This window comes from Cryptomeria japonica, chromosome 2, assembly GCF_030272615.1.
Source record: "Cryptomeria japonica chromosome 2, Sugi_1.0, whole genome shotgun sequence".
NCBI classification, from domain to species: Eukaryota; Viridiplantae; Streptophyta; class Pinopsida; order Cupressales; family Cupressaceae; genus Cryptomeria; species Cryptomeria japonica.
In genome coordinates, this window is record NC_081406.1 from 330,795,465 (window position 1) to 330,867,553 (window position 72,089).

Consider the following 72,089-nt stretch of genomic DNA (forward strand, 5'->3'; position numbering starts at 1 on the left):
TTTTTGTTGTTTAGCTATTTTTTTTGTTCGTTGGTTTTTTGGACCAGTCGCTTTGTATGAGGACTCTATTGTCTTAGCTTTTTATTTTAACTATGTTGTAATGGTTTCGGGTCCGTAAAACCTGTTTTTCATTCAATCATAACAAATTAGAGATGCATACTAAAAATATATACATCTTGGTATATCATTATAGTTTTTCTCCACCTCTATCATTGTGAAACTTACTTTGTCATAAAACTATACAATTTACATAACCATAGATCATAGTAGCACAAAGTTTACTTGCATTGCACATAGAATTGGATATGTCCAATTGATAAAGCAATGGAGATTTACTGAACAATTGTACCATCTAAATGGAAATACTTCACTTCATAATTCAATTTTACCTTATAATTAAAAAGAGATGCTCAAATAAAAATAAAAGCCCCAAAAAAATATGTTTCACCTACATTATCAAGCTCTTGTTGAATTTAGTAAGCCTTCTCAATTATAGAATGAATTTGATGTCAGGATTAAATTATTCTACCTTATTATCTTTAACTTTGTCTATCATACAAGATGAGAATTCCTCAGTACCTTTTAGCTGACAAAACCTACACAAAATAGTAGGTTTGTAATTAACATGGTAACTGTGAATAGCTGACACACTAATAAAGAACAGTTAATTTCTCTTAATACAACTGTTTCCAAAAGTAAAAAAAAATATGAAGCCCTACGAGAACAATTATTTTAGATCAATCTTTGTTATTCTTTGATGATATCAATTATTAGTGAACACCTAATTTGATTATACTTTAATAGATTATACTTTAAAATGCCAAACTTGAACATGCACTAAGAGGAAAAGTATGCATATTTTTCAATCCTTGGCCAATTGTGAATCTTCTTGCTATGAAATATGAACCATTTATAAAACTAAACCAAAAGCCAAAAACCTTGCTAAAGAGTTACACAACCTCAGAAACACAAGAATATTATAATCATTGTTAGAAACTCAGAACCTTTAGGTGGGACATTTTAAAAAATAACAAACCCAACATTGCCTTCTAACTAATAATGTGGAACATTGGGATTGAAGATTATTAATAAAAATATATAAGTTGCTTCAAAAATAAAACATTTTGTTATTTGGATTGTGAGCAGCACAAAATTGTCTCATTTCAGTTTATTGGTCACAAGGGCTTGGACTTAATGAGAAAATGTTATATTGAAGTGGAAATTTGTGGGTATTGAATTTTAATCCATAGTTGATGCCAAAAGGAGAACAAAAGATCAACTATATTCTCAGTACTATTCCTTCTTTGAGAGAATAACTGGGAGAGAGACACACAAAAACTTCAAACATCAAATGAATGAATCCCAAGTAAACCCATTGAGTGAAGCAAACATTGAAAATTAAGAAATTAAGTAGACCTAGAGGTCGAGTAGGAGAGGAATGTGAAAGGGAAAAAAAGTGCAACTTGCATTGTTTCTCTTCTTGAAAGCATTGGAAGTGATAGTTAAACGGTGCCTACTTCATCATGCTCCCTTGTCGAATCTTTATTGCAGTCCAGGAGAGAAAGTAGTACTCAAATGATTCTTGCAAGCTAAGGTCTAGATTTCTTCATCCTAATATTATTTTCAAAATTGTAGATGCCAACCTTGGGAGTGATTGGATGATCAGAGATCCCCTCTTGTTCCTCTTGTTGTTGTTAGCATATGACTAAAATCACTACCCAAAAGCTTTGCCGATCCAAAATCCCCCAATTTTGGAGAACAAATCAGCATCTAGAAGAACGTTCTTAGGCTTGACATCACCAGGAATAAAGGCTCTTGCGATGCCTATGACAGTACCAAATCAGCTTTTTTCCAATGGAGTGTCTGGTCTTGGTTTTCAGACTTACAGCTAGAGAGGAAGGGGTTCAAACAACTGTTGGGCATGCAATCATAAACCAATAACCTGTGTGCAATCTTTGCCCACAAAAATCTTTTGAGGCCGATCAAATTTGAGCATAATAAATATTTCTGACAGAGCTGATTTTCACCCAAAACTATTTTTCGGTGATTCTTAAACTGTACAGCTACTTTATAGCCACAAGAAAGGTTATAGCCTAGATGCAGGTTATCATCATAGGGACAATAGCCTTCAGAAATCAAAACATTGTGCAATCTATTTTCTGGCCAAATTCTTTATTTACTCCAAGCATAGCAACAAAATTCAAACACAATTATTTTTCTAGCCAAATTCTATGCAAAGCGAACCCAAAATCAATTTAAAATATGTTTTCAGGCATGAGGTGAGGAAATCAGATCCAATTCGGAGATCTAATGATTCAAAATTTGATTTTGTTATTTTTAGGCATGAGGTGAGGAAATCAGATCCAATTCGGAGATCTGAATGATTCAAAGATTTGATTTTTTTTTAAGATTTGATCTCATCTGATAACTATTCAAAAACACTAGTTTTGTGACAACCCACTAATTTCATGTGATGACTATGAAAACCGACCCCATTAATTTCATTTGATGCGATCGTTTCAAGCCGACAATTTCACATCAACACGTTAATTGTTTTACGGCGTGAGATAGGTTTCAGGTCAAAACCCCACACAAAATGTAGCCTATCGGCTAATAATGTAGCAATATTTTGATCAATTCAAGCAAATCATTAGAACTTGTTACGGTACTATCCTTCTTAAGTATGCCTGATACAGGGATTTGTCTCTAGGTTTCTATCATGGCTTGTGCTCTATCAAATCTCCTCTATTTGAGCTACCTTGAATGCATGCCTACCACTGTTTGAAACTTTGATAGTCTATATCCTCTATGTTGCTAACATTGAAAGGCTCCTTTATCACTATGAATATTGGCTCAGGTGTATGGCTTCTACAATAAGCATAGGATAGTATTTATATTGATTTGATACAAAAATTCTTACTCACAACTATCTTTGCAATAGTGAATGTCCTTATTGTCACATACAATGAGTGTGATGGCATCCTTGTCATCTTTTAAAAACAATCTCTTATCTAAGTGTTTTCTCATATTGTTTTGATTATCTCACCACTACAAACCATTCATCACTGTGATTTGCTAACTATCTACACTCATGGAGAGTTATTTGACTACTCTTTGTATCATCTATGGATCTAGGGCTTTTGGTTTGACTGGCAACTCTTGGTCTCTAACTTTGTATGACTTCTATTGTCACTACTCATTCTCTTCAAGTTGACATCTACATTATTGTTTCTATATCATTGTTGACTATATTTTAGAATTGACAAGCTTCTTTTGATAGTAAACTTATCATTGAGATCTCATAAGGCATTATGCCTACCACTTCTTGGATATATGCCATGATAAATATTGCCATACTTTTGGTTACCTTTTGTTTACTCTTTCTTTTATTTGCCTCAAGCCTTATTGTAAATGCTTATGTTACATCTTTCCTATGATTGAAAGCTTTGATATCTTAACTATAAAGAGGTTTGACTGTGAATGAGGATAGTTCACGACCCCTTTTGTGATAAGTTTCTTTTAGATCAAAAGTTGACCTAGATGATCATCAAATGAGAACTATTGGCTATCATAATCACTATGCATAATGAGTTTTTGTTAGAGAGATCAAGTATTATATTAACAAAGTAATGAATTTACAAGGCTACTTTGATGCATTTTATTCCTACCTCTAGGAGGTAGCAACTTTTTGATGTGCACTCTTCTAATTATATGTTAATTCAGGCTTCTAATAGATTGAGGTTGTCTAACATGCACATAGATTACTCAAGCATCTTAATTATGTCTCTTGGAGGTTGAGACCTACAAATGGGTCATTGTGCATTTCATTGTATCCTCTTTAGCATTAGAAAGAGTTGTTCCTCCCCCTATTAACACATGTTGAAAGGTTCCTATGTGCTCAATGGGTCTCTTAACTTGTAAAAATTTCCAACATTCATGAAGAAAAATTTAAAAAATGTCATTAGTGAAATGATTGCTCATTGAGATCATCTTAAGATGACTTAAAACACAACCATCGTATCCCACAAAAATAAATACTGGCCAAATATGCCTCAAAAGCCTCTAATTACTTAAAAGTTGATATTATCCTCTAGATGTCAAAGGGAATTTGGTCATGTGCGTTGGCCACTACAATTTGGAGTGCAAAAGAGGGAATGTACCTGACAATTGGCTACAATTTTAAGAACAAAGAGACTTTATGGCACTGAGAGGTTGCAATCGTAGCCTATGTTAGCCATAATCCCTGTTGCACCAATAACGAGATGTGAGGTAACAATTATAAAATTTGGATGAACTCAAAGAGACATTTACAAATACAACCTACCCTTTATAATACCTAATTGAAAAAATGGATGCAATGCAAGTCCTTGTATTAATAATTTCTGGCAGATAGTAAAAACCTAGAACAATAAATTCCATATAAAAGTGGTTAGACTTAAAATGATAAGGAAAATTAAAAAATTCTAAAGAAAATGTCAACTAATAAAAAAACTTCAAAGGATGAGGCATATTCACAACTTTTGCAGTTGCGCCATGTATATCAGCACTAGAAGCAACTCATAATATTAGTGTACATACAAGACAATATGGGAGTTCATTATACCCAGCAACTTGTGGTGGTGTTGTTAGTGTTGGCTCTGTTGGACCCTGCAATTAAGATTCAAGATACATTATTCAATAAGATTAACTGTGCAAGATAATAAAATATTGAAAAGTGTGTTATCTTATTGAGCTTCGCTTTGTTTCGAGAAACGTTTAATATTCTCTACTTAACAGAGCCAACCACGTGAAGGTGGAAGCTCATTTGGCCCCTCCCCTGCCTAACATCACTCTAAATTTCTTGTTAACATTTAACATTCATTCATTCTTTCATCCATTATTAAAATATAGCATTCATTCATTATCACATAATGTTCATTAACACACAACATTCATTAACACACAATATTCATCAATATTCATTAACACGCAACATTCATCAATATTCATGAGCACATAATTACATTCATTAACACATAAAAATGTATCATTATCAAATAAGGTAGAATGAAGACATAAGTACCTAGTGCATAGATATTTTTCAAAAAAAAATTGAATTAGTTTACTATTTTTCCCAAAGCATTGAACAAAGAAGTTCATGTTCGGTGAAAAACCTACATTCATAAGAAATAAAATAAAAATATATTAATGAAATGAAATATATTAAAAATTATACTATTTGGAAAGCTTATAATAAGGACTAAATACTTAAAAAGACAAAACTTCTAAATGAATTCATTTGACCCCCCAAAAGCTAATGTAAAATTTATGTTTTATTAGCATTTGATAGATGTAAAGGAGACTCCATTGCAAGTATGATTTAGAAGTAGAGAGGTTCTATACAAGAAATTTTGATCTAAGAGCCTTTGATCTAACTCTCTTCAATTAATTACTTGAAATGGGACCTCTTAAAGCTTAAATCATTATATTTTCTAAAAAATTTATGATTTCGGCAAAATCAGGATGTACCAAAAAGTGGGAACCAGCATTGTGAGTTCAAAGGATGTTACACTGTAGGAACAGCTATACCCAAGGCTACATCTTTCACTCTCACCTAATTTCTATAGCGGCTCAAAGGATTTATCGCGCAAGGTCATTCCCAAGAGTGATGTGTCTCTTGGCGGGCCTCTCTTAAAAATATAAAATTTCGAGCGTTACTAACACTTTTCTCTTGCACCTAGGACCACGAGAGCCAAGGGAGAGGATAGTGTGTGTTAGAAGTAGGACCACTCTACAGATTTTTGCACAAGTGTGCCAAACAATTAAAACACTTGTTCTTTTTAACTGGTTTATTGCAATGTGATTTAAATGCTATTTGGAGATGTTGCTCCAACAAACATGGTGTTCCTTTTAATCCCTCAAAGCAATATGCTGTCTAACTAGGAAAGTGAAAATCCTGGTCAACCAAATTGAAGCATGTTTGCTTAAGGGAAATCGATTTGTAAACAGGAATTGACAAGTTGTTTATTCTTTTTAACTTGCAAAATGAAATGTTGATTGTGAATTTTAGCTTTTGCAATAAAATGAAAGTTTGTTTTGTTTATTTCAAGCCTAAAATGAAAATTTGTTCCTAACTTGCAAGAAAACAAAGCTTTTTTGTTTGAGTTTGTGGTTCTTTTTAACTTGCAAGATGCAGTTCTTTTTAAGCCCCAAACTAAAAATTTGATTGATTTTTATAACCCAAAATAAAAAGTGAAGTTGTTTTTAATCCAAAAGGGAAAGTGAATTCTTTTTAATCCAACTTTAAAACAAAGTTAGAAAGCAAAAAGAAATTAAAATTCCTAACTTAACTCCTCAAATCCTGCAAAGAAGATAGCAAAAAACATGCACAATAAAACAATATGTTAGTGAAATGAAGGTCTTGGTGGGCTTCTACAAGCCTAATATTTTGATTTTTCGATTACATAATATTTTTTTGCTACTCTCTATAAACACAGAAGCACTACTTTAATACAAATGTGCTAAATGACTGACAAAAGCGCTAAAAGAATGCCAAAGATGCTATGAAATGGACAAAAGCACTAAATTAATTTGTCAAACAGAATGAAAGTTATGTCAAACAGAGAGCGCAAAAGCGCTAAACTAATGACAATAGCACTATTTAGAGAACAATAACACTAAACCAAGGACAGAGGCGCTAATTTGCAGACAAAAGTGCTAACTCGCTAACAGAAGTGCTAAATCTCCAACTTTCGAAGGCGCTAAAGCGTGTTCAATAGCACTAAAGCACAACCTGTGTGTCAATTTCAACCATTTCAAAAAAATTAGTAGTTTGACTCCAAACCAGAAGGTTGCGTGTTCGATTCACGTCGAGTTCACCAAATGATGTGTTGCAAAAAGGATGTTAGGAACACAAGACAAGTCATTCATTAGTGTTAGTAGTATCAATCATAAATGAAATACACAAGAAACTACAATCCTAAGCATGCATATCAAGAGAGATATCAAACATATTAAAGAAAGCATACAAAAATGGAGAAAAGACACAAAACACTCCCAAATGCTCTCAAATATGCTCATAGTTGCTCCTCCCTTGTTCCTCTCCACTCCAAGTTCCACATGAGTGTAGCCCTCAGCTTTTTGCACTACTATGGAAGTCTTATAGAGATTCAAGATTATGAAAATGATTGTAAGAGACTATGCAAATGCACACAAACTAGATATCAGAAAATACCTAATTAATCTATATTAATTTTAGCCAAAATAACAATTTAGATATGATTTTCTCCTAAAATGCTCTATCAATTTTAGTATAAGTTACATGCATACAAGATTTATGGATTTCGATTATGAAGGAATGGGCTCTATTTATACGAAAAATAGAGAATTGGATGGTTGATATTAAGTAATCTCAACAAGAGTCAGGATTGATGGGTTTATGATCCGTGTGAGGATTTTCAACCCAATCCCAGGATGACAAATGTCAACATGAGAAGGCTTGAGAGGAGAGGGAAGAAGCATTAAATGCTTGAGATGACATGAACGTTACCTTCGGAGACAAGGTTAAGCTTGAGTTGAATGAATAAAGCCTTATCCAATGAATAATGCATTTATCTAATGGACATACTCTTGTGCAAGAGTTAGTGGGGATAACTATAGTCAAAGCAATGAATGCTTGAAGAGACCCATGAGTTAAATGGGGATTGAGTTAGAGAGAAAGTCTCTAACCATGTGGGTGAGTTGAGTTTAACTATTAATGGTTATGTAAGAGCCATTAATGGTTTGGAAGACTTTAGGGGTTAGCTTGTTGGAGACATAAAGCATTTAATGTTTTTCAAAGACTTTGGAGGCTTTGAGAAGTGACTTCAAGTTTCTTAGAAATGTGACAATAATTAGGGGATGGGTTTAGGCTAATTTAGGAATGGTTTAGAAGAATTTAAAAAGTGGTTAGAAGAGTCTAGAAGGGGATTTAGGATGCAAGTGGGTTTGGTGGGTGAGGGAGAATAGGTTTTTTATTAAAATAAAATTACTTTATTTCAACAAAATAGGTGCAACTTGCATTTGTAGGAGCATGCAAGTGGGGGGGGTAGTTTAGGGATTTTAAATAAATGTTTTGTTATTTATTTAAAAGAGGAAATGGGGTTAAATTAAATAAATGTGCTTTATTCATTTAATTGATTTAGATTGTGCCTTAATGAATTAATTTAAATAAATTGAATAATTTATTTAATTAATAGGAGAAGAGGTTGAGGATGAATTAATTAAATATTAATTTAATTAACTAATGACTGATGTAATCAAATAAATAGTAAATATTCATTTAATTAAGTGGACAGATTTATGTGACTACAATATATATATATTCAAATGAATCTATCTCTAACCTTGACACAAGGGAACAATTCAAGACAGATGATATAACCATCTTGTCACATACAATGTGTTCTCTCACTATCTACATGTTATCTGTTTAAGTACTATAATGGAAAAGTGTCTGAATTTTGGAAGATGATAACTTCATTTATTAACAAGAGACGCATAGCGTCAAGTTCCTACCAAAAGTGGAAAGGGTGAAGTGGAACTGAATTAGAGAGTGGAGAGGACTAAGAAAGTGGAAAGGGGGACTTCAAAAATGCGGGAAAAGTGTAATTTGTTGAAGTGAGCTTGAGTTTTTTGAAAGAAAAATAACATATGCTATCTTTTTTGGATATTTATGGATGAACAATTGTATATTTTTGGATGAACAATTGTATATTTTTGGATGAACAATACAATAACAATAACATCTTGCATATTGCATTAGAGAATAAATATTTAATAATAAATAAAATAGATTAAAAAAAAAAAAAAACCCAAGAACAAATATTTTTTGACGATTTGTCAAAATAAATTTATCCTTTGTCAAACCCATAATAGACCAACTTTATGACTCTAGTTAAAACATTCAAAGATTGTAAATATAAATACAATGGCTCTAGGTTATATAAACAGCTATAAAAAAAATTCTCCTATTAACTTTTATATTTTGATGTTATCTCAATATAACATATTTTCATATGAATAAATACATATTTTTAAATTTAATCATCAAAATGTTAACAAAATATATTAATTATTAAAATAATTGATAAAACTATAATTTAATTTTTAATTTAAAAAATAACTAAAATTAAATTTGTATACACATCTAATTGAAAATAATAAATAATTTTTTTTTCAGAATTAATAACATCCACTAATATCTTTAATGAGATCGCCCTGAGACTTCTTAAAGTGAATAGAGAATATTTTTTTAAGTACTTTGTTTTATTAAATGTCACATTCTTTGACATTACAATTTGGGGTGGTTCAAGTTGGATATACCTTTCATAAATTTGAATTAGTATTTACTATATATATTATATAATAAATTGAAATTTGTATTTGTGTAAGTATGTCTTTCATCGACATGCCTCTTCATACTACCATTATTTCCTTAATAAATTCATTACCTGTGAATTGTGTGCAAGGTGTTTGTTGAGCTTTTTAATTACAATCGAGGTTGGAATATTAATTCACAACTCAAGGATTTTTATCCACACTAAGTAACCCTTCGTGAACTAGAAGCTACATTTAATTATCAACCTAGGGACGTGAACTTGAAATGAGACAGCAGTGTATATGCACTATGGAAGCCTTCTAAGCTATTGTATCAGTTGTGTATAGAAAATAAACTCAAAATAATAAACTGAACTGAAAACACAACAATAATGGAAATAAAACTAATTACACAGTAGTGGTTGCAGGAAGACTAATTATTTGCAACAGTAGTGGTTGCAGGCTGACTGTTCTAAAACTAGTGAAATTGAATATGTTGAAAACAAAACCTATCATAACCAACTCACTAATAAAAGTAAAGCATAATGAATAAAAATCAAAACTATTGCAAATCTAAACTATGTTGGAGTCACAGTTCTTCAAGTGGCCCTTGCTTGAATTGCTTCAATCTGTCATTAGCATTTCATCTTCAATAGACAAGTTTCAATGCTCAAATAATCTTCTTATTGCAAATAAAATATTATATGGACATGTATCAAACTTTCTGATTGAAATTGGACACCATTAACAAGACTCAACACTAACTAGATACTCTCTACACTATTCGCAATACTACTTTCAACACTACTTACTCACAACTCAACAAAATCTCAGATTTATGTTTGAGGCTTGAGAGTTGGAGTAATTACAAACTAAACAAATTATTACAAATTTCATTTCTCCTATGACAGCAAGGAGATGACTAATTATATTCATGACTGGTAATAAAGATTAAACTAAAAAGAGTTGAGAGAGTTCTAATCAACTTCAAACTCTACAACTATAAAATACAGTCATGACTAAACATGTGTACAAAACATGTTAAAATTATTTATAAATCATCAAATATTGTTTCCACAATCTTCTCCAATGTTTCTTGACTTCAGTAACTCCAAATACACGAACTCATCAAGAGGCAGAAGAGTCCAAGTTGAACTAGAACTCAATCCTTAATTGTTGCCTAGAAATATGCTAGTTTGACTCAGTCAACTTTTGGTGAATGTTTCTCATTAACTATTGTGAATTAGATCAAATGGTTTAAACCGTTTTTAGATATTCTTTTAATATTTCCAGATCATTTTAAAAATCTGAATTTCGTTAAGAAACAAGTGAGATATGCCCATTTTCCTGAAACTGGTCTTTTGACTTTTTCTGCACTTTTAGTCAACTGCTACATCTGTCAATTGCCAACTTGCTCCTCCTCCTTTCTAGCTATATGAACAAATCAAACCACTCAAAAACAACATGTTAATCCTTCTTAATTAATTTACATTCAATCATAACCATTTATAATAATATTTTATTATCATTTAGCATCAACTAGCTAGACACGCATGCATATCAAACACCATTAATCCTAGTTAATGCTTCACAAAACCAAGGTAATGTTTGGAAATGACTTAGAAGGACATTATAAACATGAGTTAAAGTATCATAAGACATGAAATAATGTGGTCAATTTATAGGCTCATCAGTGCCCATAGTATATTCGTTGACAATGATGTGTAGCTCGACGTCACTGTTGGCATGACTTAATTGTGAGGGTGATGTTAATAAAAAACGTTAATGAAAGAGAATATGTGAAATATTCGCACAATGGGTTTTTCTGTCAGTATTATATTTAATGCATTGAATGGTACCTATTGTATATAAAAAAATTATATTTTTTGTTGACAAAAAATAAATATTATGCCCAGGAAAATTAATCTACACCAATCACATGACAAATAAATTATTTTTTAAATGACTTTTGTTAAAAAAATTGGATCTTAACTTTTGAAAGGATAAAATTTTATTTTAGTTTGAAAATTTTAAAAAATTGATTGGTGGGGAAGGACAATGGTTAATAACTATTCAAGCCTTTTTAAAAGATGATGAATGCAATAGTATTCTTGTCATGGGCAAGAACTAATAAGCAATAACCTTAGTCGATAATTATAAGAACTAAGTTATTTAATATGATTAGAGGTATGCAGAGGTCAAGCAATCACTAAATACTAACTACGACTCAATCAGTCGAATAATAGGTATCATCCTCTCATGATAAATTAAAGGATAAAGTTATAACACCAAGTAGAATAAAACCTAACAACTAAAGTCAATTTTATTTAAATGTGGAAGTGGATGTATAATACATGACTTGTAAAAGACAGCATAATTTAGATCATAGACTATGTGAGCTTCTACGTGGATAAATAACTTGAAAGAAAAGGTAGTAGCCTTGCATGCTAAAGGAGATTACTTGTGGCTAAATAATCTACATTTTGTATATAGTTATAAGCATGGTCCTTGCAGATTATTCATTGGACAACGATCTCTTATAAATTAAAATTTATGGATGGGCTTTATATTCAATTAAGATATTAACCATAACTATGTTGCGCAATGGTATTTGATCAGGGTATGAGCTTCCATGTCTTAGAAATTGAGGAGGGAAAATACAATAACTATTTGCACCTCAAAACTCATTATAGTATTACAACAAACATTGGCTTTTTATAAGGAGGAAAGGGAAATGGAAACTGAGCAGGAGAAGGATAAGGAGGAAACGAGTGGGGAACAAGATAAAGTTGGAGATGGGATTATTCTGGATAAACTCAAGAACCAGTCTGAGGCTCGAATGGGTTTTGATAGGTGGGTATATGAAAGAATCAATAAACTAGAAAAAATTGATAAGCAGTAGGAAGAGCAGGGAAAGAAAGATGAAAGTAACCAGGAGCAATGGAAAAAGGTTATGGAGGAAAAATTGGAGAAGCTGGAAGCTCAGATTAGTAAACTAGAGGAAGGAAAGACAGCCATGAAAAACTTCTTGGTTATGATTCCGGATATCCTTACCTCTATGACCAGGAATATGGGGGAAATTGCCAAGTACCTTGATGGCTCCAGCACTTCTAAACCTTTTGTGGACCTAGATGTTGATGAGGATGCTTTTGAGGTTGGGAACGTGGAAAGTGCTCTTGGTGGTGCGGCCAAAAGGACTAGGGCGAGTATGAAAAAAATTGCTTTGGCCTCTTTCAAGGAAATCCCAATGCTCAAGGATAATATCAAAGATTTGCAAGGGATTAGCGGAAATTTGGCTAATGCCCTTAAAAACATTAAGTAATTTGTCTTTTTTTTGTTTTGGTTGGATGTTGCTGGTTTTGTTGGGCTTTTATGCTGGTTTTTGCCCAGATTTGTGCTGGTTTTTTTGTAGAATGTCTTTTCTTGTTTCTTAATGCTCTTATATTTTAAGGATCTATTGTAAACGGTTTCAGGGTCCCTTCAAAACCTGTTTTTCCCGTAATAAAAAATATTGGATTTTTATAAAGAAAAGACTAAACAAGAAGAGTAGATGGTGACTAAAAATTAGCACATAAGAGATTTCGCGATAAATGTTGAACCCAAGGAAGGACTGAAAGATGGGGGGTGAATAAGTCTTAAAAAAAAATTAATGTAGCACATAAACAATTAATTAGCAACACAAACACAACACATCAACACCAAGATTTTCTGCGTGGAAAACCCAAACAAAGAAAAACCACTGTGAGAACTTGCCCACAAAATATATCCACTATGTATATCAAATTACAGTGAATAATCTCACTGCTTTGGACTTGCAAACCAAGGTTAACTGATCTTGGGGCAAGAAACAAAAAGAGGACTTGCAAACCTGAAGCTAACTACAATAGGGCAAGATACAAAAATTATTTGAAAAGAAGGATCTCATGATCATAATGTTGTCCTTGAACTGTACATCAAGTGACCAACATCAACTCACACAATTCTGATCTCAATTATCAACACTTTGTCTCATACCTCTTCCACAGTCTCAAACAACTCAAATATCACTCAATCACAACTCTTCTTCTTTGCTCTTCATAAAATTTCTCTGACTATATTCACATCACATACTTACTCTGTCTTCCACATATTATCATCCCATATCCCATAGATATTAATCACATACATCCTTTATATACAAGATAGATCATCAAAATATAACTTCTGGTCCAAAAACACGCATGTTGATTCACTCCATGAGAAAGAGGAGATCGAGGCACATCTCTCAAAGATCAATCCAACGATCTGCAATCACCGGAACATAACTAACAACATACCAACATGCAACATATCCATACAGTCAAAACATATCCTCCAATGCAAATTATACTACTCCAGATCTCCACATGCTACGGTGAGACCCATAACATGTAGTGTCCCTCCTAGATTCACATTTTGATTTATGCTTTGATAGACTTATTTAGACATATAGATGATGTTTTGATGATTACTTAGGACTCTATTTCTATTTAGAGGATATTGATGATGCTAGATGCCTTATATGGACATATGTTGTTTGATGATTCATGTGATTGATGATACCTTCCGGATTATTTGATGGATGGATTATATGCAATTGATATTCCTATGTGGACTTTATGGTATATAATGTTATGATGGTTTTAACCCCTATGTCGTAATGATGATTTCATGTAATGCATTGGCCTAGTTATTGTGTGACTATCTTCGTGAAAGGGATGATGTCTTATCACGCATTGTGAGCATGATGAGGTGTTGTGATTCTCTTTTCACTTGCTTGTTTATCATGATGGATATATGTTGTATATGTATTGTATTGTGTTTAGTGGTGATCGCGGATTGCAGGTACCAGACATCAACTCCACCTAGTCTCATAGGTCTGAGCGTGTCCTATCCCAATGGCAAGTTGTCGGAGATGACATGTGTTTCCCTCTCATACTCTAGGATTAGATTCTCACCTTGTTAGTTGCATTGTGGTGTAAGTTGTTTTGTCTGATGTTAGTGTTTCCTTTCATTGGGTTGCTTGAGTATGTGGATGTATGATTATTGTTTAATTAATTAATGGGATAATGTATTTATTAATGCCTAAATTAATTCATCCCATGGTATGAATATTGGTTATTTATTTGATTATTTTATTAATTGATAATTATTTATTTTTAAGAGTTGTATTTAATCAATTGAGATTAAGTTAATTAATTTAATTGATTTAATTGGTTTATTGTTTAAGGTTTATTTATTACTTATATATAATTTATTTATTATTGTTTTGATTTATTTAATTATTAATTTATTGTTGAGTTTGATTTATTGATTTTATTTAGTTGTATTATGTATTTATTGTTTATTATTAATTTATTATTTAATTTGATCATTTAATCATCTAATGTGGTTTATTAATCCATTTATAATTATAAGTTGTATTAATATTATTTGTATAAACAACGTATAATATAAAGTTTACCTACCATTGCATGTGATTGGTTAATTTTGAATTGGTAGGTAAATAATATTAATAAATAATATATTTCTCGAAACTACACATGGTAGGTAAAACATATTGTTTCTTGGAATTTTCTGATTGGTCAAATTTTCCTATAGTTTTGAGTTTGATTTTAATTTAATGGGCTTTCTAGGAATTTTACTGAGTTGATCATCCGACAAAATTCTTGAGTTGGATTTTGAATTGGATTGAAGATTGTTAGATTTTTGGATTGCTTGTGGATTTTTATCTTCTTCGATTTCAACCATTATTGGATTTGCGTTTGCAGGTTGGTTCTTCTTCTCCTTCAAACTTTGATTTCTAGAAATGCAATGTCTTCTCTGGGATTGTGCAAATATTGCTTGCTAGATGTCAAGTTTGATTTATTTTGGGAACATCGGATTTGAAAATTGAAGAATTAATTTGAATTGGAAAGAAAATTTGGAATAGGGGATTGCAATTCATTATTTTCAAACATTTGGAAATCACTTGTCGGGAGTGTCTTTCTCTGTCTTTCTCTGGGAAGGCTTATGATTCCTCTTCCTTGTGTTTTGAAGGGATGTTGATCTTGTCTTTTGGGGTTATACATCTCCTTATATTGTATTGCTTGTGTCTCCCTTGCTACAGAGTTAATATTTTGTGATTTTGGTCTCCCTGTTGTTGTCGGGAGTCCTTTTAACTCCCTGTGACTGCACATTTTGGGGTACAAACCTTTTTAGGAGAGTTTGAGATTGTATTTGAGTCTTGTGAATCTTTTGTGTTGTCTCTTTGAGGTTATTGCAGATTTATTACATCTCCCTTTGATGATGTGCTTTCTAGGTGTCATTCTGAGCATTGTGGGAGAAAGTTTACTATACAGTTTTCTATCTATGAATCTATAAATTTGTATTTTTGAGTTCTCTCTTTTATTTTTGGATCTTCTAGACCTTCTAGGTTGATTTTGTGTGTCATTTTTGACCCCTAAGAAGATCTAGGCAAGTGCCCTAACCATAAGTGTTCATTTTGCTTGAGTTTTGGCCATTACACCAAAAATGCTACTGAAACAACTAGGAGCCCTATCTTATGGACCAGGAGCACTAGTTTGCATACCAAAAATGCTACCCTATATCCCAGGGGCGTTTATATACATACCAGGAGCGTTGAACTACTTCAGAGGGGTTAGGAAGGTCAGTTCTCGATATGTGAGAGTCTTTTAGGGTTTTCTGCATTCTCCAAAGGTGCATGAGGGTTATGTTGAGATTCTTTGAGTTGTACTTGATGTATTTTGATCTTTCATGATGTCTTTTTTGCTTCAGTAAGAGGGTTTATGCCTTACCGTTGAGGTGTTTCATATGCATTGTATTGCTCCAGTGAGAGGGAGAATTCCTCGCTATTGAGGATTGATTATATGGCTCCAGTAGGATGTGTTTTGCCTCACTATAGAGGATTTGACATGGATTTTGTTTCATCCTTGGATTATATTTATGCTAGGCTCTTCATTTGCATTATTTTGGTGAAGGATCTTACCATGTGTATGGTCATATGTACTTTGTTATGTTCAGTTTGTTCTCAGTATGTTGTGATTGTTTTTATATTGATGTATTTGTGAGCCTTCATGATGTTTTTATGAAGTGTTTTGTATGTATTTTTTACCCTATGGTTATGGTCCATGGTTGGGAGAGTGGGCTCTTGCATGTGTAGGACCAAGCTCATGAGAAATAGATCTCTATGAGGGGGTCTATACCTATGGAACCACATGAATAGTTTATAGCTTAATTTATAGTGATAACAATATTAATAATTGATTAGTGGCCTGGGTAATTAGGAATTCGCTTAATCAGGATAATGATTTTTTTTGTATGCCCCAATTGGATAGACCCGGGGAGGTGATTTTAGGATCTTAGATTGGGAAGACCGTTGGAGTGGTAAACTGATCTCCCTTGTTTGGCTCCAAGGTTGAGACAGATTCCACATGAGGTTAGCATGTGATGAAACTCCACCCCACATGTGTACATTATTCATATGCCTTGTTTTGTTGATTGCACCTCTGGAGGTTTTTTGTTGATTTATCCTTGTGATGTGATGTGGATGATGTATTCGTGTTGAAGTATTGTGATGCCATGTTGTATCCCTTGGTTCTAGGTATTGTTCTAGGTCTTGAGTGTGAGTTGGAACCTAATGTCATCTCCTAGCACGGGGGGTGGTTCCTATTTGGTTCCACATGGTCGAGTGGTTTGATGCCTTCTTCCATTGGGATGTTCTTCTTTGGTGTTAGCAAGAGTGGCTATGGATTCTATGATACTTCTTCATGCAATGGATGTTCAGAGGATTCTTATGTATTGAAATTATAATATGCATTCATGATGGCATTGTATATGTAAAGAAGGATATGCATTTGTATCAAGTACTCTTTGTAATAGGATATGATATTGTTGAACAGACTATGATATTGTAATGAAGTAATAATATGTTTACCATATGTTTCATGTTATGGAAATTATTCCTTTTGTCTGGGATTGAGTTCTTATGATGAAATGGAGAATCAGATGTTATAATCAATGCACTCTTGTTGTATCGTGTGAATCTTACCTTGATAATGGCATGATGTACTAATTGGAAATAGAATAATTCTTGTTGTTATATTCTTGCTTATGTTAATGAAATGAATGAGTATTAGGAATATTTGAGTTGGTGCAATAAAAGGAACTTAGGTTAATGGATTTTTAGGAATATGATTTGGTAGGTCATAATCTCATATTAGGAAAGGAATAAATAGATCCTAATGGATTGTATATTATTGTCTTCATGATATGGTTAAATTATTAAGATGTTTCTAGTAAGTAGTGTCGTTAAGATACCCTAGGGAAATATTGAATGGATACATGAATGAAATGTGTTAGTTGTATGTTAGCTTAAATTCTACTTACGTTATATGATCTATGTTCATGTTCATGATACTCTATGCATACTATTAAGATGGTAAATGGTGCAATTGATTCATATAAGTTAGATGAACTTAGTTACAAGGATGTATTAGTAGATGACTTTTTTTTTAAAGTCTCTATTTGTGGTTAGAATATGATTATTTATCTAGGGTATTTTGGCGGGAATTACATAATATATCAAATAACCTTCCACAAATCATATCTGGACCCAAAGATAGGTCTAACATAGAATATCACAACCTGCTATGAAATATACCACAACTTCTGGAGAACACAAACATTTTTTTGGACCACAAAACCAACTCATCCATGATACCAATAACATAACCAAAGAAGATAACAACATTAAACAACATCAACAACACTTTCCAGACCCAAACACTTTCAGAACAGCTAATAGAATAATTACAACACCAACACAGCAAGATATCTCTGCACTACAAACATTTCAAACCAACAACTATCCAAAACAACAAGTTTGACATCAATGACAACCACAACAACACATACTTCCAACAATCTCCCCCTTTGTCATTGATGGCATCACTTAACTAAACTCAACACTCAACCAACTTATAAAATAATCCAGCTCTATCTGAAACACTGCATAAAAATTGCTCTACTTCTCCCAAATAGCTATGTTTCCAAACTACTCAATCTCTCCCATAACTATTCTAACAATCTCTCTCCAAAACTACTCAATCTCTCCCCCTTTGCCATTAAAGAAAAAGGACATGGCACTACTACACACTCCACTTCAACCCCTAAGAGTAGCCACAACATTAATCTAGGAAAAGAAATTGGCATGAAAGCTCCCCCTGGAAAGATGCACCTCCATAATGCACCTAGCTAGAAGGAGGGGAAATAATCCCAATCTTCTCCTGAAGAAACTCAAATCTATCATTTTCCAATGCCTTAGTGAAAATATATGCTACTGTTCCTTTGTAAAAATATATTCCAATCAAACTTCCTTCTTAGCAACCTTCTCCCTTAAGTAGTGATATCTGATTGAAATGTGTTTTATTCTTGAATGCATAACTGAATTCTTTGAAATGTATATTACACTTGTATTGTCACACATAATAGGAATTGCTTCATCATATGTTACCTTGATATCTTTAAGAGTCTGTCTCATCCACATTACCTGAGTACAACAAGATGCTAATGCAATATACTCTGCTTCAGTAGTAGATAGGGAAATTGAATCCTATTTCTTACTGAACCAGGAGACCAATTTGTCTCCTAAAAAGAAAGCAACACCACTAGTACTCTTTCGGTCATCGACACTTCCAACTCAATCTACATCAGTATAATATTTCAACATAAAATATCCACCCTTTTTGTAGCAAAGTCCAAAATCCATAGTACCTTTCAAATATCTGAAAATTATTTTCACATCTTGTTCATATGTCACCCCAGATTTTCCTAAAACCTATCTACCAGACAAACAATCTGCATGATATCTAGTCTGGATGTAGTCAAATACAACAATCCACCAATCATCGATAATTAATTCTTCTCTTCAACCTTTGGAGACTCGTCATCTTTGCTCAACTTGCATCCAATGGTTAAAAGAGTTGCAATTGGTTTACAGTCATCAAAACATAACTTCTTCAACATCTCTTTCACATACTTGCTTTGTGAGATAAAAATTGCATCTTCAGATTGAATAACTTGCAACCCAAGAAAGAAAGATAACTCGCCAATCATTAACATCTCAAATTATTTTTGCATCTCTTTAGTAAACTCTTTACATAGGTTATCATTTCCTCCAAATATAATGTCATCAACATAAACTATAACAATCAACAACTTATCTCTATCAATTTTGAAATAAAGATTATTTTTTGTTGTAACTTTCTTAAAATTACGTTGAAACAAATACATGTCTAATATGCATACCAAGCTCTAGGTGTTAGTTTGAGTTCATACAATGCTTTATTCAATCTGCACACCATATTTGGTTCTTCTATTAGTCTAAATCCATCCAATTACTCAGTGTATACCTCTTTTTCTAGATCTCTATTCGAAATTGTTGATTTGACATCCATCTAATAAACTGTAAAGTTCTTGTAAGAAGAAGATGCAAGAAACATATGTATAGCTTCCATCCTTGCTACCGAAGCAAAATTTTCTTCAAAATCTATGCCTTTCACCTAAGAATATCCTTTACATACCAGTCTCGCTTTATTTTGTGTAACGTGTCCTTGATTTGAGCTTATGGATTTGATTATGTGTATGATTTTTCTCATCGATGTTTCAAACTATGATTCATCATGAGGATAAGAGCTTTTACTTTTACTTAACCTATCTTTTGTTTTCTTTTAAAAGTATTTCTTTTACTTATTTTTAAACTATTTACTTTTACTTTATAATATGTATTTTTTTTAATTAGTTACTTTATTTATCAAAAGAACCATGCATTATTAAATGCACGATTAATATAGTAAAAAAATATCTCATTAATAGTTATAAACATTTTTTATTTAAAAGAAAAGAAACTATTATTTTATAATAAATATAAAGTAAATTTTATTTAAAAAAATTATATATATATATATGAAATATTTATTTTTTAAAATTTTAGAAATATTATTTTTAATATATAATTAAAGTTTTTTTAATAAATAGTTAATAAAAGTCTTTTTAATTATAATAATGTATATTTAGTTTAAAATAAAAAATCTATTTTATTGCTTTTAGAATTCAAGGATAAATCAATCAATGAAATAAGTATAAATTATTCAAAATTTGCGAAGTAGGATCATGACACCTTTTTCATGCATTTACTATTTTGACAATAAAAAAAATATCTTACAAGTTGTCACAATTGCAATTAGCAACTTTCTTGACAACTAAAAGATAATTACAAATTGCCAATTAATAATTAAATACAAAATAGTAATGGCAAGGTTGAGACATTTTCTCAACAATTACTATGTGGTGTTTCATTTTATTTTAAGTGGAATCCTATCAAGTTACAACTTATTATTAGACGTGATTAGAAGTCAATATTTGATTAAATAATAATATAGGCATATTATTAGACATGATTAAAAGTCATTTGTTTTTGTAAAATTCAAACCAACTCAATAGTTGCACCAGTACCATATACGAGGAAATTAGCCAAAGAACACATTTTACAACTTCTAACATTTGGTCTTGTAAGATTATTTTCAAAGATAAAGCTTTGAAATTTCTAAACTATTTTATGTATAACATTTTGAAAAAGATGGTTTCTTAAAAAAAATCCCATTTGTAGATTTGTCTATAATAGTACTTTTTAGTTAAACGTTAATAAGTTTTGCTTCGTTAATTAGATTTGTGTTTTTTTTGTAGGCATTGAAAAGGTGGTGTGGAGCTTTACATGTTGGATCAAGTCACCTTTATGGAATTTATGTTAGTAATTGAGTACAATCCTTTGAAACTCGCACATGATTTTGAAGTTTTCATAATTTTATTTTTAGTAATTGAGTACAATCATTTGAAACTCGCATGATTTTGAATTTTTCATAATTTGATTTTTAAGTGTTACGAATTTAAGCCTTTTTTTTGTTTTTCTTTAGACTAGTTTATGTGAAGTGTTTTATCATGCAACAAAAAAAAACTTAAATTTAGGATCTCAGTTCGATTTAGGGTTTAAAACTCACAAGTGTCCTTTGATCTCGAGGTCGCATTTGCATATGCTATCCTCTTACACCTTAGAGAGACGTTGAAGATCAAAAACTAGTGTAAACTTCTTTTCTTTTTTAAGGAGGCCCGCCTAGGTATTTGATCACCCTAAGGGATGACCTCAACTTCCATGTTTTGATGGAGTATAATTAGCAAAAAAGTGTTCTGAAAGACACACCTTTTGGAAGTGGAATCTTATCAATCTAGACTAAGCCTTCAAAAAATTTATACCTTGGAGAAATGAAGGTGTGGACTCTTTGGAATTATTCCCTTTCATCTATAGATTAAGCCTTGCGTACTCTACTGATATAACGAGGATACCCCTAGTTGGAGTTTGTGAATCCTGATCTAAAACTTTTGGTTGTCTTTTCTTGTGGTGCATTGGACATAAAAATATTGGCAAACATACTTGAGTAGGCTTGTTCATGTATCTTACATTATTGCTTATGTTTAGATCACATTCCCACCTTAAACCAAAAAATGGACACTTAGCCAAAATAAGCCATAAGATTTTTTCTGCTTTATTTTTAGACCCTTTAAATTTTGTTCAAAAATCCATAAAATCTAGAATAGTTCAAAATCCAAAATAATATAAAATTTCAAATTCCAATTTTTATTTAAGCTTATTCGTGTGTATTATGTGCTTGTTTATGATTAGATCGCATTCCTTGCATTAAACCAAAAAATGGACACTAGCCAAAATAAGCAATAGGATTTGTTTTTTGCATTATTTTTTGTGCCCTTTAATTTTGTCAAAAAATCCATAAAAATTGGAATAGTTCAAAATTTTAAAAAAAATTAAAAAGTTCAAAAATCTAAAAAAAATTAGAAAAGTTTCAAATCAAAAAAATCAAAAAACCAAAAAAAAGTTCAAACCAAATCATGAATTTATAACATCCCTAACAAGGATGACGATGACAATGAGGATGAGGATGAGGATGAGGGATAGGATAACAATGACGGTGAGGATGACAATGACGATGACGATGATAAATCAAGAAGAGTATGATCTCTTTGGACCTAGTGATATGGATAGTCTTGTGGATTAGGAAGAACATCCCTAATCCTTAGATGACATTATTTTAAAAAAACTTCATATAAACCTTACATTCTCCCACCCATCTTATACTTATCGTCCTAACATTAACCATGTCAAGGGAAACACTATTCTAGTACAAGACCCTCAATATTGATCCATGTCTAAATCCCAAAGCCTTGAAAAGAGAAACCAAAACTATCCTCACATAGAAACCCTTCATTATCTTATCAACACTATAATAAACAAACCTGACAATCATATAATCCTCCCTTGACAAGAAAACTTATTAAGGATCTCATTCAAGAAATACTAGCAAAGGATCTTGAACAACATATAAAAATAAAAATGGTGAATCTTGTAACACTCCCAATCCAATTTCATTATCATCTAATAAGTGCAAATTTCTGGTCATTAATGGTAGATTTAAGACTTTCCTTGAGTCCCCTAGTAACAGGCACATTTGGGTGCCATCATGCAAAATTATTGTCAATCCAAAGCCCATCAAACATGTCCAAGAGCCTTCTAGTATCATCCTTATCCTAAGTATAAGTGTTGTAATGCAATATTATTATAAATTCAAAGTCTACTAAGCATGCCCAATATCCATGAGTCAATTCACACAAGAGGTCAAGCACAAAGATTTTATGAGATCCATAAAAACCAATAAGGTCCAAAATCTATAAGCATCATATGTTCCAAGAGCATCCTGTTAACCAATGTATAATGTTAAATGTGATGTTAAGGACATATATCAAAGGCCTAACCAATATATGGGATATCAAAGAAAAGAAAAGTGTATCCATATCGTCTAAGAAAGAATTAAGGTTCTGTCCAAAATTTATACTAAAGCATGATCAAACTTACTCCCAATCAAATCAAGACCAAGGCATCCATTTCAATCCCATCCATCCTATCATAAAATCCCAAGAACAAGAGATCAAAACTAATCTTATCTACCATCCAACCACATTACATAAGTCTAAAATCTCTTATGATATAAAACACATAGCATTATCCTCTATGATTCTTTTAGGCACACCAAATATAGATATTGCATTGTTAAATAAAAAATCACTTACCACCTTCAATATAGCATTGTGGGTTGGGATTATTTTGACCCATTTATTAAGTAATTGGTCACCATAAGAATCCACTTGTATCCATTCCTTGATTTATCTAGTACCTCACCTATGAAATCAACTCCCCAATGTTGAAAAGGAGCACTTTCAATCACAAGTAAAAGGAGAGAACTTGCAAACTTAATTTTACCAGCAAACATTTGATAGGTATCACTTTTCCTTATCTTATTTATTACATCCTTGAATAGAGTAGGCCACCAAAATCCCATCCTAAGGGCCCTATGTGCAATCATGTTAGCCTTGAAATGTCATCCACATATTCCCTAATGGAATTCGTCAATTATTGCACTAGGTTTCTCCTAATTCAAACATTTGAGTAGTAATCTGATTGGGTTTTTCCACATCAAATAATTATGGAGTAATACATACCTTTTGAATTGTACTTTTAAATTTCTTTGTTAGTATTTACTCATATCAGTTGGGCAACTCATATTTAGAAAACAGAATATAATGTTTTTGTACCAACAATCATTCTTCAATGGACAACTATCAAGCTCATGATCATCATTATTTTCACTTATCTCTACTATCTCTAAATTTGATATGGCTAAACCTTGACCTCTTATCAGCTTGGTTGTCTAAACATCAATATCATACTCTTGGATTTTATTTATCCATCGATAAATTTTGTGAAGCTTTTTTCTAAGTGATAATATTGTCGTGCTTTGTGAAGTGTACCTGTACCTACAAACACAATGCACTCAATAAATTATTACAAGCAATGGTTAGTGAATTAAAACAATGAAATGTAAAACCATAGCTAATCGACTTATTGCCTCCTAGTAAATGCGAGTATAAAAAATGCTCTCAGATCTGATTATGCATATTCCAGTGACTTGACTACACTTAGATGGAGGATTTGAATGATGAAAATGCATGATCTAGCAAGAATTGCATGATTAAGCTATATGAGTTCATGATTATTCTAGAAAATAAGCTAGAATGAAGATGCTATTAAGCTAAAATTGAGTGTGATAACATTGCTAAAGAATGATAAGCTATAAACTAGATGCCTATAGTAACAATGCATAAGATGAGAATGAGATGGGATCAATCGATATGCAAATGTGATATGAAATTGGGACCCTTTGAGCTCCAAAATGGGATCTATTTATAGGATTTCCCAAAGCTAGGGGTGAGGTGACAGGAATCAACGATCAAGATTGATCTGAAGATATAAATGGTTAAATTGGTGGAAGTTGGCAAAGGGGGTTGGATTAAAGGGAACATCTGTCATCTCTATGGTGACAAGTGTCAAGAGGCTTCTAGAAGAGAGTGTATGAAAGGGAGCACTTAGTGACAAGTATCACAAAGGTTCTAGAAGATGTTGGATGAAAGGGGACATGGTGGTAGGTAGAATGGGTTAAGTTTAGGAATGGTTAGGTTTAGGAATAGTAGAAGTTAGGAGAATTTGAATTTAAAAATTCAAATAATAGGAAAAGGCTAATTAATTTCAACAACTCATAATTGATTTATTTTAATTAATTAAAGGATTTAGAAGAAATGATTTTGATGGGGGGAAATTAATTAATTTGAATTAATTAATCAAAGGGTTGAAATGAACCTATCAAATAAATCCTTAGATTTATTAATAAGTAGATGAAAGGAGAAATTTAATCAAATTGCTTAGTGAATTCAATTAAATTGGGAAGGGGGATTAATTAAATAATTGCTTGTTCAATTAATTATCTTCAAACCATTTTTAAGTGTATACAAATATCATTCATGATTATGTGAAATAAATGTAATTACTTTCAAAACCACCAAGTATGGCATATAGCTTTTCACTACCTTATCTAGAGCATATGCATTATTTTTCATTGTTGAATATTTAAATTCTACCTGTTGTAAAGATTTACTAAATAGTGCAATAGGTCGTTAATGACCCTCTTCAATCCTTTGTAGCAACATAGTAACAATAGGATGGAAAGGAGAAAAAGACAAGAGTTGAATAGGTTTGGCATAATCTAGGCTTACCAAAATAGGTGTTCCTTTGATGGCCTTTCTGATCTTGATAAAAGATTCAATTGGTTCATCATTCTAAGCAATCAACTAGCCTTTCTTAAGCATATTAAAGATGGCCTTACTTGTCTCAACAATATTGAAAACAATGTTGGCATATGGCTCTCTGAGTTGGCATTGTTGCCAGTCTGTTTTGTGGTCGCTCTACTTGTTGTGTTTACCTGCTCTATCTATGTCCTTAATCAGAGCTATGGAGCTAGGATTTACAAAATGAAGTTTTGGTTGTGCTTAAATCCTAAATCCAAGTTGTCCACAAATTTGCCTAAGTCTAAATGCTCTTGCACATCTTCAATTTTGGTGACTTGCTCTAGACGATGATCTCATTAATGTTGTCCGCTTGAAGGGTCTTTTTTATTATTCAGTGGCCGGTCCTACATTGCCTTGTGCCCATGTGTTATTCTTCGTCTTTCATCGGTGTGACTTGTTAAGACTCTCATCGACATGTGATTGTCTCATTGATGGGCTTTATTGCCTTTTACTCTCGGTCTAATGTCGAAGGATCAGTGGGACGGAAAAAGGTTTTCTTTGATATGTGCTAGTCTCTTCGATGGTCTTTGTGTTTGTGCTAGTAGACCCACACGGTGATGCGTTCAGCAATGTGTTTGGTGATGTGGATGACACAGTGGAAGCGATGGGACCTACTTGTCTTGTGTCCATGTTGATTCTTCAACTTATTCATCCAACAGTTTGTGTGGCTCAGGAATGATGATACATGTCTGAACGATAATGGCTCTAAGTGGACGATAGTTGTCCGATCTAATGTTCATTGTGTGTAGTTTATTATTCTCATCGATGAAACGATGAGACTCATTGAGAGTTATTGTGTCACTTCGAAGCTGTCCATTTCGAAAGCCCGATCTAGTCTCCAAAGGATCAATAAGATCGAAACAGATTCATCTCATTGATAGTCTTTTGCTTATTTGTGTGTATGTCAACACGGGATCGATATGACTTAGAATATGTCACATTGATGTAGCAATGTCTCTTTGACATGATGTGTTCTCTTCCAACAGTCAAAGTGGGACCAACTGACCATGACGTGGCAATTAGACTTTGATCTCAACCGTTTATTTTGTGGCGCTATATCATACTATTGACGGTCCAGGTTTAATCTAATGAAAACGGCTAACCATATGAATTGTTTAGGGTCAGTTACAAGCAGTGAGATACAGAGAATGTTGTAACCTTTGACAGAAGTAAATTCTATGTGTAGAAGAATAAGTTAGACTGTATCTTCGAATGTGTAGATACTGAACATATAGAGTAGTGTACATAGAGGTCATTCATGAACACAAAATTTGTATTGAATTCATGATCAGAGTAAGATGTAAGATGTGCATGCATTGGTGAATGTTGATATGGTATTATGAACAAAAGTGTGGATATTGATATGGTATTATGAACAAAAGTGTGGATAAGGTAATGCAAAAGAGTTGTTGATGAATTATATATGCTGTGTAAATGATATTGAACAAATTTGGAGATAGAGGAGAGTGTGCACTGAGAAAAAGGTAGAAGACAAAGGGGCAAGCAGAGACAGGGTTGTAAATATAATGTGAATATTATCAGCAAATGTGGGAGTTGTAAAATTCATCTATGACATTGTTATTAAGGCTTTTAAGTGATTAGAGTTGTTGCTCTATTAAAATTGTGATTAGGCAGGTGCCCAAGTGTGTACTAAGTTGGTGCTTCATAAGAGTTGGTACTCTTTAGGGTTGGTGCCCTTAAATCTGAGACCAGTGAGGTCTTTGTAACAAGTGATATTCATGTTGTGAGGCTGGATTAGGACAGTATATCCTAGCAGCATTTCTCACAATGGTTTTTTCTTTCTAAGGCTTTCCATGTATACGCTTGAGTTATGGTCTTGTGTGCTTTATGATCTTATGGTTTGTATTGTTATTTCTCTAATTATTTAATCTTGTTAAAGAGTGGTAATCTGCAAGTTTAATATTGATACCACTTATTCACCCCCCCTCCCCAAGTGGTTGTGTGTTTCAACAATTGGTATCAGAGTACTAGGTTCCTTGAGGAAGCTTAATCAACTTGGGTAGGTCTTGATTTAGAAACACAATGGCTAGTCAAGAAGGAGTTTCATCAAACAAAGCACCCCAATTTTGATGGTACAAGTTATTCTTTTTGGAGTATCACAATGCAAGTGTATTTAGCATAATTAGGATTTGATGTTTGGATGCCTATTGTAAATGGATACACTATTCCTCAACAACCTCCTACTAATCAGACAGAAAAGAAAGATTATGAAAATAATGCAAAGGTAAAGAATACTATTCTTTATGGGTTGTCAAACACAGAATTTGTTAAAGTTATGCATCGTGCAATTGCTAAAGATGTGTGGGATAAATTATTGTCTATGTGGGAGATGCTAAAGTGAAACAAGCAAAAGAATGGATCTATAGGGAAAAGTTTGAGAATCTCAAAATGAAAGAAGAAGAAAAGATTACAGATTATTTTCTAGAGTTGATAAAATTATCAATGCTATCAAGGGTTTTGGTGAGGAAGTCAAAGATAAGGAAGTTGTGAAAAATATTCTAAGGTCCTTACCAACAAGATTCGATTCCAAGATCTTTGTTATTGAAGAAGACAAAGGTCTTTCAATACGCTCAAATTAGATTACTTGCATGGCACACTCACAAAATATGAGATGAGAAATTGTAATGAAGAAACCAAAAGCAGAGAAGTAGCATTCAAATCGATCAAGAAAGGAAAGGAGAAATATGATCCAGAGGAGTTTAGACAAGAAGAAGCTAAATCTTTGTTATTGAAGAAGACAAAGGTCTTTCAATACGCTCAAATTAGATTACTTGCATGGCACACTCACAAAATATGAGATGAGAAATTGTAATGAAGAAACCAAAAGCAGAGAAGTAGCATTCAAATCGATCAAGAAAGGAAAGGAGAAATATGATCTAGAGGAGTTTAGACAAGAAGAAGCTAACTTTATGATGCAACCATGGTCTTGTGGGTCCTCAAAGAGAACAAACCAAATCATGCAGCAAAAGTAACACAAAGGAAGCAACAAAAAAACATAGATGAAATGTAAAATCAGATATCCGCATCATCATATTATCATTATAGAACATCCAGTAATCATCCGGTAACATGCAGGCTAACATGCCCAGTTTCAGACTACATGCCAAATTACAATCCTTTCGGGCCTCCAAGAGGCATCCAGATTACAATTCCAAAGACTAGATACTCATAGCCATCAAACTACCTCCTAAGGATCACATATAACAATATATACCCTCCGGAACACATCTGGGTTGGCCACAAAAGAATACATTTACCAAGAAAGGAAAATGAAACGTGCAAATAGGTCGGCCCCAAGAATGAAAGGAAAATCCTCTGAAACAGAACAACCAAAATGTGCGGATTAAGCAGAAGGTCGGCCAAGGACTCAAGAACATCGAGCAAGGCACCAAATAGATCCGCAAGCCAAGAAATCGCTCCACACGAGAAGAAATCACCAACTAGCCGTTAAACTCAAAAACTGCTTCGGGAACCAAGAACAGCCAATCCGAAAGCGATAACTCACTAGAAAAGAATCCAAATGAACTGACAATCTGGAATGATGAACAAAAGCAAGCCTAGAAACCAAAAATCTAATCCACAATGAAAAAGAATGATCTACCGGAACACGGTGAAAGAACACATAAAATTGTTACAAGAATTGAATAAGAACAAAACTAAGGAAATATTTTTGGTTGATGCAAGATTGCTCATAGACCAGGAATGCTCTTGCATCACTTTATCAAAAAGATAAAAAGGGGTAAAGTAAAATACGAAGGTAAACTTCATTTCAAGTGCTTTAACTATGGTAGGGTAGGACACTTTGCTACAAACTGTCCCTATGGTGGAAGAGATAATGAAGATGATGACAATGATAGGAAGAAAGGCAAAAAACCTTATGTTTCCAAAAGGGATTTTAACAAACAAAAACAAAAAGAGTTTGTACTCAAGAAATGATGACACCACTAATGAGTATCTTTGATTACAATAGTGATAGTACAGCAAACTCGGACAATAAGCAAGTTTTGTTTATGGTTGTAGAAGACTCAATCATTGATCTAAATGGTAATAAAAATTCATATTTTTATGAAGAGGAAGAAGGTGAAGTGGGTCTTGAAGGAGAATAGATTTTTTCTCTTGAAGAAATACAAAAGCTAAAGAAGGCAAATACAAAAAAGAAGAATCGGTTCTAGAAAGACAAAGAACAATTCGCAAAGAGGATAGAAGAATTATTAATAGACAAGGACTAGCTAGTAAAAAGGCTTGAGGACTCTGACAAACATATCAACAGCCTACGGATTCTAATTAAAGAGGCCAAGAGAATGGAAGAAGCAATGAAAATCAAAATTTGATGCCAAGATTAAAGAATGTCACAAGCTCGAGGCAAAGATAGTATGTCTGAAAAAAGAAATTGAAAAGTATAAACTTCAATCTGAGAAATTTTAGAAGTTTGAAAGTAGCAAGAATATGTTGGATGAAATTATTAACAAGCAAAAGCATTCCAAAGATACACTTGGTTTAGGATACGAGGAAGGACAAATCTCAAAGGATGGTGAAAAGCCAAAACAAGATAGCTTTTGTTGCTATTAACTCAAAAGAAAATAAGACTAAATTAGATAATGTATCTTCATCAATTTCAAAAAATATAAACAATAGTCAGAACAAGGATGTTGATGGAAAGAACAAGAAGAAAATGGATGTTGATGGATTTACCAAGGTCAGAGATATGAAGAAGAAAATAAGAAGGTATGCTCTTGCATATAGCTCTGCTTCAACCAGGTTCAATTCTTACTTTTATGGTTATTGTTATAATTGTAATTATTTTGGCCATAGAGCTATAGAGTGTAGAGTTCCTTCTAGAAGAAAATCTGATTTTGTAAGTAGAAATCCTTTCTCTCCTTTAAAGGATATGAACTTGATATGTTTTAAGTGCAACAACTTTGGTCATGTTGCAAAGAATTGTAGACTAAATTTTGTATCACAGAAAAACAATGTAAATAATATTCATATGAAGAATATAGAAACAAAACCAAAGACAACAGAGACTCAATCCTCTATAAGCAAAGAGAAAGGCACCAAGAAGGTCTAGAAGAAGAAAGGCAGTGAAGGAATTGAGAAATCATTGATTCCCAAAAATCATTGCATGCTAAAAGGAAGAGTTTGCGGGTTTTGGATAGTGGATGCTCAAATCACATGATAGGTGATAAGAGCAAGTTCACCAAGTTTGAAGATTGGAATGGTGGCTCAATCTCACTTGAAGACAATTCTTCTATCTATATCATAGGTAAAGGCACTTTAAATTTGGATGATAAGCTTCCCACGCATGATGTATATTATGTGGAATGTCTAAAGCATAATCTTTTGAGTGTTAGTCAAATGTGTGACAATGGCTACAATGTTACATTCAATGCTCAAGGTTGTGAAATCAGAAGGACAAAGTCAGGAAAGCTTGTTGCAGAAGGTGAAAAAATAAAAGGCAATATATATAATCTCATAGAAGCTAAGAGTAGATAGAACCATGGGAAATCTTGTCTCATGAGACAAATTGATGAGAGATGGCTATGGCATAGGAGATTAGGACATATCAATTTTGACAATCTTGTCAAAATCAACAAAAGAAGGAATGTAAGGGATATACCTTGCATTACCAAACCAGCAAACGTTATTTGCAAGGAATGTCAACTTGGAAACTTGGAAAGTGTGCTAGAATCAACTTCAAGTCAAAGGAACATTCAACAACAAATCCCTTAAAGTTAGTGCATACATACATTTATGGTCCTACAAAAACTAGAGCACTATATGGGGAGAAGTGTTTCATGTTGTTGATTGATGATTATTCAAGAATGACTTGGGTGACATTTCTGAAATACAAGTCAAAGGCATTTGAAAGATTCAAAATTTTCAAGAAGATGGTAGAAAAATAATGTGGTCATAAGCTCAAATGTCTTAGGTCTGATAAAGGTGGAGAATCCACCTCAATTGAGTTTGAGGACTATTGTGAGAAGCATGGAATCAAAAGACAATATTTTGTTACTAGAACACCACAGCAAAATGGTGTTGTTGAGAGGAAGAACATAATTGTGAAGGAGATGACAAGGATGATGCTTAATGAATCCAAACTACCTAATTTGTATTGGAAAGAGGTTGTTCATATAGTTGTATACACACTAGACAGAGTGCAGCTCAGAGTGAATTCCAAACAAACTCCTTATGAACAATGGTTGGGGAAAATAGCTACTATGAAATACTTTAAAGTATTTGGTAGCGAATGTTACATAAAGAAGGATTAAGAAGAGTTAGGCAACTTTCAGTCTAAAAGTGATGAAGGAAGATTTCTTGGATATTCTACTCATAGCAAAGCATATAGATTCTACAACAAGAGACTCAAGAAAATTGTGGAAAGTGCTAATGTTAAGGTAGATGAAAAGTTGCAGTCTGCTAAATAAAAACCAGATGACAATGAATATGAATCAAGTGTTGAAGGAGAAGAAGAAGCCTTCAAATAAGAAACAACTTCTGAAAAGGCGGATGAATGGGTGAGCAAGACACCTTCAAAAAGAGTGCAGAAAAATCATCCTGAAGAACAAATCATTAGAGATAAGGATGCTAAAAGTCAAACAAGGAGAAGCATTGCAAAGTCAGGTGAACAAGTTAATTTATGTTTGTTATCAAAACTTGAATCAAAGAACTACAATGAGGCCAGCAAGGATGAATGCTAGATAGAGGCAATGAAGGAGTTAATGCATATTATAAAGAACAAAACATGGGAGCTTGTTCCTAGGCCTACTCAAAAGAATGTAATTGGAGCTAAGTGGGTATTTAGAAACTAGATTGATGAAAATGGTAAAGTTTAGGGGAACACGCTTGATGAAAATGGCAAATTTTAGAGGAACAAAGCTAGGCTGCTATGCAAAGGATATGCACAAATTGAAAGGTATTGACTTTAAAGAAACCTTTGCACTTGTAACAAGATTGGAAGCAATAAAAATGTTTCTAGCTTTCTCTATCCATAAGAACTTCAAAGTATATCAAATGGATGTCAAATCAACATTCTTAAATGACAACTTAGAAGAAGAAGTATACATGGAGCAGCCATTTAAGGTTTTCGAACAACAGGTGGACCAAATTATGTGTATAGACTAAAAAAAGCTTTGTATGGTTTGAAACAAGCCCCTAGGGGATGCTATTGAAGGTTGGACAAGTATCTACAACAACAGGGTTACAAAAGAGGTAATACTGACAACAACTTGTATTTTAAGTCAAAAGGTAAACATTTGATAGTTGTCGTTGTCTGTGTCGATGACATAATGTTTAGAGGTAGTAATGAAGATATGTGCAAGGATTTCTCTAATCAAATGAAATTTGAGTTTGAAATGTCAATACTTTGAGAATTTGCTTTCTTTCTTGGATTGCAGATCTCACAATTAGATAAAGTTATCTATATCTCGCAATCCAAGTATGCAAAGAGAGATAAAAAAATTCAGGTGGATGGATGCAAACCAGTGAGTACTCCAATTGTGATAGGGTGCAAATTAAGCAAAAATGATGAGTCACCTAATGTAGATCAGACAAAGTACAGATCAATGATAGGTAGTTTGTTGTATTTAACAACTTCAAGACCTGATATCATGCATGTTGTTTGTATGGTAGCAAGATTTTAGTCAACCCCTAAGGAATCACATGTAAATGTTGTTAAAAGGATCTTTAGATATCTCAAAGGCTCATTAGACTATGGACTGTGGTATCCAAAAGGTGATAATTTTACACTTGCAGCCTATACATATGCAAATTGGGCTAGTTGCATTGATGATAGGAGTACAAATGGTGGAGCTTTCTTTCTTGGCAACAAGTTAGGGTCATGGCATAGCAAGAAATAGGAACCAGTCTCCTTGTCTATTGTTGAACCAATCTATATAGCAGTTGTTTCTTGTTGTACACAAATGCTTTGGATGAAACAAACTCTCAAGGACTTAAAGGTAGAACGTTTTGAGCCTATCTCTATTTTGTGTGATAACGCCAATGCAATTAATCTTTCTAAGAATCCTAAATTATGCACTCAAGAACTAAGCACATAGCTATTAAATATTATTTCTTGAGAGCAAAGGTTGTAGATAATGAGATGAAACTGGAATTTGTACGTACCAAAGATCAAGTAGCAGATATTTTTACGCACATAGCTATTAAATATCATTTCTTGATAGAAAAGGTTGTAGATAATGAGGTGAAACCTGAATTCGTACCTATCAATTCCATTATTCTAAGGAATGCATTTGAGCACTTGAGATGGAAATTAGATGTTCAATCCCTCATATCCATCCACCAGAATCTCATTCTTGTGCCATGGTTTCAAGACAAGCTTCTTGCATTATTTTTTTGTTCCATAACCAAGATTGTTCCTCCCATAGGGAGTGTGCTTAAAAAGGTTCACAAAGGGAGATAGTATTAATTTTCTAGTTTATGTTCATTGTTGGATACTAAATCTCTTTGTCATTGATGTCAAAGGGAGAGGAAAGTATGAGTAAGCATTCAGAGAGAAAACAATTCATGTTGGCATTCAAAGAGAAAATGGATCATGGTGACAAATTTTGTTGTAAGCATTCAAAGCAAAGTATCTTTTTTGGGTACAAATAGCATGTATGCAAAGGGAGCGTTCAAGGTTTGGAGCATTTAGATTTTGTTGGAGCATTGAGTTCAGCACGTATGTAGGAAGGGATGCAAGAATGTCAAAATAGAGTTGTAAAGAATAGATCTTCTGGTGCAAACAAAACACGGTCATGTCAATTTGTGCAGGTATGTTGCACATTACAAGGATGTTGCCATCAATTTTAAAGGGGGAGATTGTTGGCATATGGCTCTCTGAGTTGGCATTGATGTCAACCTATGTTGTGGTCTCTACTTGTTATGTCTACCTACTCTATCTATATCCTTTATCAAAATTGTGGAACTACGATTCGCAAAATGAAGTTCTAGTTGTGCTTAAATCCTAAATCTAAGTTGTGCACAAATTTTCTTAAGTCTAAATGCTCTTACACATCTTCAATTTTGGTTACTTGCTCTAGTTGGTGATCTCATTTATGTTGACCGCTTGAAGGGTCTTTTTACCATTCAATGAATGGTCCTACATTCCCTTGTGCCCATGTGTTCTTCTTCATCTTTCATCAGTGTGACTTGTTAAGGATCTCATCAACATGTGATTGTCTCTTCAATGGGATTTATTGCATTTTGCTCTCAGTTTGATGTCGAAGGATCAATGGGATAGAAAAAGGTTTTCTTCGATTTGTGCTAGTCTCTTCGATGGTCTTTGTGTTTGTACTAGTGGACCCCACATGGTGATCTATTCAACGATGTGTTTGCTGATGTGGATGACACAATAGAAGCAGTGGGACCTACTTGTCTTGTGTTCACATTAAGTCGTCAACTTATTCATCTAACGGTTCATGTGGCTCAAGAATGATAATACCTATCTAAACGATAATGGCTCTAAGTGGACGATAGTCATTCAATCTAATGTTCGTTGTGCGTAGTTTGTTATTCTCATTGACGAATCGATTAGATTCAAACTCTCATCGACGCCAGTGTGTCACTTCAATGGTGTTCATTTTCCATGCTCAAGTTAGTCTCCAAAGTATCAAATGAGACCCAAACAAATTCACATCGATGCAAGGATGTCTCATTAATAGTCTTTGCTTCTTTGTGTGTATGTTTGTCAACACAAGATCGTTATGGCTCAAAATATGTCCCAGAGATGTAACAATGTCTCTTTGACATGTTGTGTTCTCTTCCAACTGTCAAAGTGGGACCAATTGACCATGACGTTGAAATTAGACTTTGATCCGAATTGTTCATTCTGTGGCAATATACCATACTATCAACAATCCGAGTTTAATCTAATAAAAATGAATAACCATATGAATTGTTTTGGATTAGTTACAGATAGTGAGATATAGAAAATGTTGTAACCATCGACAAAAGGAAATTCTATGTGCAGAAGACTAAATCAAGCTCTTTCTTTGAATGTGTGGATATTGAACATACAAAGTAAAGGACATAGAGGTCATTCATAACATAGAATCTATATTGAATTCGTAATCAGAGTAAGATGTGCATGTATTAGTGAATGTTAATATAGTATTTATGAACAAAGTGTGCATGAGGTAATGCAAAAGAGTTGTTGATGAATTATATATATTGTGTAAGTAATATTGAACAAAGTTGAAGATATAGGAGTGTGCAATGAGAAAAGGGTAGCTAACAAAGGGACAAGCAAAGACTAAGTTGTAAATATAATGCGAATATTGTCACAAAATGTGTGAGTTGCTTGTAACAAGTGATATTAATTTTGTGAGGATGGATTAGGACAATAGATCCTAGCAGCATTTCTCGTTGTGGTTTTTCCCTTCTAGGGTTTTCCACGTATACTCTTGTGTTTTGGTCGTGTGTGCTTTCTAATCTTATGGCTTGCATTGTTCTTTCTCTTACTATTTAATCTTATTAAAGAGTCATAATCTGCAAGTTTAAAATTGACACCACTAATTCACCCCCCTCTCAATGGTTGTGTGTGTTTCAACAAACAAATCTTCTCAAGAAATTGATTTACCCAAAGAAGGGTTGAACTCCTTCAACTATCTTAGGATTGGGTACTTAGTAAATTATGTAAACTCTATTCAAATATATTCTTACACCATCTTTTGAAACAATGTGACCTAGCAGTTTATCTTCTTCCACACCATATACACATTTTTATCTAAGGTTCATTCCTATGCACCATGAGAATCAATCTCATGTAACATAGAATTAAACCTAGTCAACAAAATGGCAAATATAAAAGTAGAGAGCAATTGTGTTATTGCAAGTACAAATATAATAAATGATGGATGAAGCACAAATGTGTAAGTACAAGTGGGAAGGAATAGGTACAAATAAATATCAAGATGCGAACTAAATTTAACACAAGAATATGTCACTTATCAAAATATACTTGTATTGAAGAAATTCCCCTATGTTCCCACAAGGCTAAATAATAAAGAACATAAGGATGATAATTTCACCATTACAACTAAATATTTTTTAATGAAATCATTTCTCTCCTCAATAACTTGATGCAAGAGCATCTCAAGGAGTAGAAATGGATATGAAGAGGAAAATCAAAATATAAGAGATAACATTGGAGAAAGAGAATAGAGAAGGGGAAAAATGCCAATTAGAGAGTAGTTTAAAATCAAAACCAATAGAATGATAACCATTCAATGTCATAAGAGAATAGAGAAGGAAAACAATGCCAATTAGAGAGTAATTTAAAATCTAAATCAATGGAAAGAGAATAGAGAAGGAAAATCTTGCCACTTAGAGAGTAATTTAAAATCAAAACCAATGGAATGATAATCATTCACCATCTAAACCGGGAATGGAAAAAGACAAAAAATAAATTCAAGTTAAGAGTGTGCAAGCAGTTGTGATTAGTGAGGGGAGAAAAGCCAAAAAAAAAACCTCCCTTGTGCATATTACTCATGTCATAGGAAATTGAAAGAAAACAACAATACATAAAATTTCTAAGACATGGTAATCCATTGTCTTAGCTTTTGTGGGGTGAAAATGATTTCCACAATAGACTTTATATTAATAGACTATATATGGCCTCTAATTCTTTCTCATCAAAACCAACCTATAGCTAAAGCCCCTTGGGATTGAGCTCTAAAGTTTTATAAGAGGGGTAAAATCATTATTGAATCTTTTTAACAAAATCACAAAAAAAATCTCTAAAAATTCCAATGATCAACCCAAGACCAAGAGACTTACTAAGTAGTTATTGATGACATACCTCTCCACATGTTTCAACAAAGTAAGGTGAGGACATACCATTTCATAATCACAAACCTAACAAGGGATATTTATGACTTACACCTATCTCCCCATGGTGGCCTAGTTAAATCTTTGTTGGCACCTCCAATCCTCTCTAAACACTTAACACCACAAAATTTCAAACAATTTGATTGATTATTGTTGAACCCCAAGCTTACTGATTTTGTTTGATGCATTATTTATCAAGGCTTTCCACTAGAATCTTTCTTGTCTCATCTTGAAGATCTTAATCCTTATTGTCTATTTTGGGGACAACCTAAGACTCAGAAGTACCTTATTTGCTTATGCACCAAAGCCCAAGGAGCCTGGCCTTTGTTTTGTAACTTTTTGAATTTTTAAAGCCTAACCCATTTTCATGGCATTGCCTTTGTTGGGAGATTGGCCCTACCCCCCTCTCATATTTTTACTCAAAATAGTCATGCTTCTAAGGTGGATATTCTTTGTAACATTTGAAAAGATAAAAAACTATCATTTTTATTTTGTTGTGTAGTTGATATTCATTTTTCCCTTTGTCCTAGGACACTTATTTACTCCAATATACTTATGTAAATTCAAGTGCAAGCGATCAAAATTGCACTTGAAATTAATCCTCTACAAAGGATTTTAAAACATTAAGCTAATATCTATTTACAATAGATATTGTCTCCTACTTCCCACCAAAATGCTCCTCTCCACATTTGCGCCAATATGAACATACCCAACTTACTAGAAAAAATCAAATGACTCCAAACTACCTTCCAAATAAATCAACGATCATGTTGCCCACAAATAGTCTTGACCTTAATACTCGCCATCAACCTCTTCACATAAGGATGGAACTCCTAGCTAAGCCATATTCTAACCAGCTTTATCACCTGAATCGAACAATTTCTCCTCCCATTCAGTAACCTACAAAAGAAGATCAAAAGGAAAAGGTTGCTCTTACTAATTGGGAATCGATTGTTGATCGTTCCATCCTTGTACACCTGCCGTAAGGATCTTTAAAAAGTAAGCTTTTAACAAAAACAAATTAAGAATATTCCATGTCATATCTTATGGTTTAGCATATGCAAAAACTCTGGCACCTTTTTCTTTAACCCGGGAGAGTCTATTTGACTTCGACATGAAATAAATAAAAAATTGTGAAATGCCTATCAACAAGAGACAGAAAACCTGCCAACAGAGACTTTATCTGTTTATAAATAATTTATAGTTATCAATTAGACTTGTAGCGGAATCTAGAAAGATCGGAAACAAAAGGTGGTCATTTTTACCTTTGAATATTGGGAGTTAAGAGATGAAATTTTATATTAATGGACGAAGTTGTTGAGAATCGCTATGTACGGTGTGCCCTCATACAATATTAAGACAATTATACCCTAATTCAATTCATAAAATTAGTCATTTCAAGGTTTTGATCAGGCGTAGCCTTGTAAAAGAGAAATATTGTTCGTCAATTTCATTTATCATGGACAAATAACAAACAACCACACGAGGAAAATTGAAATTAGTTGGGTAGAAGTGAGAAACATGGGCCCCTGTAAAATTAATACTAGACCTAAGGGCTGATACCGGATTTGCAGGACTTTCCTCCAGTAGCCAAGACTTGGAGCGAGTGAGATGCTAGGAGGAAGGCAAAACAGGAACAGGCGACCTATGCTCTTCAATGTAAGGAGCCTTGCTGCTCAGTCTGCACAACGACAACCAAATCATTCATTTTCAGTATAACAAGTACAATTCCTATGTCAAAATAAAAGCCACTTCAAATTGTAGTCAATGATAAATACGCAAGAAGTTTTCCAAAATAATACAATATAGGCTTTTGTCTGTCAGATTTATCCATCATTTGTCTGTCAAATTTATCCATCGTTTAGAAAAAACTGAAATTTTTGCATCAACTTTTTTGAACAGCTTAAAAACAGAACATGCTTTCAGCCAATACCCATTTTTTTATCTATATTTGTACAGTACAGAATATAATATACAAGGATAAATGAACGTTACAAGTAGAAGACTGGTTTGAAAGTGTTGACAATTTGAAAACTGCACCCACATACCCGTACACCTCATGGCTAAACTAGCTGTTGAATAAGTTTACTTGTCCTTAATTTATGCTCACATCTTGAACTTTTGAGTGGAAAGATTCGCTCTCAGTATTCTCGCTTTAGCTGTACTGCCAGTTAATAAATTGTGCTGCGACGCGGATTGTTTCTTTTAGAATTTAATTAGTTTAGCACGTGAAGATATAGGTAGTTTACCTTTTCTAAAGAATCAAATAATGTCAGAATTGCCTAAAATTGCGCGATTTTCCTGCAGATATGTTAGATGGTCAGAGCAGAATTATTCATATGGTGGGTCCCAAAACCAGTTGACACGTTACCATGAACCTATTTATTTAATTTTATTGCTCCCTACCATCAAAATTCTACAATTTTATCGCTGTCCTGCTTCCAAAGAATGTATAATTTCGAAGTTCTCTGAGCCCTATGTAATTGTTTCACTTCTTTCACAATGCATAATTAATAATTAAGTGGGGTTGTCTACTTCTATAGCTCAGATTCTTCTTTGGATATTGCTTCATATCGCCAGTTTTGTTCTCGTGTGGTTGGAGCTGGTTTTGTTTGAGCTGAAACAGATATTAAGGGGCAGCTAGTTCAGAGCGAAGTATTGTCTGTGATATTCTTCGAGTCGGCTGATTTTTTTCAGAAACCTGTCTTCTACATTGATAGAGAGGCAGCTGGTTTACACAAACCTATTTTATATTTGTGCAATTATAGGTGTTAGTCTGGCTGGCTAGCTGTTTTCTGGACAACCTACTGTTCTATCTTACAATTTTATTTTTTTCAAATTTTATTGTTATCTGCTAACATATAAAAATTATGTAAAGTATTACAATGTAGTAAAGTAAATTTTTTTATATTGAACAAAATAATTATATATATAATACAATAGAAAAGTTATGAAGACCGGAAAGAAAAAAAATATCCAAATAAAAATCAGTTACAGAACTGGAAAAGATAAACAAAAGCTACATATCTACTTTAACTTTGTGTTTCGGCCTCTTCAACAAATTTAAAATAAAAATAAAAAAATTATATAAAGAATAAACTCATCTTAATTAAAAAATCTAAAAATAATGTCAAAAATCTTAAAATTACATAAAATGAATTTACTCTAGATTTTTCTTATCATTTAACTTTAAATTTTCACATCTTCATAGAAAGAATAATCTAATAAATAAACTGGTGTAAGAATATTACGTTCAGAAATACTTTGTTAAGGGGTGTAGTGCAACTTGTCCAACAAGTAATCTACCGGTCAACAATATTAAATCACGGCTCCTTATCACTAATTTAAACAAAATTGGGCGGTGGGCATCTGCTTTGCACATGGGATGTCGATACACACTCATAACTGACATTTGCTTTTCACAAAACCGATGTTTTGGGAAAGTACATATGAGGAGATATTGCAGAGTTACAGGTAACTCTTGCTGGTGTAAGAGGTGGTAAATTACAAATTCTTCAGGTTAATTCTATATGATGTCTGCTGACAAGTTTCTAGAAGTGCCTTTAAGATACCGCGACCAAACCTGTGAGAGGAGAATAAATTGATGGCTCCAAGTACCTCTAAGCGACTTTGACCAAACCTGGACATGGTAAGGACTTCAATATTTTCAGGCTTCAGCTTAACAAAATGTTTTTGATGCATAATACCAGAAAATTAACAACATTATATTCTACTTTATCTATTCCGATTAAATTAATCTTTTAAATTTCAAAATATCTGTATTTAAGATTTTACAAAAAAATGTGTTTTCGGAAAATAGAAAAATAATTTATAAGATCTAGATTCTACTGTTTTAGCATTGTGAAGTGACGATCTTCTGTCATTTAGTTTAATACCGAGTTTTCTTATTCTCTCCACTCAATCTTTGTTGAATAGATTAAAAAAATTAATATTATTGTACTCTTTCCCAACTTGAATGAAATATAAAAGGCCCATAATCTGATCCTGCTACATAAATCCTGAACTTATTAATTGAACAAATATATTATATTTTAAATTTGAATTACAATTTTATATTTTTTATAACATATACTATTTTATTTATATCTTATATAATTTACTACCAAATTAATAATAAACAGTTTTATATCTCATTTACAGATAAAAATAATAATAATAATAGCTAATAATAAACAATTAATAACATTTTTTTTAAAAAAAATTAATAACATTTTTTATTTCATTTATAACCAAAATTGATCATTATTTATCGGGAAAATTTTTACTGAATCTATTGATATTTACAAATATCTAACATGGCGGACTCTGGAAAAATCAAAATCAGAAAAGTTCATAAGGTACCTGTCCTTGCGTTTCTCAAGAAAACGTTGGAGAGAGTGTTTTCTGGCAATCGGAAGATCTGCAATGTTATAACACCATTACAATCCTTCTAAAGCTTAGAAATGAAAACATCATTAGAAGTGTAGTACTTCAAAACTAAACAATTATTTTTTATACAATCGATCTAACAGAAAAACTATGTTTCAAAAATCAACTATAGATTTTTTGTATCGGAAAAAAAAAACTTGTTGATCAGGGACCATTTTATTCATCTAGAAAAGCACCGTTCATTCCACCCCTGCATATTAATTCCAAATTTCCAAAGAACAGGAAACTCGGGTCTGGTACTATAAGGAGAGGAAGAGCTCAACCTCAAATCCTATCCCCTTTTCCAATACAAACAAAAACCTAGAAATATGAAACTAACAGAGTTAAATCTATAACCCTTTCCTAGAACAACAAAATGCTCGCAATAAAATATAAACTTAAGTCATAGACCGACATTTTGGGATGCATAAGATATTTTACCAGATTGTAACTTGCACGAGGGTTGGTTTTGGTTGGGATGGCCTGACAGAGGCAGGTTAGGAATAGAAACTTCTTTATTACCAGAAGCAGTTGGAAGAGATAAAGATGCTCTTGGCATGGAGTTCAATGGGGTACTTATAAACGAATTGAATGGGATCTGTTGCGGAGGTTTCTTTAACACATTACTCGCAGGCTTCCCACTGTCTGCAAGAAGCATGATTGCTTGCGCCTGAAATTAAAACATGAAGTACCTTTTAGGTATCATCGACATTGAATGAGAATAAGAGGGCTAAATCAGTGTAAGAAATGGCTACCTTGTCAGCAGGTACATCATCAAAAACGTTTACCATTCCGGCATAGAAAACGGTTAGCTGTGCCGTAGGGCGCTTAATTGTCGTAGACGATGCTGCAACCGAGCTTAAAAAACACCACAGCATTGAATCAGATACAGGCAATAAACGGCGTTTTTTCTCTGCCAACAAAGATCCACATAAATGTCAAAAGCAGATGTTCGAAGCATACCAATACGCCGGTGAGCTAGGAGGCATGGCTCCACGAAATAACCAGGGGTGAACAGCTGGGCGTTTTTGCTCGGATACACCAATTGATTCAAGGGAACCAATGCCTGCGTGACTGGGAAACAAACCAAATGGTCTCGACGTGTTTTCATCGTTTGCCGGGTTCGATCCTCTGGCGTCCTCATTGGCATTACTATTGTCTGGGTTATTTTTTTCTCCCAGCCCTACCATTGACTTGGGGTTTCCATTCACGCGAAATTTTTGGCTCAACGGAGTAGAAACCTGCGAAAAATCTTCATTCCCTTTCTCCTCCGATGCAGAAATTATGGAATTTCGCTCACAGTCGCCGCCACGCTTAGCAGAGCTCGTCATTTGCTCAATCATAACGGATTCTGGTTTCTCTAGCGAGATGACGGAATGATCTCCCGTTTCAGACTCGGCATCACCCTTCTCCCCGCTTAAGAGATCCATGGCTGGAGTTTGATCTTTACAGAAACAAATTTGCAACTAGGCACCTGAGAGGGAAAGCCTGAAAAGCCAGGGTGCGCCTTTAACCTGAATAAAGTCCCGGAGCTTCACCGATGATCTTAACAATATTTCTGCGAAAAAGGCATACGTTACATTATCAGGAACGATTCCTTCGCACAAGACAAGATGATAACAAAGTAATCTCGTCTCTCACATTTACAAGTGGAAAGCAACTTTCAGCCGGTCAGATAAACTTTAAAAAATCCAATCTCGTCTCTCACATTTACAAGTGGAAAGCAACTTTCAGCCGGTCAGATAAACTTTAAAAAATCCAACATAATTGTCATCCCTAAAAGTGTTAGTGTTCGCGAAACGTGCTCCATACGGCGAAATGCTCGCATGTCAAAATGATGCACAATAGGAATGCAGCATACTTTTGCCTAGCGCTTATCGTTTCATGAATAACATGTCAACCTAATACGTAAGAGGAAAGGAATGTGCAGTCTCCTCAAAGGATCTTGGATTTCTATTCTCACTATGAGAAAAGTCCTTACAAATGAGAAAAATGAACTAGAATAAAATTTATTTGCAAGCTCTGCTCATATACCTCTAAAATTTAAGCTGTTATGTATAACATTTCTTCTAAATAATTGCAGGCTTTCAAATTTTTGTGACAGCTTGCCTGAACATTTTTTTAAAATGAAAAAAAAGAAAATTGAATGATAAACAAAATTTACTTGCGAACCCTGATTATATACTACGTGTAAATTTTAAAGTATTACATATAATATTTCCTCCAAATAATTGCTGACTTTCAGAGTTTAGTGACAGCTTGCCTGAACATTTTTTAAGAAATAAGAAAAGTGAAAACTAAGCGAGAGATACGATTTATTCGCGAACCCTGATTATATACCTGTAAATATTACATTTCCTCCAAATAAATGTAAGCTTTGAGATTTTTGTGACAGGTTGGCTGAACATTTTTAAATTCCAATTTCAGAAATATAGCTCATTTACCTACACATAATTTCCATTTAAAAAAAAAAATCCTTCTAATTAAAACTCCTTATCCACCAAGCATCACAAAACCTTTAGAACTCACAATGCACAGTTTGGCCTCCATGCTTTCAGACGGCTCACTCCACTCATATTGAGGTTAAATTATATCAAGAATTATGAGAAATCTCAGAGACGGAATATAAACGCATTAGAAATTTTTCTAAGCGGCGAGTTTTCAAACAATTTTTTCCTTCTAAATCTTCCCTATTGGATGTAACTTTGTAATTTTTCCCTAGTGGAAGTAACTTTGTATATTTTCCTACTACAAACTTTAATTCTTGAAAATGAACAAAATGAGCAAATCGCCTCATCTCAAAATATACAACGGAAGAATCTCTCCAACAAAGTCAAGAACAATTCAATTTTAGAACTTCTTATTTCTCTTCAAAGAAGGAAAAAACCAAAAACAAAAATTCTTTCCATTGCTCAAGAACAGCAAATTTTATGCTTACCGATGCGGAAAACCGTGGGAGCGCCTCCTCTGTTAAGCGCAAAATGACAATTCCCCAGTTTCTGCCAAATGAGCAGTGGTTGGAAGGGCAGCCTGTTGACTGGGAAGCATTTACCTGCTCTCCTAGGGTTCCTCAACAAGTCTGTCGAGATTTGCAAATCTCTTGCGCCGATTGATTGTTATCACCGTATTTCCAAGATGTGCTAAATAATAATAATATGAAAAGAACAATTTGCATGCGTAATTATTCAGGCCTACCTACTACGCTACTAAAGCTAAACCAGTACAGACGGCAAAACTTACATGGCACGAAAAATTGCTCGGAACTTGTACCTTTCCCGCTTTAACCTTCGAACTGTAAGTCAGAGCTCATTTACCATTTTCACGTGATCGACATATGAAAGAGAAGGACGTTCAACCAGATCGCCACATTTAATAACAACCTCTGCAAACGAATCAAAATTTATGCGCTGGAGGGTTTGAATCCATACCACGTATGCTGGAACGAATCTACACCTTTCAATTTAATATAGCGAGGTAACGGCTTAAATCCGGTCCTCTTTCTCGTGAACTATGAATGCAGTGACAGGAATGAAGGGATTTCATAAAATACATGTGATCGATGAGGTGCTCAGAGCCCTGCGCATACACCCCGTGAGATGACGTTTTTTTAACTCTTTCATGCGCATCCGATTCTCCATCAGTTTTATTTATTCTTAGTCTGATGGACGTTAAAATTTATTCTTCTTCTTTAAACTTTCCATTAAATGATTACTTTCTAGACTTTCCGCTCAAGTAACCTATCTCAGTAAGCATATGGTCACATGGATTGATTGATAGATAGGTAGATAGAATTTCTAGACTTTCCGCTCAAGTAACCTATCTCAGTAAGCATATGGTCACATGGATTGATTGATAGATAGGTAGATAGAATTTCTAAGTTTCTAACAACGTGGGTGATCATGGATGAATAGAGAGATATTTTTTTTTTAAATAAAACAGATATTTGTATTTATGAAAGTATCTTTAAATCATCATCTCAAAAAAAAAAATGGGTGTAGATAGTTATATCAAAATCTAAGAAAAAAAATTGTTAAGCAATAATAAGATAATTATTTAGCTTCCACCCATTCAGGTTGTCTTCAACATTAAGAATGGGTTCTCATTTATTAAGAGCACCATCACAAACCTACTTCTTAGTATTTGTACTTCCTAAAATGGTTAGCTAGGGACCTTGGGATACGAAATACCTAGAGTGAGACAAGAAAATTTTGTCACTACCTATATGGCCATAATGGAGTTCATTTTATTACAACAATGGGAGAAATTAAATATTGGTAAGATAAGTAGAACCAACTATGAAGGCTATGACCATGAGCTCTCATCTATACATAGTACAAGAACCATCATGCTTGCAAGCACTTGAACTCTTGCCATGTCAATGCCCTCATAGAGGAAATTGGACTTTGTTTCAAGAGAAGGGTAGGTTAGTGACTCTTTAGCAATCAAAAAAATTGCATTCCCCTTGTGATCAAGAAACACCTAGAGGTGAATCACTTCAAATGCAACTTTGTTAACTTGCACTTGTATCTACATTTACACATTAAAGCGTGTCATAGATTTAGAATACATAAAGAAATATTGTTAATCATATTTCCAAAAAAAGAGCAAAATTATATCCCTTCTACCTCACATGATATCTGACTAACATGGATCATGTGGTATACTAGACTAACTATCTTTGCAACTATCTAACATCACTTTAGCTAAAGCATTCAATTAACAATCGCATAAATATGGATCATCTATACAAAAAACTACTATCTCTTTCTTGACTCTTAATGATAACTAATTAACTAGCAAAATATAAAATAGAAAATAATTTTATCTTTTGGTTATCAAACTCCTACATACCTTACCCTTGAGTTGGTCCTACTAATTGCCTACTATAATAAACAAATGATCATAAGTATGAATCAACACATATATATTGTGTCAAGTTGTCAATCTCTCGATATACCCTACCTTAAGATGGTCTCATTTGTATTTAGTACGCAATATGATCATTAATATATAGATTAACTATTATTCTCCAATCTCTTGGTATGCACTTACCCTTACATTGTGTTGGTTCCCAAATCAACAAATCATTACACTCTAAAGGTATGCCAAACCTTATTTTCAAGTATAATGACGAACTTGGCCAATGAACAAGAATTAACCAAGAAGATTAATATCTTTTGCTCTTTAGACTTTGCTAAACCTTAGCGAGTGAACCATAATCACCACTATTTGATCACTTTTCCAAATTATATGATGATATTTAAGCAGATAAAAGCTAACACAATCTTAAGGTTTATTTGATCACAACTTCAATTCAATTATCTCTTTATTATCTATTTTCCATGAGCATGAGGTGAAAATAGAAAAATGAAACTAAACTAAATCCTACCAATGTAATTCAAAATAAAGATTATTTTATATTTTATCTATTTTGGAGCTAAAATTAATTGGTGTCTTCTCCATAAGGCAACGAATTCTAACCACAAAATCAATACATGTTCCTTCAATGGCAGGGATTCTAGTTATTTGGCAATAAATTATGTTTATGCGTGACATAAATGTACAAGCAGCTCTATCATAAAACCCTTCTTCTTAATCCAAATTGAATTCCTCTAATCACTGCAATCTAATCAATAGAATTTAACTCCTGCTTGAGGAAACCCATTAAATAAATCACACAAAAAACATAAAATTGTATTGACAAATCAAATATATCGTTAATATACTAATTCATATGATAATAAGAAACACAAACTAGAGATGGCCAAATGATGTCTTTTCATTAATTTCATCAAATAACTAAAACCAAATCAAGAACACTATATCACTGCAAGTTCTCCAATTATGTATTAAATCGTTTACATCATACACCCTTTTCCCCAAAACAGAATTCAAAACCCCTCTATGCAATCTTGGTTTTTCTTCTTATAGAGATGAAGGAAGCAAACAAGTTGAAGACTATTTACATTAATATCATTTAAAAGTGGTGTCAATTAGACTTATTGATGTTAAATACAAGTTGTATACACCTAAAAAATGGTTTGAAGATAATTGATTAAATAAGCAATTATTTATCTAATCCCCCTTCCCAATTTAATTGAATTCATTACCAAATTGATTAAATTCCCTCATTCATCTGCTTATTAATAAATCTAAGGATTTATTTAATAGGTTCATTTCAATAGTCCCCTTTGATTAATTAATCCTCTCCCCATTTAATTCCTTTCTTCTAATCCCCTAATTAATTAAAACAAAACAATTTACGAGTTGTTGAAAGTTAATTAGCCTTTTCCTATTATTTGAGTTTTTACCCACATGCCTCCTAACTTCTAACCATCCCCTAACCTAACCCATTCCACCTAACCCTAGGTTTAACTAACCCTATCCTATCTTGCACATCCTAACCTCCTATGGGATGGATATTCTCCCCTTGAGACACATGGCACTTATGTCACATATCTCCTCCCTTGGACACTTGCCCTCTTATGAGAAAGGCTCCTTGATACTTGTCACCACAGAGATGACAAGTGTCCCTCCCTTCAACCTCTTCTCCAACCTCTTACAATTTGACCCTTGATATCTTCAAACTCAATCTTGATCGTTGATTCCTGCCACCTCACCCCTGGCCTTGGAAATCCTATAAATACCCCCCATTTTGGAGCATAAAGGATCCCATCTCATTTTCATCTTATGCATTGTTATTATAGGCACATCCCATCTCATTTTCATCTTATGCATTGTTATTATAGGTGCATCCCATCTCATGTCATTTTAGAGCATTGTTATTGTAGGCATATCACTTCTTGCATATCATTTAAGCATTGCTATTATAGGCAATTGCATCTTGAATCATATGGCATAATCAATCTTTTTTTCTAGTATAATTGTTGAATCATATAGCACTAATCCATCATCATCTAGCTTAATCATGCATATCATATCCCTTTAAATCCTCCATCTAGGTGTAGTCAAGTCACTGGGATTGCTCATCTAGCTCTGAGAGAAAATCCACACTCGTATCTTTTAGGAGGCGATAGGTTGCTTTTTCATGGTTTATCTTTCATTTGATTTCAATTTGCTAACCATGCTTGTAATGATCTATTGAGTGTTTGTGTTGCAGTTGCAAGTATCCTACTTCACACACACGATACAACTATTGAAAATTTGAAAATAGCACTAAAAGACAAAGCAGACAATAACAAGTTTGAGAAATAATAGAACTGGTGAATGCAAATAAGCTCGCTTTTCTTCAATATTCTAGCATACACCTATGACCCAAAGGTTTGGCAACGTTCTACATTTTTTGGAGCATAATATACTGCATTCACAATCAAACCACTAGAGCAATGAATAAGTTGATTTGGGAAAGATGAGCAATATACCTCTAGCTCACATACGTGTCAATTGTGGTTGATGCATGCTAAAAGGCACAAAAGACAAAAGACAAGTTCAGATGTTAATATGTTAGTCACAACCAAAACGAAACACAAATGAACTTAAAAACCTTAACATGCATATCAAGAGATATAAAGCAAACAACAAGAAGCACACATAAACGAAAAAGGGAAAGAAAACCCCCCAAGATGCTCCTCCCTTGTTCATCTCCTCTCCAAGTCCCACATGAGTGTAGCTCTCATCTTTTTGCACTATTCATGGATGTCTTATGAAGATTCAAGATGGTTGTAAAAAAATGAGAACAAATGCTCATGCAAGTGTAAATAAGTTACTATGAGAAAGCACCTAATTAGTCTATATAAATTTTAGTAAAATAACAATGTCAATGCTTCTAAATGCTCTCTAAAATGACTATAAGTTTGATGCACAAAGTCTTCTGATCTTGAAAATGAAGAATAAGAGCTCTATTTATAGGGGAAATAGGGCAATGGATGGTCAAGATTGAGTAATCTTAACAAGGGCCAGGATTGATGGGTTTGTGATCCATCTGATGGCTTTCAACCCAAACCCATGATGACAAATGTCAAAATGAGATGGCTTGAGAGGAGAGGGAAGAAGTATTAAATGTTTGAGATGACACGAAGGTTACCCTGGGAGGGTTTGGTTAGGCTTGAGTTAATGAATAAATCTTTTATCTAATGAATATTGTCTTTATCCAATGGATAAATTCTTGTGCAAGAGTTAGTGGGGATAACCATGGTCAAAGCAATGAATGCTTGAAGAGACCCATGAGTTAAATGAGGGTTGAGTTAGAGGAAAAGCCTCTAACCATGTGGGTGAGTTGAGTTTAACCATTAATGGTTATGTAAGAGCCATAAATAGTTATGTAAGAACCATAAATGGTTTAGAAGACTTTGGGGGTTAACTTGTTGAGGACATAAGGCCTTTAATGCTTTTCAAAGACTTTAGAAACTTTGAGAAGTGACTTCTCTTTGCTTAGCAATGTGACAATAATTAGGGAGGGGGATTACGCTAATTTGGAATGGATTAGAAGAATCTAGAAGGGTTTTAGGATGCAAGTGGGTTTGGTGGGTGAGAGAAAATAGAATTTTATTTAGAAATAAAATCTATTTATTGGTGCAACTTGTATTTGTAGGAAAAAACAAGTGGGATGGGTTTTGGAGATTTAAATAAATATTTATTTATTTATTTATTTATTTAAATGAGGAAAGGGGTTAATTTAAACAAATATGCTTTATTCATTTAATTAATTGTTAGAGTATGGCTTAATGAATTAATTTAAATAAATTGAATAATTTATTTAATTAATAAGAGAAGAGGTTTAAGATGAATTAATTAAATATGAATTTAATTAACTGATGATTGATGGTTAAATAATCAAATAAATACTAAATATTCATTTAATTAAGTGGACAGATTTATGTGTCTACATTTGTTCCTCTTTGAGACGGTGCGGTTTATCACGTCGTTTCAAAGAAAGAAAGATAGGTATGAGAAATATGCCCCATAAATGTTAATATAGTGGGTGGTATGCCTCCTCAAGAGATGGGTCGAAAAACTTCAAAAAATCGGGCGATCTCACGAAAAAGAGAAAGAAGTTGGAGGGAGGTAGAATAGAAGAAATTAGAAATAATGGTGAAAAAATGGGAGAGAACGGAGTGACTACAGAGAAATGAGAGGCTTTCGAAGTTCACAGTGACCACGACGGTGAGCGGGGTGAAGTAGGTTTAGGGCTGGGGGGTATATTTGGAGGGGAAGGGGTAAAACAGTCTCATTTGCACCTATCTCTCTGGTAATTTGGAGCTCTGATAGTGACCTTTGGTGAAGGAGTGAGCAACAGTCATCATGGTCATGCTTATAGCAGATCATCGGCTAGAGCGGATCCATCAATACCAGCGGCCAAAGGACTACAGACCAACGGTACGCAAATGCTGAATTTTGTTTTTGATACATTTTTATCATGTTTTTTCAAGCGTCAAAGTCCAAGGAAGACAATAGCACTAAACCTGTGTTTAGCGCTTTTGTCGCCTAAAGTATCGCTATGGTGTCACAATGGCGCTATTGCATAGTCATTTTAGCTCGTTTGTACGTTTAGCGCTTTGGTGTCATAGTTATAGCGCTTTTGTAGTTCTAGCGCATTTGTGCGCTTGTTATGGCGCTATTGCAATAAAATAGCGCAATGGTATAGTTGCAGCACGATTGTTGTTTTAGCGCATTTGTACTTCAATTGTAGTGCTATTGTCAGCAGACTGGCGCAATTGTGATAGATGACCCAGTGTTAGATAAAATATCACTTGATGTCTATGTTGATTGATTGATTGATTGTTTTGGTAAATTATAGCAGCCCTGTTGAGACTAGGTCATTGTGATAAATGCATGTTGTAGTCTAGGATTGCCATAATCGATTACCTGTTGAGACCCAAAGATACTTGATTAAAAAGTATCTGTTGATAGTCTACGTTGAAACTTAAGAAAGTTTGTAGCAAAACAACTGATATTTGTTGATATGTGTAGGAGGATATTCTCGTCTTACAGATGCGAGAGCGACATCCTGGGACACAGCAGCTGCATGAGCAATTGTCTGAGGTAGAGATCGATTGTGTATGTGTAGCCGGTTTATATGACATGATGTACCTATTCGTGATTCAAACGAATCACGGATTATTGACAGCGTTGACCAAGCGATGGCACAGTGAGACGTGCTCCTTTCATTTGGTGATGGGAGAGATGATTGTGACATTGGAGGACATTTGGAGGATACTGCATATCCCAATTAGAGGGGAGCTCATGACATATGATCGTCAGCTGAGGACGACAACCATACAGAGGATATTTGCTGAGGATGTATACATTGAGGATGGCTCTATGGTGTGGGACGATATAGCAGCATTGTATGAGCCTCTACCATCAGTACTAGCAGGTATAATTGGGGGTTTGCTTTGCCCCAATCGACGTTCGCATGGATTGGTTGTTGGTTGGGGCCAGGTGATAGAGCAGATGGTAACAGAGGGGACCCTCTATGCATGGGGGCCATGTGTGTTGGCGTACCTTTATAGGGATTTGCACGAGGCAGTGTACCAAGAGAGTAGATCACTAGGTGTAGGGATCACTTTGTTACATATCTGGGCTTGGGAGCACTTGCCAGTCACACGGTTGGTATGTTTGAGGTTTAGGGCGATAGATCAGCCCTATGTTTTTTTATGTATGGAGGTTTGATGACCCAGCCCCATTTAAGGAAGTTGGAGTTTTAGCAGCGGGCATTAGATGACTTAGATACGGTCATATGGAGGCCTTACACTGATTGTGAGGACTGAGAGGATGATGGAGAGCCCTTACCATATGTATATGTGACTCATTTTTATTGGTTGTACATCCTATGTTGTGGAGAGACAGTTGTCATGGAGAGTGATGAGATAGTTTGGGCGGAGGTAGAGTATGTCAAGGGGTTCGGGGGAGTATGCACGGGTAGTGTAGGAGAGATGGCAATGGGGGACAGTTTTTCCCTATGATCAGGCCCTTGCGGAGTTCCGGACATTACAGGTGAGACCATGGCAGATGAGGCCAGAGGTTGTAGATGCGGGGGTGATAGAGGAGTATACACAGTATCGCACCGCTCATCCGATTCTGCGGATTTCAAATCCTGTAGAGCCTATACCACCATTTGAGGATGACATAGCACCATGACGAAGGAGGAGAGTAGGCAGGGGTGGCGAAGGCTTTGGAGGAGGAGTAGGAGGTGGAGGTGGAGCAGGTGGGGGAGGTTTTGGAGGAGGAGGAAGAGGAGGGAGGTGGTGGGGGAGGTGGATTTGGAGGTGGAGGTGGTGGAGGAGTACGATTACAGAGGAGAGAGGAAGAGGTGGGCAGTCATTACGCCTGTCATAGGGTTTGCTGATACAGGGAGCATCGAAAGTAGGAGGGAGAGATGTCGGTGGGGGAGAGGGTGGTGATGAGGCGATGGAGATGGGATAGGGAGCCACAGGTGGTGGAGAGGAGCCTATGGAGATGGGACAGGGTGTCGTAGGTGGGGGAGAGGGAGACCTGTGAGAGTTTATGATATTACGGTTGCAAACTTGACTGACAGTAGTCGAGGCACAGTTGGAGGATAGAGATGCAGAGATTGTAGCTAGGGATGTCCATCTTTTTGCATGGGAGGCTGAGTTGACTGTAGTTATGCTAGAGAGAGATGATCCGGTAGATAGAGTGATGGAGCTACAGGATAGAGCTCAAGTTTTGGAGGGATCATAGGGACAGGGTCCGACTGGGGAGGTGTTGAGGGAGATGCGGCCGGAAGGGGCAGAGATCGACTATTGGCGGGGATTATATGAGCAGGTTGTGCCAATTAGTCAGCGAGCGATGAGCTACTCCCAGATGCGGTGGGAGAGATCAGAGCGGTCACAGAGGGGTCAAAGTAGCAGTGGTGTGATGGGTCCTCCTCGGTGAGATGGTGAGGGTGGTGGGGGAGCAGCATCTGGCCAGAGTGTCATTTGAGGTATTTCTATGCATTGTAACATTGTTATTAGATTGATACTTGGATGGTTCTTGGTAGCCAATATTTTTAGACATCATTATACTCCGATACATGTATTCTTGTTGATGCAATATATGATGAGATCTCATTTTTGTGGTGATGATATGATATGTATCCCTATGATGATATGTGCACTTTATGCAGGATGATGATATGAGTTATGGTTAGATACATGATATGGAGATGTTTATGTTCTAGATGTACATGTTGATTATATGATTTCTATATGTATGATATGGATGATTTTCTAACACGTGGATGTAGGTTAATAGATGGATGATGCTTTTGTAATGATATTAATGTGATGAAATGATGATGTTTTATGCTAAATGATGAGATTAGATAATGAATAATGATATTGTGATAGATAATACTGCACATGTTGAAATGATGAGATAATGATATGAATGAACAATGCATGTTTTTAAGATGAATCTAAATGAATGAAATGTTTATGAACAATGTCATGCATGTTTCTAAATGAATGCACTTAATGGATCTATGTCAATGATTTGAAAATAAATGCACTTAATGTAACTAAATGATGATGAATGCATGTACTAAATGACTAAATGGTTGTACTTTAATGAATAAAATGTCATTAAATGAATGACTGAATGTACGTAATGGAGCTAAATTATCATGAATGTATTTTAATGATTAGATGAATGCAACTTAATGATTGAGATGCAACTAAATGAACGACTGAACGTACGTAATGGAACTAAATGATTATGAATGTATTTTAATGATTAGATGAATGCAACTTAATGATAATAAATGCACTTTAAATGATAATAAATGTATGCACTTAATGCAACTAAATGATAATGAATGCATCTTAATGAATTTAAATGAATGAAATGATGTGAAATGCATCTAAATGAATGAAATGATTTGAAATGCAACTAAATGATAATAAATGCACCTTAATGATTAAATGAATGCACTTAATGGATGAATAAACAAATGCACTTAAATGCATATCTGAATGCACTTAATGAATGGATGCACTTAAATGAATGAATGAATGAATGCACTTAAATGAATGAATGAATGTATTTAATGAATCTAAATGCAACTAAATGGTAATGAAATGAATGCATTTAATGCAACTAAATGATAATGCCATGCCTACATGATATATGAATGTCAAGCTGGTTGGAAAATACAGATATGGAATGGAGATGTGAGATGATGTATCAGAGAACTCCGCCGTGATTGTACCCAAGACAAATTTATATTAGGCTTAGCTTTCTCATAGAAACCTGAATTAATTGCATGCAAACAATGAACAATGAATGAGCAAATGGATGGGTGATATGCGACGGAATGCAATATAAATCGATGAGATGAAATGACAATCCATGGATTATTCACAGTGCTTAATTTTCATCATTGAGCGTGGTAGTATTGATCTTGGCCGAGGTATCCGAAACCACGGTTGAGTGTTTCACCTGTAAGCAAACATCGCAAACAAGGAAAGTTCCCCTCCATTCTAGTTCATGTACAAATGGTCGAGGTATACGTTGTAGTCAGTAAGCCATAGTGATCCATGACTGTATTTTTGTATAAGATCACGTAGCTTAGTGAACTTCCCACGTAGACACCATTAGTACATGCCCCAAAACTTCATTGGAACAATCCAAAAAGAGCAAACAAAGAAAAAGATATCAGGAACCATCTCGGCTACTCTAATCACTTGTGGATATCCTAAAGTAGCATAGGAACCTGATATAAAAAAACAAATAACAAATTGACCAAGTACTTATTAGTCAAACTGAATTTTCATGTCAAAGAAAATGTTACCATGTCTTGTCTATGAGGAAGGATGCATCCTTGTGAAGACAATTTTGTGCAAATGTTTTGATTGGTTGTTTGATTTGATAGGTGGTCATCGTTTGAGTAGCTCAAAATGTTGTGTTGTGTTTGTTTGTGATGTGTATGTACAAGGAATAATATACATTGCAATTTTTTTGATTGATTTTGATGTTTTTGTCATGTTTTAGGGATTTTTTTTGAATATTTGTAAATGTTTTTGGTATTTTCTTTTGGACTTTTTGCAAATGTTTTTGGGAATTTTGTTGAGATTTTATGAATGTTTTTGGTATTATTTCAAGACATTTTTAAATGAGCAACTCAATGAATTACAAGCAATGGAGAATCCACTCCCATAAATAGGTTTAAGAATATTTGCCCCCAGTTAGATGTCGCTATGAAAGTGTGACGCGGGACATATGAAGTAACAACCCTGATTGTAGATCAATAACAAGCCATGGTATAAATGATGGGTGAATGGATGTGATCGCAACAAGTCCGAAAGGCAATGGAGCCATAGCCTTTGCGAATGGCCCCTGTTTACCAGGTTTTCACCATCGTACTTACCCAAGGCGCCATCGGATTGGTTTTCTCTGTTTGGATGAATAATTTTTCTTTCCTATTTTCTTGATTTTTTTATATTTTTGTATTTTGTTCAGGACTATTTTCTGAATGTTTTTGGTATTTTCTAACATTGGAGGAGTCTGATGCTCTGCACAGCTTATGTATGAAACCTTTTGAGATGCATGTTGTTGATCAGATCTACTAGTGGTTCTCCTTCTGAAGTTGCTAACTAATATGCCCTAGAATCGAAGACGATAGTGATGACATATGGACCCAGCCAATTGGATTCAAATTTGCCCTGGTGTTCTCTGTTCGGTCGATTGCGAGGATTCTCCCTGAGAACAAGATCTTCGACTTCAAATGTGTGAGGTTTGACCCGATGATTGTAGCTTCTTCTCATACGATGTTGATAGGCTTTTAGGTGGTTGTAGGCAGCTTGTCACTTTTCATCAAGCAGTTCCAAGTCCTGAAGACGTGAGACTCGGTATGCTTCATAATCTATTAGATTGTGCAAGGAGACCCGTAGAGATGATAATTCAACCTCAATAGGCAAGATGGCTTCTGATCCATAAACCAGTTAGTAGGGGGTTGTGCCAGTAGGGGTTTGAATGCTAGTTCGATATGCCCATAGTGTTGGATTTAAACGAATGTGTCAATCACGACCATCATCATTGACTGTCTTTTTGAGGATCCTCAATATACTTTTATTTGATGCTTCGGTTTGACCATTGCCTTCTTGGGTAATATGGGGTGGAAAAATAATGTTGAATATGAAACTTCTCACAAAGTTCACAGACATCTTGATTTTTGAAAGGAATCTCGTTATCTGTGATGATGGAAATGGGTACACCATAGCGAAAGATGATGTAATCAAGGATGAATGAGGCAATCTGCTTGCCAGTGACATGGGTAAGTGGAATGGCTTCGATCCACTATATGAAGTATTATGTGGCGGTAATGATGAATTTATGACCATTGGATGAATATGGATGGATTTTACCCACAAGGTGAAGTCCCTATTGACAAAAGGGCCATGGTGTTGTGATAGGTTGTAATTCCTGTGTTGGAGCATGTAGCAGATCTCTATGAACTTGGCACTTCTTGCACTTTTTGACAAAGTAGTAGGATTCTTTTTCCATAGAGGGCCAATAGTATTCAGCTCACATGATTTTCTTTGCTAGTGAAGGACCATTTGAATGAGCCCCACAAATTCCTTCATGTACCTCTTCCAAGGCTTTCATTATCTCATCTTGTTCCAAACATCAAAGGAGAGTACCATCAAGACTTCGTCTGTATAGGGTTTCGGCAATGATGGTGCATTGAGTGGTTTGGCGGATAAAGGTTTTTCGTTGGTTGTTTGATTGGTTAGGGGGAAGTGTGTGATCACGTAAGTAAGTGAAAAATTCACCGTACCATGGGGAATCGGAACCGATAAGGCGACATATCATTTCATATTCAGGGATATCATAAGCGGGGATCCAAAGTTGTTCTACCAAGAACTCATAGCATGTCGAATTTTGTGGAAGATCCAGGAGATGCAATTGTAGCCATTGTGTCGACAACTTGATTTTGATCTCTTGGTACTTGCTCAAATGTGATAGTTGTAAATGATTGTTTGAAACTATCCACCATCCTTTTTGTATGGTATGAGCTTATCATCCTTTGTTTGGTATTCATCAGTGACTTGTCGGATGACTAGCTGGGAATCTCCATATACTTGTAGCTCTTTTAGATTCCATTGTATGGCCAATCTAAGTCATGTGATCAAGGCCTCATATTCTGCTATATTATTTATGCATGGGAAAGTGAGCTTGTAGGTCTTCGGGATGTTATCAAGCCATGTCTGGTGTATTAGCCATCAAAATAAAGCTTCCAAGGTTGTGTAGTTGTGATCATGAAAATTTATTCATCCCGAAAGTTGGAAATAAGAGGATGGTCATCTTTGAGTGGTGCATTAGCTAGTTGATCTACAATAACATATCCCTTGATAGATTTGCGGTCCACATACTCTATCAAATTCACTCGGGATCATAACCCATTTGGCCAAGCGGCCTATCAATGCTGCCTTGTTGAGTAGGTACTTGAGTGGATCTATCTTGGAAATAAGTTGTACCTTGTGTGTTAACATGTACTGCCTTAATTTGGTGGCTACCAAGATAACTGCTAGGCAAGCTCGCTCAATAGGTGTGTAATTGAGTTCATAGCCTACTAGCGTTCGAGAGATGTAGTAGACAACACATTCTTCTCCTTCCGCATTATGTTGTGCAAGCAATACTCCTAATGTCATGGTTGTAGCTGAAATATATAACAATAGAGGTCTGCTTGGATCTGGTGGAATCAATAATGGTGTATTCATTAGGTAGTCTTTAAGAATTTGAAATGCTTGCTGGCATTTTGCATCCCATTGAAAGTGGATATTTTTATGTAATAGATGGGTGACATTTATCAGCCAATTGTGCAACGAACCACTGAATGGATTGTAGTCACCCTTGTAATGTCCTCAATTGACTGATATTCTTTGGAGGTGGCATATCCATGATTGCCTTGACTTTCGCAGGATCTACCTCAATGCCTTTATTTGAGACATTGTATCCTAAGATCTTCCTAGAAGCTACTCCAAAGACACATTTCTTTGGACTGAGATGGACATGGTACTGTTCTAATCTGTTGAAGATTTTACCCAGTACTGCAAGATGACCCTCTCTTGTTAATGATTTAGCTAGTAAATCATCTACATAATCTTCCATTATTGTGTGCATCATGTCATGGAAGATGGTATTCATGGCTCTTTGATATGTTTCCCCTGCATTATTTAGACCAAATGGCATTACATTCCAACAATATGTTCCCCATGGACATGTGAAAGCAGTTTTGTGTTGATCCTCTGGAGAAATTTTAATTTGGTTGTATCCTAAAAAGCCATCCATAAGAGAAAGTATCGCATGACACGCTATTAGATAAACAATCATGTCAATGTTTGGTAATGGAAAGTCATCTTTAGGATATGCCTTGTTTAAATCTTTGAAATTCGTACAGATACGGATGCCCCCATTAGGTTTACCAACAGGTACAATATTGGAGATCCACTCTACATAATTAATTGGTCTGATGAAACCAACATCCAAGAGCTTTTTAAGTTCAGCCTTGACAAGAATGACAATCTGTGGGTGCATCTTTCTGAGATTTTGTTTGATAGGTTTAGCTCCTTCTACTATAGTTAGGTGATGCATGACCAAATCTGGATCTAAGTCAGGCATGCCTGCATAAGACCATACAAAGATGATTTGGCGCTTCTAGAAGAATTCCTTAAATTTTGGTTGTTCTTCTAGAGTTAATAAAGATGCCAAATGTATTTTGTGAGGAGTCTCAGCAGTCCCCACATTGAATTCTTTTGTTTCTTCTATTAGGATGGTTGATCTCTCCTGATTTGTACTAAAGGGGAGGATGTCAAACCTTTCATCCTCAGGCGCCTTAGAGAGGTTTTCACCTTTGGATATACTCTTTGTTTTTATTCTTTTGGGATAAAAAAGTGCCACTGTGTCATTTTCACTAGAAGATCCATGTTTTATTGTAATATTTTTGCAGCTGAAAGGTTTGGCATCTGCCCCAAAGTATGTTGCGCTGTTAATTTCAATGGAAAACCCAGCTTTATGATCCCCACTTGGTATGTTATCCCACAATTCTAGAAAGTCTATGAGTGCCTCATCATTTTGGAAATGGTCAAGGCATGGGGGATTTGGCTGGTCCCATTCAATGAGTTCGGGATGAATGATAGGCTTCATCGATTAAGTTAAGTTCATAAGAGGCATCAGTGAAGGTTAATATGGAGGCGTGAAGTTCATCAATGGTACTCTCCTTGTCAGATTTGGGCGCAGGATTTGACGTAGAGCCGGTGGAAGTTTCTTCTAGCTCAAGAACCCCAAAAAAATTAATCCATGCTTCTCTGTAAACTGGTATATCCTTACAAGGTGGAGGAGGTGATGTTTTTTCCTCATCTGAAGTATTTAAATGCACTGAATCCCATTCCCACTCATGTGAGTCTGTCTCAGAATCACTTTCTAGCATCCGATTACTGTACCAAGCTGGGATGTCTTTTGAATTGAATAGTTTATTAGTTACTGGCTTGTGAACTTTTGTAGGTGGGGTTGTTGGTGCTGCTAATATAGTCAAGGATTGCATCCTTGGAGTAATCAGCTGATACACAAATTTGCTGGGTTTTCCTTTGAATCGAAGCTTAGGAACAAATTCTCTGTGAAAACCTACTCCAGTTTTATCTCTTGGTTTTAACTCAGGTTGTAAGGGTTCTTGTCATCCTTTCTTGCAAGATCCTAAAGCACTATGGCCATCATACCCCATTCTTTGCATTATAGTGAAGCCTTTGCCATATTTGTCAGTGGGGAGCTTAGCCTTCGGGTTAATCAAAAAACTTTATCAAAAATTTAAAAAAATTAAAAAATACAAAAAAATCATAAAATAAAAAATCATTACTTGGTGAAAACCTGGCAAACAGGCGCCTTGTGACACATAATTAAATAAATTGAAAAAAAAAAGAAAAAAGTAAAGAGAAATAATTTCGTCCAACGGTGAAAACCACTTCGGTGGCACCCTGGGCAAGTACCATGGTGAAAAGCGGGTCATCGGCACCATGCGTAGAGACATTGCTCCTCCCTCCTTCAGGATTCAATCTCATCCTTTCACCTTGCACACACTCACATCCTATTCATCCATAATAAACTTACCCATTCTCATCATGGCTTGTTATTGATCTACCTAAGATTGGTTAGCCATTCATAATAATCCCTCCTTTTCACCCTTTCCATCCATAATAAATCAGCTCCTATATGTGGCTAAGGCCAATACTACGTCTAGTGATGGGTGTGGAATTGAGAGCATCACACATTCCAAGGAGTACAATTTCTTTTAGTTTTCTTCAAGTCTATCCGCCCACAATCCACAATAAAGTAACATTTGCATCGTCGATCTGCAATAAAGTTTTGTCTTCTCTGCAATAAAGTATCAGTTTCATGGATTCAGTCAATTCAGATGAGACACAGCGGTAGCAATGGGCTTCAACAAATCAAATCTTTCAACAAACTCAGACAACATTATGGTTTAGTGCTATCTATCCTTTTGTGAACGAAAACATTGTGGCCACAATCAAATAGACTTATACAAGTGACAAGAGACACTAAAATTGAGGACTACAGTGGATGTTGGTGTCGAGTCTTGGTTTTCTTTTGATTTTATCTTTTTGGTGACATTTCTTTTAGCTTTTTCAGGATGTCTCTGACTGGAGATTTTATCTCCATGATGTCTTTGACTAGAAAGGAAAGGATGGGGTATCATCACCTATTTTTCTTTGTTGTTTGTGGATTGTCTCTTAGTAATGCTATGATTGTCCAAGGATATGAGGACACTGTGCATCTAGTATGAACTGGGGCATTCTTTGTTTGCGACTATCTGATCTCCATGCAAATAGGTACAATGACTTTCTGGGTCAAACATATACCTCGATTGTCATAACCTATTTGCCATAATAAAGCTCAATGATGATAATAGCACAAGAAGCTCTTTCACTTCCATATCTTCTATCTTTCATCCCCCTTTCTTGATTGACCTCCATCATCCTTGAGTCTGTGTAGTTTGCTATCACATGACTGAGTATAATGACACACCAAAAATATTTGCATTTCATGTAGTTTGCACCTGCATCATCACATGTTAGCATATCTCATCTCATACATACACATAGATATCACAATTGCACCATATCCTGCACACAACACATGTTAGCACATTTTACATTCTCATCATGTAAATAGTTATCTGCATTATCATATTTATCTGTATTTCATACATTCACATTCACACATGCATAACATATTAAAAACATAAAAGAACAAAAATATTGCATTTCATCATGTACATATTTGCATCCATATCATAAGCATTACATAGAAGCAACATCACATAGGGACACATGCGTTAGCTGCTGCAAAGATGAATAATCTCATATATATATATATATATATATATATATATATCTCAAAATCATAAGTGTCATGATACAATGATGTCAAAATACATATGGCTACAAAATCACCCAAAGGTGTCTACATCATCATACAAAAATGGTACAAAACTAATACATAGGGAGCCCTCTAAGGCTATGATGAACTCCCTACCTCGGAGCCGGTCGGCCTCGACGGAGTCTGATCCCTGGAAGGACCTACCCCGGGATCAGCTCTCCTACCCCCTCTATTTGGTGGTGGTGGAGGACCCATGACCCCACCACTAGACATATGTCTCTTGTCTCTCCCTCTAGTGGTCGTCGTAGTCCACAATGGTCTCCAAAATCTCCTAGCTCGCTGATCTGGTGACACCACTCCATAGTACATGTCTCTTCGGTAGGCTATCTCCTCTCCCGCTTGCAGAACATAGGCGTATTTGGCCCCTGCGTCCTGTATCGCCTGCCTGCCTACCCTCAGTGTTGTCTCAGCCTTTGTATAGCGCTGAATAGCCTGATCCCTCTCCCGCTCAATGTCCCTCAACTGTCTCCTGAGCCTAGTTCCATCCCTCTCTAGATCTTAGATCTTATCTGTCTGTCCCTGGCAGATCTCCCTCGAGGATAGTAGCTCATCCTCCTCATCCCCTCTCCCCTCACCTTATCCCTATGGATGCTCCTGCTTGTGTCCCTGTACCTGTCTGGGAACCTGTGTTGTTGGCACCTGTAACAACAATCCACCCTACCCCTCACTACATGCATCTGTCTCTCCTCTCCTCCATCTCTCCTCTGAGCCACCCTCCTCTCTACCACTGCCCCTCGCCTTCTTCGTTGGCCTCTGCCTCCGCTATCCCCACTATCATCTCCACCATCCCCACCATCACCCTCTATTGGCTCCCCTAAATTCGTTAGTCATGAAAATGGATGCTCTGCCCAATATGCATTGTACTCTGCATCCATCCCTGCATCCTCCACATCTATCCAGATATCCCAAGACATGGGAACCATCTCTAGCATCTGTGTCACAGCCTGATCATAAGACAATAATGGCCCTAAATGCACCTGATCCCTCACTGTTCGCGCATACATCCCTGAACCCCGTGGCATCTGTTGTATCATGCCAAACTGCCTACATACCCTGTCAATCAATTGTCACTCAATGATATATGGTGTCCGACCAATCAGATACCTACTTTGGAATACATACAGCAGCTCCACTATGTCGTCCTCCCACTCTTCACACTCTTGGTAAGGTCTCCATATCACACTGTCTACCTCATCGACCACTGGACGCCAATACTGTAGCCTCCCAATCCATGGCTGGGAAGTAATCATATCATACAGATGTACATAACTGCGCCCATGTCCCTTGACTCTAAAGTGTATCAGTCGTGTCACCAGAAGATGCTCATATGCCCATACCTGCAATAAGGTCACTCTACATCCTAATCTTGTTGATTCATGATATACAAACTGATGCATCTCATATTACAAGTGTGCCAGTAGACACGACCCCCATGCAAACCTGGTGTGCTCACTCACCAATGTCTCTAGAGTCCTCCCCCATCCCACAACCAACCCTCATGTCGCCCTATCCGAACAGAGAAACCCACTGATCACTCTTGCCAACACTGCTGGTAGAGTCAATCCTGTCACTGTCATGGTGTCCCAAGCCACATGTCCCGCCCTCATCTCCAGTCCTGGATCCTGAAATACTCATTTCAGTGCATCCATGTCTCCCTCTCAATTGTAAGGAACTAACTCCCAAATGATCGGTATCCTTAGTATCCTATACACATCCTCTAAGGTGACTGTCATCTCACCCATCGGTAAATGAAAAGTGCATGTCTCTGAGTGCCATCTCTCAACTAATGCAATTAGCAATCTCATGTTCGCCTGAAACTCAGGTGCATACATAATGTATCACAAGCCCATGGCCTCAACTGATGCTCTATCCTCAAATGTTAGCTCTACTCGCAAACTCTAAGTCGAGGGAAATATCTCTCGTGACTCTAGCATAGGTAGGTCCTCCTACAGTCAAGCAAATCAACTGTGTCAATCCTAGTAGTACTCCCTGTTCATCACAAAGTGTTGGTTTTTATCCTAGTGCTTATATATATCATATGGCACTCTATCCTAGTAGTACTCCCTATTCATCACAAAGTGCTGATTTTTATCCTAGTGCTTATATCTATCATATGGCACTCTATCCTAGTGGTACTCCATGTTCATCACAAAGTACTATTTTTTATCCTAGTGCTTATATCTATCATATGGCACTCTAGTACTCCCTGTTCATCACAAAGTGTTGCATTTATCCTATCTTTTAGGGCACCTACTTGAGTGCATCCTCTTGAGTAGCTTATCCAATTGACAACGTATGTTCTATCACAGAATTGTCAATTTCTATGGTACTCCCTATTCATCACAAAGTGCCTCGATCTATCCTATCCTAGGGCCTCTGCTTGAGTGTATCCTCTTGAGTAGTTTTCTGATTGGCAACGTATGTTCTATCACAAAATTTTCAATCCTAGCCCTATCTGCTATCCTAGTCTTCCCTAGAGGACTTGCTTGAGTGTATCCTCTCAGCAGCTTATCCAATCTACAACGTATGTTTATCATAAAATTGTTGATTTGACCTTGAAGACATAAATGTGCATTCCTGATACTTCATAGACGTTTCTGCATTTCACAAATGTGCCTGCCCTGCATAGACGCGTCTACATTTCGCAAACGCGCTCGCATCTGACATAGACACTTTTGAAACCATAGACGCGTTTAAACTCGACACAAACGTGCCTAACCTACCCAGACACGTCTGGCACCAATGCAGACGCACCTTCTCGTCTTTTGACCCGCTTTATATTTTTTGCAACATACCTAGTGCACATTTATTACCCTACCTGACATGCATTTATGACAACAATTAATGCAAAAAGGTACAAGGAGGTTTTGTGGTACTTACCGGCTCCCCTGCATTTGCTGGCCTCTGATATCGACGAATGCGATCGAATCTGTGCACCAATATCATCACTGCTGACTACTCTTTGCACTCTCTGCACTCTGATCTCTTAGGTGTGTGGATGACAATGAGGATGTTTTCCCTCGTAGTCTATCTTATCGACTACCCTAGCCCTAGTCTCCCGTGTCAGTCTTCTTTATCTCGTGACTCTGTCACTCTATCTTGTCAGTCCTTTCTAGCCTTTCTTTCTTATCGAGAGATTGTCTGTGTTTTTTTTAGACATTTTCATCCAATCTCTCAAGGGGGCATATCATTCCCATCTTGGGGCAACTTTGTATCAGTTCATCTTATCTTCTTTGAAACAACGCGACAAGATGCATTGTCTCAAAGAGGGGCAAAATGTAGACACCTAAAATTGTCCTGTCTAATTAAATATATATTTTATTTATTTAATTATTTTAGCCCAATTCTTCTATTAATTAAATAAATCTTTATTTATTTAATTAATTCATTTATCTTCTTCTAGCCTTATTTCTCATTTAAATAATTACCTTTATTTATTTATTTAAATTATCCTTTTCCTAAATTAAATAAATACTTTTATTTATTTAATTGATCCCACTTCCTCTATTAATTAAATAAATCTTTATGTATTTAATTAATTCATTAGCCTTTTCTACCCATGACACATGTCATTCATCTCTTAATTCCTACACTACCTACCCCTTTATTATTTTCTTATTTATTTTACCTACCCTCTAATCCTAGCCGACCATCTATCTTTTACACCTCTTAATCTTATCCCTCCATTTCTTACAATGTCTTCTATATAAGGAGATGATTCCTTCATTATCAACCCCTTCCAAGCATTCGAACTTTCATATGCAATCAAGCCTACTTGCAACCACATTTTTGTTCTTTGTTGAGCTCTTGTGCACACATAAAATCTGAGAGAAAATAAATATAGCAAGATCAATGGATATGTGAAGAATGGAGATTCAAACCCTAGTGGACATGTGATGGTATAATCTTTGTGATTTGTTGATTTGCATTGTCTTAGGTAATCTTCATATGTTATGGTGGATCTTTCTTGTTGTTAGGATAGGGTTTTGTAGTTGAATCTATTTTAGTCTTTCAATATTGTTGTTTCCATTTTTACCATAAACAGTTTCCTCCTCTTGACTTTTACTAGGGGTGAAATGTGCCAAAGTGCAAGTTATTTTGGCCAGCGGTGTTTGAAGTAAACCTTGGGTTTTGCCATGAGTTTTAGGGGATGTGAGTAACTGCCCAACACAAAAGAGTTGGCTAAGATTATTTTCACCGGGACCTTCCTCATCCATTTTCATTTTCAATTTCTCTTGCTTTGGTGTAGGGGTTGTTAAGCTGGAAAGAGAGGTTGGATTAACATATGATGAGGAAGGGATAACTTCTTTGTTGTTAGGTATGGTGATCTTTGGCTGATGGTGAATATTATTACAATATGAAAATAGATTAGCATCACCGAGGATCATAATTTCGACTTCATTGTGTGGAAACTTGATACATTGGTGATAGGTAGATGGGACTGCTTGCATGACATGTATCCAAGGTCTTCCTAACAAGAGATTGTATGGTAAAGGAAGGTCTAGAACTTGGAAAACTATATGTTTTGCCACTGGCCCAACCCTGATAGGTAATATAACAGCTCCTCTGGAAGAACATTCTACATCATCATATGCTTTGATGGTTATCTTCTTGCTCACATCCACTGATTCTACTGCATAACCCAATGTTGTGACTAACTGCAAGGTGCATATATTTAAACCGACTCCATTGTCAATCAAGACTCGCTTGATTCTATGTTGGTTTACAAATCCTTCAATATGGAGGGAGGCATTATGGGGTTGTTGGAAGGACGTGTTGTCACTTTCAGTAAAAGTGAGACATGGTGATGACTTTAGACTACCAACCATGGCTTGAAATTGATATGTGTTGAGTTTGGTGGGGATGGACACTTCTTGGAGAGCTTTATCCAAGATTGTTTTATGTCAGGAGGATAAGCGTAAAATTTCTAATATGGAGATGAGGGTTGGCGTCTTATCTAATTTCTCTACAAGATTATATTGTTTGGGGAGGGGTGTCATTCCTTGTGGTGCTGCTCAAATAGTAAACTTGCTACAACACATAACAACATTGCATGTAGGATTTGGATCTTTTATTGTAAGAGTTGCAACTTGTTCATCCGCATCATAAAGGTGATTCACAATATAATTGTATTTGGCTTGTGTGTAATTGGTTGTGGTATCTATGTTTCTCCCTGAGGTGGAAGGACCCCTTTTGTTCATGTAATGGAAGTGGATTCTTGAACATTAAGTGATCATCATTAGACTTTTTTGGGTCATGTCCCTCAATTTCGATCTCCTCTATCAATAAGATCCTGAACAAGATCTTTTAGCCGATGGAAATTGCTTGTTTTATGCTCTCTTCCTTGGTGAAATTTACAATGTTCATGATCTCGCCACCATGGAGGCTTGACTTGAGGCTCATAGTTGGATTTTTTTGGTAAGGTCACAAGATTGGAGGATATTAATTGGCATAAGATCATTTTGATAGGTTCCCCTAAGGGTGTATATGTGTGTTTTGGCTTGTAGTTTTGTTGCTTTATTTTTGGTTCCTCTTGTTGTGTATTGTGACCTTGATTTTGTGGATTATGGATGGTGTTGTTGTTATGGGGGTATTTTGTCCTACAAACCTGACCACGGGTTGTGCAATTTTCACTATTCTTGCATCCACTATCCCATCATTGACAATGTTCTTGTTTTTCTTCCAAAATTTTGGTTTGTCGCTATTATAGTGTGGACAAGGACCATCTTTGTTTTAATTATAAATTTTGATGTCCCTTTTTGATGAGGGCTCTTTCACATTTGAGCCCTTGAGTTATCATTTCTTCAAAGGATTTTGTGCCCTTCATGTCCAAATGAAATTCCATTTCATCATTTAAGTTGGAAATGAAAATTTTCACTAGTTCTTGCTCAGGTAGATGAAGGGAGCGTCTGCTAGACAATTGTCTCCACCATTTTAGGAAAGTTGAGAACAACTCCCCTAGTTTTTGTTTTGTGTTGCACAAATCTGCCATGGTGATGTCACGTTCTATGTTGTGTGCATAATGAGCGATGATTTTTTGGACCAGTTCTTCAAATTTTCTAATACCACCTGGCAGTCGTGAAAACCATTGTGTGGTTGTGCCTCCAAAACTTTGAGGAAAGAGGGGCATCAAATATGTGTCCTCATAGGCCACCTCTAAGCAAGCAGAGTGAAATTCTTGCACATGATCCCTAGGATCTCCTTTGCCTCTATATTTTTCAAATTTAAGTGTGTTGAACCCTCGTGGAAAAGGTGGCATAAGCATGTTCCTATCAAAAGGATAGGGAAAAATGTCATTAAGTGAGAATCAAGTGGTCTTCACACCACTATTCAATTGTTGGGCGAGATTTTCTACTTGTTGCCTCAATAAGTCTATTTCTGAAGGAGGAGGAGGAGGTGGAGGTGGAGGATTGCCTTGATGATTAGGGTCATAGCGGAAGTAGTCTCTTTCTCCTCCACCATCATGATGGCTATGTTTCTCGAATGTTTGTCATAAGTGTGTTTATCAAAATTGCAGGAAAGTTTGGCACCCTCTTGAGCGACTCTTAAGAAATGAGCATTGGCATTGTTTCTAATAATTTCATCAAAGAGTCTGTTGAATTTTGGATTATGTTTTGCTCTTTCTATATCTTTTGGAGTTGGAGTGTTGGGTTCTTCATCATTAGTGCCTCCTCCAAAGGCCTCATAAAAATCATTGAGTTTTTCTTCTTCCTCTTCAATTTTTGGTTGTCGATTTCTCATTGATCTTGTTTGAGCCATGTTTAAAAAGTTGATGTTTGTGAAAATGACTATGAGGTGGTGATGAAATGTTTCATGGAAGACAAGTTGTTGTGAAATGTTTGGTGGAAGATAGATCTCTAATACTGGAGATTGGATGTCAACAAAGTTATTTGTGAATTGCTTTTGTGTTTTTCAACAATTTTGATGTGATGAAGTATATCAAGGTTTGAGGTGTGTTACAATCCAAGCTACCTAGTAATGAGAGGATGCACTCATAAACTAGTTTTAACCTATCTAGATGTGTAGAAATGCCTCTTAGGATGATTGATCCTAGATGTAGAGAGACCCTAAAAATGATTTGTTGGTTAGTTTAAGCAATATCTGAAAGTACTAGGGACAAGACCTCTTTGTGTTTTAGAGTTGAGTGAATTTGTGATGTGTGGAGGTGAAAGTCGATAGAATATGTGTCTCAATAAAATTATTATGTTATGAAGGGGGTTTCTACTTCTTCCTCTCTTATAGGGGTTGGTGGTTCCTCTCGAGCTTCGTTGTATGTGATACAGATTTGAGGAAAGAAAGTAGGATTGATCTTGCCCCCTTTGTTCTTGTGATAATCAAAATCTCTATACTAAGTGAAAGCTCTATTTCTCAACGACTCTTTATCAAATTTGTTGGATTTTCCCTGAAGGTACAAGTGCATATGATGCAAGAATGAGTGATGGTCATACAAACTAATACTTTGTTTCTTTTGTTGATGTTGTTTCTTTTATCAATGTTAATGTAGATTTGTTGTCAATGTTGATGTAGATTTGTTGGATGGATACTTTGTTTCAATTGTTTTAAACCCTTTGACAAGAAAACACATCAAGCACACAAGCACAATAATCTTGCCCTTTAATAAAGGTACAACAGGTGTGGGTCTAAATCAACCCAATCATGAACTTTTTGACCCTTTATAAATGCATTTTATGTTCCCAAAGCCTAAAGTCGGCCCAAATGTTTTACTGGTCTGAAATAAGACTAAGACAACTCAAACACTTTTTATCCCCAAGGTCATGGCCAGTTGCGATATTTTCAGCCCACATCTTGATATTTCTTCGACTTTGGCACTACATACCTTATGTATCCTGTTGTGGCAGGTAAGGATGTGATATACTAGGTCTTGTGCGAGAATAACAGATAGATAATCCCTATGATGGGGGAGTCACCACTTTCATCAAGCTACAAGTAGCCTTTCAAAAAGTCATGTTTCTACTCAAGGAAATATGTATGGTGAGTATCTTGGGAGAAAAAACATCTATGCTCTTGCACTGAACTTTTCACAAATATCCTCAATCAATAGAATGGGTGGGCTTCTAAAATAAGAGGTGTCTAGTAATGTTCAATATCTTTGGACGTAAGTTCATTCTGCAGTGACTCACTTAAGAGCCTTGTAACTTTTGGTGGGGCCCATATGTCCTTTCGGCAAGTTGCACTGTAGGAACAACTACACCGAAGGCTACAACTTTCGCTCTCACCTGATTTCTATAGCAGCGCGAAGGATTTACCATGCAAGGTCGTTCCCAAGAGTGATGTGTCTCTTGGCAGGCCTCTCTTAAAAATAAAAATTTTAGAGCGTTACTAACACTCTTCTCTTGCACCTAGGACCACGAGAGCTAAGGGAGAGGATTGTGTGTGTGTTAGAAATGGGACCACTCTACAAATTTGCACAAGCGTGCCATACACGAAAAACACTTGTTGTTTTTAACCTTTTATTGCAATGTGATCTATTTGCTATTTGGATATGTTGCTCCAACAAACATGATGTTCTTTTTATTCCACAAAGCAATTTGTTTTCTAACTAGGAAAGTGAAATCTTGGTCAACAAAATGAAAGCACGTTTGCTTAAAAGAAAATCGCTTTTTACAAATAAATGGACAAATTTGATTGTTCTTTTTAACTTCTAAATAAAAGGTTGATTGTGAATTTTACCATTGCAAGAAATGAAAGATTGTTGTTCTTTTTAAGCCCAAAAGTGTGAATTTGCAAAAGGAAATGTTAAAGTTGTTGTAGATTTTAGTTTTGCAAATGATGTTCTATTTAAGCCCAAAAGACAAGTTTTGATTTGTTTTAAACACCAAACTTAAAATATGAGGTTCTTTTTACCAAAACAAAGAATGTGAATTCTTTTAACCAATTTTAAAACGAAATCAAAATCTTAAATTAAACTCCTCCAACCTACAAGAAATCGTTAAAAACCTGCAAGTAAACAAGTTAGAAAAATTCAAGATTTTATGTGGGCTTCCACAAGCCTAAGTTTAATTTTTCGGTTAAATTTGTTTTTTGAGCTCTCTGTTACAAAAGTGCTACTCTGTGAGAACATAGAAGCACTACTTCGAATAACAGTGTCAAAGTACTCACAAAAGCGCTAAACTAAAAACAACAACGCTAAACTATTAATAAAAGCACTAATTTAAAATGTTTGACATAGTTAAAAATTTGACTGATAGAGAGCGGAAAAGCGCTAGATTATTACAACAGCGTTAATTAATGAACAAAAGTGCTAAAACTATAACTAAAGTGCTAAAACTATAACGAAGCGCTAAAACTCTAACTAAAGCACTAAAACTCTTATGACAAGGGCGCCAAATGCGAGACAAAACCGCTAAAGCGCAACCTGTGTATGAAAATTATTAAAAAATCACAAAAACAAAAGTCATACTAAAATAATCAGAAGGTTACATGTTCGATTCATGTTAGGCTCACCAGATGATGCACGATAAACGAAAAAGGGAAAGAAACCCCCCCAAGATGCTCCCCAAAATACTCATAGATTCTCCTCCCTTGTTCCTCTCCTCTCCAAGTCCCACATGAGTATCTCTCAGCTTTTTGCACTATTCATGGATGTCTTATGGAGATTCAAGATGGTTGTAAAAAAATGAGAACAAATGCTCATGCAAGTGTAAATAAGTTATTATGAGAAAGCACCTAATTAGTCTATGTAAATTTAGTAAAATAACAATGCCAACGCTTCTAAATGC

General features: G+C 35.1%; 1 protein-coding gene across 8 annotated transcripts; it reads right to left on the reverse strand.

Moving 5' to 3' along the window:
• Positions 1–23,632: 23,632 nt before the first annotated feature.
• LOC131033871 (protein TIFY 10b) lies at positions 23,633–45,606 on the reverse strand. Of its 8 annotated transcripts, XR_009103690.2 has the most exons (9): positions 45,363–45,569; positions 45,175–45,226; positions 44,873–45,013; positions 42,898–43,492; positions 42,690–42,792; positions 42,376–42,604; positions 41,869–41,926; positions 39,070–39,187; positions 37,995–38,406 (listed from the first exon to the last, which is right to left on the reverse strand). XR_009103690.2 is itself a non-coding variant. In XM_059216639.1 (7 exons), the coding sequence occupies exons 3-7, from the start codon at positions 43,362–43,364 to the stop codon at positions 39,121–39,123; spliced, it is 924 nt and encodes a 307-aa protein (XP_059072622.1). In that variant the 5' UTR covers positions 43,365–43,492; positions 44,873–45,033; positions 45,175–45,606; the 3' UTR covers positions 38,861–39,120. The 8 variants fall into 8 exon arrangements, 6 of the variants coding, with proteins under 6 accessions (XP_059072622.1, XP_059072623.1, XP_057821152.2 ...); XR_009103691.2 differs by lacking the exon at positions 37,995–38,406 and adding an exon at positions 23,633–24,294 and having other exon boundaries at positions 44,873–45,569; XM_059216639.1 differs by lacking the exon at positions 37,995–38,406 and having other exon boundaries at positions 38,861–39,187; positions 44,873–45,033; positions 45,175–45,606.
• Positions 45,607–72,089: the final 26,483 nt, after the last annotated feature.

Coding starts and splice junctions, on each gene's coding strand:
- LOC131033871 (XM_059216639.1), bottom strand. CDS start 43,364: ATGGATCTCTTAAGCGGGGAGAAGGGTGATGCCGAGTCTGAAACGGGA. Junction 42,793..42,897: donor CCTAGCTCACCGGCGTATTG/GTATGCTTCGAA, acceptor GTGTTTTTTAAG/CTCGGTTGCAGCATCGTCTA. Junction 41,927..42,375: donor CTCGTGCAAGTTACAATCTG/GTAAAATATCTT, acceptor ATAACATTGCAG/ATCTTCCGATTGCCAGAAAA.